General features: G+C 37.7%; 2 protein-coding genes across 2 annotated transcripts in view; one reads left to right on the top strand and one right to left on the bottom strand.

Annotated features, from left to right (window-relative positions):
* The window catches only part of vps54 (VPS54 subunit of GARP complex), a 39,815-nt gene extending 31,442 nt beyond the window's left edge, over positions 1-8,373 (top strand). The window contains exons 17-22 of the mRNA XM_079553523.1: positions 482-569; positions 731-852; positions 2,233-2,313; positions 5,163-5,270; positions 5,346-5,440; positions 7,752-8,373. Of these exons, the coding sequence (XP_079409649.1) occupies positions 482-569; positions 731-852; positions 2,233-2,313; positions 5,163-5,270; positions 5,346-5,440; positions 7,752-7,857 (600 nt within the window). The 3' untranslated portion in view covers positions 7,858-8,373. The remainder of the gene's footprint in view (positions 1-481; positions 570-730; positions 853-2,232; positions 2,314-5,162; positions 5,271-5,345; positions 5,441-7,751) is intronic.
* A 4,464-nt stretch (positions 8,374-12,837) lies between these two features.
* LOC306960841 (UTP--glucose-1-phosphate uridylyltransferase-like) lies at positions 12,838-44,382 on the bottom strand. Its single transcript, XM_079553423.1, has 11 exons — positions 44,282-44,382; positions 41,432-41,550; positions 33,854-33,961; positions 29,154-29,339; positions 28,715-28,848; positions 26,111-26,196; positions 25,804-26,012; positions 19,942-20,139; positions 17,403-17,645; positions 17,217-17,321; positions 12,838-13,209 (listed from the first exon to the last, which is right to left on the bottom strand). Exons 1-11 carry the CDS (start codon positions 44,301-44,303, stop codon positions 13,102-13,104), a joined length of 1,518 nt encoding a protein of 505 aa, XP_079409549.1. The 5' UTR covers positions 44,304-44,382; the 3' UTR covers positions 12,838-13,101.
* Between the last annotated feature and the right edge of the window lie 27,707 nt (positions 44,383-72,089).

Raw genomic sequence — 72,089 nt, 5'->3', positions numbered from 1 at the left:
AAAAAAAATGTGGAAAAAAAAATTAAAATCGATTTTTTGCGATTATGCTAATTTTGTAATCGTTTACTGTTGTAATCGAAATCGTAATCGAATTTCGATTAATTGCACAGCCCTAGTTTATTATGAAATTATGCATTCAGTTCATCCAACAAGTTCTTATAATCGGATAAAACATTTCAAATACTGTGATCATTCTGTTATATTGAAGAAGAAACATCGATTTTATGAATGAAAAGAGGATCCGAGCACCTGAAGAAAGTTGCCACTGTGACCGAAACGCGTTGGAGAGTCCGAACAAATAAAGGCCTTTTTTTTTTAAACAGAGTGACTGATTCATTTGTTGATTTTAAACAAAAAAGAAACAAAAAGTACAAACCCCAGACCTAGTGCGATAACTAAGCCCCTTATTGTGAAAGTTTGGCAATGTATTTGTTCCCATGAAGTCCTGAACTTTCCCCCGTCTCGGTCTGTTCGTCTGCAGCACTTCAACTCTCGGAGCTGCCAGCTGGTCCTGGGAGCCGGGGCTCTGCAGGTCGTGGGCCTCAAGACCATCACTACAAAAAACCTGGGTACGAACTCGTCTCATCCGTCTCATCTCAGACTAATGGATGTGGGGCTTTGATAAAGATAATGTTCTTTAACCTTTAGCCTTTGACCCGGCGCTGTCTTTGATCCATCGTGTCCTGCGTTTCTCGGGCTTGACTCTTTGTTGTCGTGGTTTCTCCTGCAGCGTTGGCGTCTCGGTGCCTGCAGCTCGTGGTCCTCTACATTCCCCTCATCAGAGCGCACTTCGAGACCAAGCTACAGCCCAAACAGTTCAGCGTCCTCAGGCACTTTGACCACATCACCAAGGTAACCACCACGCCCGCACGGCACTGGTGTTTCTGACACGTCATTTGACACATTTTACAGTCAGTTCCAGCCAGTGTTTTTGTCAATGAAGACGAGAACGATATCTTTTCGTTGACGCCCCTTTTTTTAATGACGATAACGTAATGATGACGAGCTAAAATGAGCTCTTTGGGGACGAGACGTTTACGAGTTTGTCAATGAGACGAGACAAAAATGGGAGAAAGTTTTTGGTCAGATCGTTTGTGCGCGGAGTGAGAGAACACACAGTAAACGTGACCCGGAGCGGCGCCGTGCTGCTCATGATGCGCCCGGGGCAGCGGCGCCTCTTTCTCTCTCTCCCCGTGGCGTGCGGTCACTGCTCGCGTACATCCTCCTCGGAGCGACTGACATCCAGGTCACAGGGACTTTATTGTTTCTCAGGACAGTTTTCAATACCGTGGCGTCTGAACGCAGAAAGCACGTTGAGGTAGCTACATATGTGCAGACAGCGCTGTTGGTAAAAAAATTAAAAAAATCTCTCGCGATGATCAGAGGACGAGGAGAGCGGGCGCTTTTGGGAAAAGTCCTGTTCACAGTCGGCTGAGCACTTCTGCCAGTGCCTATCGTGGTGTCATCTGTTTGTCGAAAGCTTTAGAAAGCCAATAGAAGCTATTATTTATCCCAATTTCCAAGACTTATCAAAATTAATTATAACTTCTTATAATGAAACAGATGAAAACTTGACAAAACCCTTTTTTAATTTTCGTTTTAATTTTGACTAAAACGATCATATTTTGAAATGACTAAAATGTGACTTAACCCAAAAGCATTTTCGTCCAAAAGACTAAAACTAAAACTAAAAGGGCCAAAAACAACACTGGTTCCAGCAAAGCAAGCTATTCTTCCTCATATTGATCAATCTTTATTATTATTATTATTTTTTTCTATGAGAACTTATGAGACATACTGTATCTTTTGTGCAAACCTGAGCTCAAACAGAAACAATGCTTTCCTCCAGTTTCCTTTAACACACAAAAATCTTCCAACTCCAAAACTAGGAGCTGTTTCTGCCAAAGAACTGGTTCTAAACCTGACGATTGTGAAGTCCCAGGACGATTATTGATATTGACCAAGGTAGAGATTGTGATTTTGATTATATGTAGAGTAATTTCCCAGCTCTGCGATTACGCCACAATAGGCAGAACTGTCCTGACTGTGAACAGGGCTTTTCCCACAGCGGCCGCTCTCCTCATCCAGTCAACGTTTGGGGTTTATACCGTTACTGTGTTAAAAATCAACAAAATGCTTCCGTCATGGTCTTAGGGCTGCGTGACATGAACAACAGGAGCGTCACAGTTTTCAGCTAAGCCTTTGTGATCAGTTCCTCGTGTTTTTCCGCAGGATTACAACGACCACATCGCTGAGATTTCTGCCAAACTGGTGGCCATCATGGACAGCCTGTTTGAGAAGGTTTTATTGAAGGTAAAGCAAACAACCCAAACTAACCCTAAACAACCCAAACTAACCCTAAACAAACCCAAACTAACCCCAAACAAACCCAAACTAACCCTAAACAAACCCAAACTAACCCTAAACTAACCAAACTAACCCTAAACAAACCCAAACTAACCCTAAACAAACCCAAACTAACCCTAAACAAACCCAAACTAACCCTAAACTAACCAAACTAACCCTAAACAAACCCAAACTAACCCTAAACAACCCAAACTAACCCTAAACAAACCCAAACTAACCCTAAACAACCCAAACTAATCCTAAACAACCCAAACTAACCCTAAACAAACCCAAACTAACCCTAAACAAACCCAAACTAACCCTAAACAACCCAAACTAACCCTAAACAACCCAAACTAACCCTAAACAAACCCAAACTAACCCTAAACAAACCCAAACTAACCCTAAACAAACCCAAACTAACCCTAAACAACCCAAACTAACCCTAAACAACCCAAACTAACCCTAAACAACCCAAACTAACCCTAAACAACCCAAACTAACCCTAAACAAACCCAAACTAACCCTAAACAACCCAAACTAACCCTAAACAAACCCAAACTAACCCTAAACAAACCCAAACTAACCCTAAACAAACCCAAACTAACCCTAAACAAACCCAAACTAACCCTAAACAACCCAAACTAACCCTAAACAACCCAAACTAACCCTAAACAAACCCAAACTAACCCTAAACAACCCAAACTAACCCTAAACAAACCCTAAACTAACCCTAAACTAACCCTAAACAAACCCAAACTAACCCTAAACAAACCCAAACTAACCCTAAACAAACCCAAACTAACCCTAAACAACCCAAACTAACCCTAAACAACCCAAACTAACCCTAAACAACCCAAACTAACCCTAAACAAACCCAAACTAACCCTAAACAAACCCAAACTAACCCTAAACAACCCAAACTAACCCTAAACAAACCCAAACTAACCCTAAACAACCCAAACTAACCCTAAACAACCCAAACTAACCTTAAACTAACCAAACTAACCCTAAACAACCCAAACTAACCCTAAACAAACCCAAACTAACCCTAAACTAACCCAAACTAACCCTAAACAAACCCAAACTAACCCTAAACAACCCAAACTAACCCTAAACAACCCAAACTAACCTTAAACTAACCAAACTAACCCTAAACAAACCCAAACTAATCCTAAACAAACCCAAACTAACCCTAAACAAACCCAAACTAACCCTAAACAAACCCAAACTAACCCTAAACAACCCAAACTAACCCTAAACAACCCAAACTAACCTTAAACTAACCAAACTAACCCTAAACAACCCAAACTAACCCTAAACAAACCCAAACTAACCCTAAACAAACCCAAACTAACCCTAAACAAACCCAAACTAACCCTAAACAACCCAAACTAACCCTAAACAACCCAAACTAATCCTAAACAAACCCAAACTAACCCTAAACAAACCCAAACTAACCCTAAACAAACCCAAACTAACCCTAAACAAACCCAAACTGACCCTAAACTAACCAAACAAACCCAAACTAATCCTAAACTAACCTAAACTAACCCTAAACTAACCAAAACTAACCCTAAACAACCCAAACTAACCCTAAACTAACCCAAACTAACCCTAAACTAACCCAAACTAACCCTAAACTAACCCAAACTAACCCTAAACTAACCCAAACTAACCCTAAACTAACCCAAACTAACCCTAAACAACCCAAACTAACCCTAAACAAACCCAAACTAACCCTAAACAAACCCAAACTAACCCTAAACAAACCCAAACTAACCCTAAACAACCAAAACTAACCCTAAACAACCAAAACTAACCCTAAACTAACCCAAACTAACCCTAAACTAACCCAAACTAACCCTAAACAAACCCAAACTAACCCTAAACAAACCCAAACTAACCCTAAACAAACCCAAACTAACCCTAAACAACCAAAACTAACCCTAAACAACCAAAACTAACCCTAAACTAACCCAAACTAACCCTAAACTAACCAAACTAACCCTAAACAAACCCAAACTAATCCTAAACAAACCCAAACTAACCCTAAACAAACCCAAACTAACCCTAAACAAACCCAAACTAACCCTAAACAAACCCAAACTGACCCTAAACTAACCAAACAAACCCAAACTAATCCTAAACTAACCTAAACTAACCCTAAACTAACCAAAACTAACCCTAAACAACCCAAACTAACCCTAAACTAACCCAAACTAACCCTAAACTAACCCAAACTAACCCTAAACTAACCCAAACTAACCCTAAACTAACCCAAACTAACCCTAAACTAACCCAAACTAACCCTAAACAACCCAAACTAACCCTAAACAAACCCAAACTAACCCTAAACAAACCCAAACTAACCCTAAACAAACCCAAACTAACCCTAAACAACCAAAACTAACCCTAAACAACCAAAACTAACCCTAAACTAACCCAAACTAACCCTAAACTAACCCAAACTAACCCTAAACTAACCCAAACTAACCCTAAACTAACCCAAACTAACCCTAAACAACCCAAACTAACCCTAAACAAACCCAAACTAACCCTAAACAAACCCAAACTAACCCTAAACAAACCCAAACTAACCCTAAACAACCCAAACTAACCCTAAACAAACCCAAACTAACCCTAAACAACCCAAACTAACCCTAAACAACCCAAACTAACCCTAAACAAACCCAAACTAACCCTAAACAAACCCAAACTAACCCAAACTAACCCTAAACTAACCCAAACTAACCAGGATGACACAGTAGTGAGTTTGTTACTGCATTATAACACATGTACTCGTGTATCTGCAGTACGAGGTGAAGGCGCCCATGCCGTCCGCCTGCTTCAGAAACGTGTGCAAACAAATGGCCAAGATGCACGAGGCCATTTCTGAGCTGCTGCCGGAGGAGCAGACTCAGGTGGGACTCGCTCTGCTCTCTTCAGGTTCTGTTTATTCAGGATTAGATTCAGTTCATTGTGTCTCGTTTGTGCAGATGCTGTTCCTGAGGATAAATGCCAGTTTTAAGTTACACTTAAAGCGACAGTTGTCTCGACTCGGAGTCGTCAACGACGGAGGACCTCAAAACGGGTAAAACATGATCATAAATATTTAACAAACATGTGATGATGTGAGCTGTGCAGTATTGTTCTATACTAAACAAAACTACCACAGTGGTTCAGACGCTCAGGGGGGCGTTTGTTCAGCTCTTTTTCCTTTATTTCTTTCTTACAACAGAAATAATGAAAAAGCTGTTTTAGAAATTAAAGGAATAGGCTGCCGTTTTTCCATACTGAGATATGTTCTTACCTGAGCTTTGACGAGTTCTTTAGGACCTGTCTGATCTTCAGTCACGTAAACACAGCACAGACGGCGTTAGCATTTAGCCTCTCCCTCTCTCCTCTATAGCTCCAAAACAGGTCAAGATAGAAGCTACCAAGCTCTTCCACGTTTTCCCTATTTAAATATGGTTACGTGAAGTGTTCCACTACAAAGTATAATTACACAAAATTAAACAATGCGGATAAAAGCGTAATAATACCAGGAGTAATTTGACAAAGTGAAGATTACTGCGCGGATTTCGAACTACTCCTGGTATTATTACGCCTTACAATATAGTTCCCCCTTTTATCCGCTTAGAAAATCCACATTGTTTAATTTTGTGTAATTATACTTTGTAGTGGAACACTTCACGTAACCATATTTAAATAGGGAAAACGTGGAAGAGCTTGGTAGCTTCTATCTTGACCTGTTTTGGAGCTATAGAGGAGAGAGGGAGAGGCTAAATGCTAACGCCGTCTGTGCTGTGTTTACGTGACTGAAGGCACGGGGGAAGATCAGACAGGTCCTAAAGAACTCGTCAAAGCTCAGGTAAGAACATATCTCAGTATGGAAAAACGCTGGCCTGTTCCTTTAAGAAAAGGCATTACATTACAGGCGTCGGGCTCTTCCTGTTTGACACTATGACGTAAAAACCGTCAGAGTGTTTTTGATAAGGAAATAGTATAACAGCGATTTTGCATGATATAGATCTTTTTAATAAAAACTATAAAAATATGGTAATTTTCCTTTCACTCTTGCAACAAATCTCCTGCAGACTCCACACAACAGTCTTGGGCAGGATTTTGGGATTTTTTTTTTCAGAGAAATTATTCAATATCTCATTCCCGCCTGATTTATTGAGCTTTGAACTATATAAAGCAAGGTGAAATTTGAATTTTCGCCGTCTTTTTTCCACTTGTTGAATAAGCTATATATTTACATACATATACAGTACAACTAAGCGTGTTCCAAAATGCCCTCTGAGCAAATCTTTGTAAGGAATACATCAAAAATAAAATAAAACATCTATTTAAACCTGGGAAGATTCAGTATTTAGATCTTGTAGCAAAAAATCTTTGCAATTTTGGCCGTTTTCGTGCATAAAGGAACTTATTTTTTTTCAAATATGTAAACATTAAATAACACTTACCGTAAATTCTCTAATACTGTATTCCATTAGCGGCCTGGTCTCCGACAGAGGCCGGGTCTCCGACAGGGGCCGGGTCTCCGACAGAGGCCGGGTTCGCGGCTGGCGGAGGCAAATTAAAGCCGGTCTCTAAAACAGGCCGGGGCTTTTATTAGAAACTATAGCAGTAGAAATATTCCCCATGTTAGGAATTTGTCTCATACTGGTGTAAATGAAAACTCAGGTGCAGGAAGTAACAAACTGAACCCGGGCCGAGGGGGACGCTGCGGAGGAGCTGATCCGAGCGTAACTTTGACACAGATTTAGACACTTTTCAAACCTCCTGTGACGATATTTGGAAACAGGGCAACAAATGTTGTGTGACCCTCCAGGGTTTTAATAAAGTCTCCATCGCGTCTTCAAAGCACGTCCAGCTGCTCCGTGTGCAGGTCAGTCCCACGCCTCAAAATAACTCCTCCCATCAGCGCGAGCGTCTCGTCTTCTCTCGGGTCAGTCTCATGATCGATCACAAACACAAACGCTCCGTCTAAACTCGCCTTTTACACAAGATAACAACAAATAATCCGGTCCGCGGTAAAAACGAAACAGAAACCTGCAGTGACACTGATGTCAAAGCTCCGCTAACAGCAACGAAACACTTCCTGTTGTCCCGACAAAATAAAAGGCGTCAATGTTCCAGCCGCTGGGAGAGGGTTTGAAATGTTGGACACACATGATGGACACAAATCTCGTTTTTCTTTGTTTTCCTGGTCGTCCGTTTTGCTCAAATAGAAATAAAGGCCTGTCTCTAATTGTGGCCTGGTTCCAATAAAGGCCTGGACCTGATGCCCTTGAGTAAATAAAGGCCCCGGCCTATATTAGAGCATTTACGCTAACTTGCCATACCTTTTTTCCTCATATTGACATGTCCCTCTGCCCCCCTGCTCTGTCCAGGCTGGTGGTGGTGGACGTGGCGTTTTACACTGAAAACCTGCAGGTGCTGAAGAGCCTGGAGCGCCTGGACCTCAACATGGCCGAGATCTGGGAGCAGAAAAGGTGATCGCGGGAAACACTAAAAAGAGGGACTGACGGGAAAAACCTCCTGAAACTAACGGGACTGAAGCGGGATCGAGCCGCGGGGTCGAGCCGCGGGGTCGAGCCGCGGGGTCGAGCCGCGGGGTCGAGCCGCGGGGTCGAGCCGCTCAACCTCTGCTGCGAAAGGGACCAAAACTCAAACTGTGGAAGAGGAAAACTTGCGGCTCCTCCTTAAAAAAAAACAAAAAAAAAACTCTATTCCCACAAACAGCCTTCTCTCCTCACTGTGTGCAATCAGCAGGAAGTTATTTAAGGCGGCGCTGTGAAGATTATGTGCAGAAAACGGTTTGTAATTTATTTTTTTTCTCAATCGATGCAGGAATCAACTCCACGGACAATGACTAAAGCTAGTTCGGTTTTTAACTCGGCGATTTTTTTACTGTTTTCAAAAACGTGTGAACGGTCATCGCGACGGGGCTGGACATCGCGCTGGAAACGGAAAGATTTACTGGTTGGAATAAAACGAGAATGGAGACGTTCTGTTGTTACCAAAGTCAAAATGGCGTCTGTTTGGTCATTCGGGAAACCGTGCGTCGACCGAAGTTATGACGGAATGTTTCAGTTGGTGAGATTAACACGACTGAGGCCTTTGTATGTTCAAAATATCACAAGCAAGAAGTATGATTTGTTTTGTCTTCACTGCCTGGTAATGGGGAACGCAGATGAGAGATTAAGTTACATTAGGCTCTTATTGGGATGTGCTGGAGACGGCTTTGCGCAGTGGTCACACTCGCCCGTCATCAATGCAAGATCTTCATCAATATTTTACACAGGGCCTCATTTCCTAGTTATCAAAAAAATGACCAAAATGTAACAAAAAAATTACAAAAATGTGACAAAAATGTGACAAAAATGTGACAAAAATGTGACAAAAAAATTACAAAAATGTAACAAAAATTTTATGAAAAATTGACGAAAAAATTGACAAAAATGTGACAAAAAAATTACAAAAATGTGACAAAAAAAGACCAAAAAAATTACAAAAATGTAACAAAAAAATGACAAAAAAAATGACAAAAATGTGACAAAAAAATTACTAAAAAATTACAAAAATGTGACAAAAAAATTACAAAAATGTAACAAAAAAGACAAAAAATGGATGAAAAATTGATGAATAAATTACAAAAATGTGACAAGAAATGTTGGACTATCCTGATTAAATAAAGGTCAATAAAATAATTAAAAATGCATTTCTCTTTGAGGCTGTGTCCAAAGTGCATTAAGTTTCATAGATAAATCTGACTTAGCAACAAAAAAAAATCCTCAACCAATCCTTGTGTATATAATATATTGTAAATGAATGACTCAAACAAAAGTCACAAAGAAATGTCAAAAGAAATTGACATAAAAAGACCCCAAAAATGACAAAAATGTGACAAAAAAATGACAAAAATGTGACAAAAAAAATTACAAAAAAATGACAAAAATGTGACAAAAAAAGGACAAACATTTGACAAAAAAATTACAAAAAAATGACTAAAATGTGACAAAAAAAGGACAAACATTTGACAAAAAAATGACAAAAATATGACAAAAATGTGACCAAAAAATTACAAAAATGTAACAAAAAAGACAAAAATTTGATGAAAAATTGACGAAAAAATTACAAAAATGTGACAAGAAATGTTGGACTATCCTGGTTAAATAAAGGTCAATAAAATAAAAATAAAAATGCATTTCTCTTTGAGGCTGTGTCCAAAGTGCATTAAGTTTCATAGATAAATCTACCTTAGCAACAAAAAAAAAATCCTCAACCAATCCTTGTGTATATAATATATTGTAAATGAATGACAGACAAAAGTCACAAAGAAATGTCACAAAAAAAAGACCCAAAAAAGGCAAAAATGTAACAAAAAAGACAAAAATTTGATGAAAAATGGACGAAAAAATTACAAAAATGTGACAAGAAATGTGGGACTATCCTGGTTAAATAAAGGTCAATAAAATAAAATAAAAATGCATTTCTCTTTGAGGCTGTGTCCAAAGTGCATTAAGTTTCATAGATAAATCTGCCTTAGCAACAAAAAAAAATCCTCAACCAATCCTTGTGTATATAATATATTGTAAATGAATGACTCAAACAAAAGTCACAAAGAAATGTCACAAGAAATTGACAAAAAAAGACCAAAAAAATGACAAAAATGTGACCAAAAAATTACAAACATGTAACAAAAAAGACAAAAATTTGATGAAAAATTGACGAAAAGATTACAAAAAATGTGACAAGAAATGTTGGACTATCCTGGTTAAATAAAGGTCAATAAAATAAAATAAAAATGCATTTTTCTTTGAGGCTGTGTCCAAAGTGCATTAGGCAACAACAAAAAATCCTCAGCCAATCCTTGTGTATATAATATATTGTAAATGAATGACTCAAACAAAAGTCACAAAGAAATGTCACAAGAAATTGACCAAAAATGACCAAAATGTAACAAAAAAGAAAAAAAATTGATGAAAAATTTACAAAAATGTGACAAGAAATGTGGGACTATCCTGGTTAAATAAAGGTCAATAAAATAAAATAAAAATGCATTTCTCTTTGAGGCTGTGTCCAAAGTGCATTAAGTTTCATAGATAAATCCGCCTTAGCAACAAAAACAAATCCTCAACCAATCCTTGTGTATATAATATATTGTAAATGAATGACTCAAACAAAAGTCACAAAGAAATGTCACAAGGAATTGACCAAAAAAATTACAAAAAAATGACAAAAATGTGACAAACAAATTACAAAAATGTAACAAAAAAGACAAATATTTGATGAAAATTTGATGAAAAATTGACAAAAATGTGACAAGAAATGTTGGACTATCCTGGTTAAATAAAGGTCAATAAAATAAAATAAAAATGCATTTCTCTTTGAGGCTGTGTCCAAAGTGCATTAAGTTTCATAGATAAATCTGCCTTAGCAACAAAAATGCCGAAATGAGTTTCCTTCGCAGGGTGGCTGGGCGCACCCTCCGAGATCGGGTGAGGAGCTCAGTTACCCGGGAGGAGCTCAGAGTAGAGTCGCTGCTCCTTCACGTCGAAAGGAGCCAGCTGAGGTGGCTCGGGCATCTGTTCCGGATGCCTCCTGGTCGCCTCCCGCGGGAGGTGTTCCAGGCATGTCCTAGTGGGACAAGGCCTCGTGGAAGACCCAGGACACGCTGGTGGGACTATGTCTCCGAGCTGGCCTGGTGTCGCCTCGGGGTCAGAACAGCTGGAGGAGGTGTGTGTGGATCGGGAAGTTTGAGCATCTCTGCTGAGACTGCTGCCCCCGCGACCCGGCCCCGGATAAAGCGGAAGAAAATGGATGGATGGATGGATGGTGACCAAAAAATCACAAAAATGTAACAAAAAAGACAAATATTTGATGAAAAATTGACGAAAAAAATTACAAAAATGTGACAAGAAATGTGGGACTATCCTGGTTAAATAAAGGTCAATAAAATAAAATAAAATAAAAATGCATTTCTCTTTGAGGCTGTGTCCAAAGTGCATTAAGTTTCATAGATAAATCTGCCTTAGCAACAACAAAAAAATCCTCAACCAATCCTTGTGTATATAATATATTGTAAATGAATGACTCAAACAAAAGTCACAAAGAAATGTCACAAGAAATTGACAAAAAAAGACCAAAAAAATGACAAAAATGTGACAAAAAAATGACAAAAATGTGACAAAAAAATTACAAAAATATGACAAAAATGTGACCAAAAAATTACAAAAATGTAACAAAAAAGACAAATATTTGATGAAAAATTGACGAAAAAATTACAAAAATGTGACAAGAAATGTTGGACTATCCTGGTTAAATAACGGTCAATAAAATAAAATAAAAATGCATTTCTCTTTGAGGCTGTGTCCAAAGTGCATTAAATTTCATAGATAAATCCGCCTTAGCAACAAAAAAAATCCTCAACCAATCCTTGTGTATATAATATATTGTAAATGAATGACTCAAACAAAAGTCACAAAGAAATGTCACAAGAAATTGACAAAAAATGACCAAAAAAAATGACAAAAATGTGACAAAAAAATTACAAAAATATGAAAAAAATGTGACCAAAAAATTACAAAAATGTAACAAAAATTTGATGAAAAATTGACGAAAAGATTACAAAAATGTGACAAGAAATGTTGGACTATCCTGGTTAAATAAAGGTCAATAAAATAAAATAAAAATGCATTTCTCTTTGAGGCTGTGTCCAAAGTGCATTAAGCAAGAAAAAAATCCTCAACCAATCCTTGTGTATATAATATATTGTAAATGAATGACTCAAACAAAAGTCACAAAGAAATGTCACAAGAAATTGACCAAAAATATGACAAAAATGTGACAAAAAAATGACAAAAATGTGACAAAAAAATTACAAAAATATGACAAAAATGTGACAAAAAAGTGACAAAAATAAAAAGACCAAAATGTAACAAAAAAGAAAAAAAAATGATGAAAAATTGACAAAAATGTGACAAGAAATGTGGGACTATCCTGGTTAAATAAAGGTCAATAAAAGAAAAGAAAAATGCATTTCTCTTTAAGGCTGTGTCCAAAGTGCATTAAGTTTCATAGATAAATCTGCCTTAGCAACAACAACAAAAATCCTCAACCAATCCTTGTGTATATAATATATTGTAAATGAATGACAAACAAAAATGTGACAAAAAAATGACAAAAATGTGACAAAAAAATTACAAAAATGTAACAAAAAAGACAAATATTTGATGAAAAATTGACGAAAAAATTGACAAAAATGTGACAAGAAATGTGGGACTATCCTGGTTAAATAAAGGTCAATAAAATAAAATAAAAATGCATTTCTCTTTGAGGCTGTGTCCAAAGTGCATTAAGCTAACATTAAGTCAATCCTTGTGTATATAATATATTGTAAATGAATGACAAACAAAAGTCACATTTCCCACATTGTTTTTATTGAACAGGGTGGACAGATCGCAGTAACAGCAGCTCCTCCAGACTCACCTGGTACATTCACATTCCTGTAAAAATGAAGATATTTGCGACTTATTGTTTCTTAGATCTGACACTTAAGTCAGCTCTAACAATGTACAAACTTTCAGCAGACGCAAAAATATATTCTGTTCTATTCCCTTTTCATAATCGTATTGTACAATTACGACGTAAGAGACGGTCACAGCAGTTGCATAACAATGGAAAAGGCGTTGGTGTCGGTGCATAGTTGGTCGTCTTCTCTTTCCTTCCCAGAATGCCTCAGTGGTCCAGGATCCGGAGGTTTCCAGACACGATCTTGTTTTCCAGCATGGCTCCGGCGGGAATGTCGATCCGGTCGCCGTGATTCGCGATGATGATCACCGTCCCCTGGAAACGCAGAGAAAACACATCAGGAGTCGCACGTTTTTAGAGATTTATGTTCATTTGTGAGTCTTTTTTTTCACAATATTGTTATTTTCAAACTCCAAACAGTTTCTGTCAGACACTGAAAAGCCAAAAACTGTTGGAGGCTGGTCAGCGGGATGCAGCCCTTAACCCCTTAACCCCCACCTGAACCGAGCACATTTTCTCCAGTTTGGCTTTACCCCAATCCAAAAGCTTCTGGAAAAAAGCTGTGAAAATAGCAACAAAACTGAGACGAAATGTGACAAAAAAGTGAGAAAATGTTGACAAAAAAGTGACGAAAAATTGATGAAAAAGAGGCAAAAATGTCACAAGAAATTGACAAAAAATGACCAAAAAAATGACAAAAATGTTACAAAATGTGACAAAAAAAATGACAAAAATATGACAAAAATGTGCTAAAAATTTGACCAAAAAAGTACAAAAATGTGACAAAAAATGACCAAAATATAATAAAAAAATGACCAAAATGTAATAAAAAAATGACCAAAATTTGATGAAAATGACAAAAAAAATGACTAATGTTACAAAATGTGATACAAAAGTGTGACAAAAAAAATGACACAAATTTTATAAAAAATGTGACGAAAAAATGACAAAAATGTGACAAATGACAAAAAAAAACATTTTTGTAACTTTTTCTTGTCATTTTTTCGTCAATTTTTCATCAAATAAATGACAAAAAAAATGACAAAAAATCTATAAAAAATGTGACGAAAAAATGACAAAAATTTGACCAAAAAATGAAAAAAAAAAAACTTTTTTGTTGGGTATTCAACTCATTTTTGTGACTTTTTTTGGTTATTTTTTGGTCAATTTTTCATCACAATTTTGTCATTTTTTGTCACATTTTTGTTATTTTTTCGTGAATTTTTCATCAAATAAATGACAAAATATGTGACAAAAATGTGATTAAAAATTGACAAAAAAATGACAGTTACAAAAATGAGTTGAACACCCAACAACAAAATAATGGCTAAAAAAATCTGATGACGTGAGGAAAAAGATCCTCTCGGTTCAGGCGGGAGTTAAGAGGTTTACACTTAAAAATATCGAGATCACAGAACCACAAGCAGCAACTTTACAGAAAAAATTTAATTTAAGAGTGGAGCAACCAGGAATCCCTTACCTCCCAGTGCTGCCATTTTCAGCAGCTGTAACTGACCTGAAGTGTCCAGAAGTACAAGGTATTCAGAGAGACTTCACTAATGTGAGGAAAGTGGAAACACAACGACTATTGATCAAGACACATGAGCTGAAACATCTACGCTGAGTCAGGAATGATGTAAAGACGGATCTTTCAAAGGTTTTCTGGACTGATGACTCTACAGAAGAACTCCTCCATGAAACCTCTGAAATCTGTGATCCCTCCTGACCCGGTCTAGATGTTTCAGCTCATGTGTCTTCATCAATAGTCTTTCCTCACATGGGTGAAGTCTCTGAGCACTGAACCCCTTGTACTTCTGGACACTTCAATAAAGTCAGTATATTTTATTGTCCAATGATGATGTAACGCTAAATGGAAATGCGGTGGATCATTTGGATGATTCTTTTTTTCCCCTTAAATGTCTTTATTTGGATGCTATGTTGTTGCATACACAGTCCAGCAGGTGGCGGCATGTGCTTTTGTTTGGATCAGGAGCTAGGTTTAGGACAGGGGTGGGCAGTTCATTTTCATAAGGGGCCACATGAGGAGCCTGAATTGAGTCGGAGGGCCGCACCAACAATAACTCAAACTTATATCGGGATATAAGTATAATATATCGGGAGTGTATCGCCGGGGTCCATAAACAAAAGCTCCAAAATAAAAATAAAATGTTTTGATTGGGAAAATACATTGAGGACTTTTTTTCAATAAATCTATAATGATGAGTCTGGCAGGACTGTAGCCTCATTAAAACGGCTTACACTTTACAAGCCTGTGTCACAAGTCTCTGCTACATTGTAGTCAATATTCATTCACTCCGCACTACGTGGTAGTAAGCTACTATTGTAGCCACAGCTGCCCAGGGGCAGACTGTCCATTTCCCACTTGTCTACAATGTGTTGTTTATATCCTTATATCTTATTATGCCAGTGCCCTTTGCTGGACACCTGTGGAATTCTTTACTTTTAATCTTATTTACTCTGCCCCCTAGTGGCTGGAGTGAGCATTCTGGTAATAAAAAAAAAAATCATAACTCCGCACAGGAATGAGCTAGAGACTTACTTTTTTTTTTGACATGCTTATGATTTTATGTCCTACAAGTTATGGGCCGGACTGAATCATCTCGCGGGCCGGATGTGGCCCGCGGGCCGTACTTTGCCCAGGTCTGGTTTAGGACATAGAGGCTGTAATTAGTTTCAGTAGTAGTAGTTTATTTTCTTGGGTCATTATAAACATTTAGATCACAAGTCACATGTTTTCCAAAGATCTTAATCATTATACAATAAGAAAACGTGGACTTTCAGTATTTAAGTGCTACGCCTGACTTGGACATTGTGTCAGTTTCTCTAATACCAACAATGGTAAAAACAAACAAGCACAAAACTTGAGCATCAACAATCAGAATGACGTTAAGCGTCCGCGATAAACTTCTTTTCTAATGGTTTTTTATTCAAGTGTTGTATATTTCACTATCATGTTTAACTCATACCTTTTCTTAAATGCTCTAATAGTTTTAGAGCCCTTCACTTTAACGGTAAACCGCTCCATAGATCAACTCCTTTCACTGATAAACACCTCCTCTCAGGTTTTTGTAGCAGATCAGTTCCTCTGAGGTTGTATTGATTCTCTTATTTGAAACATCTTTTGTAAGCAGTGAGGAAGCATGAGATTATGAGCCTTGTACATCAACAAGATCATGCAATGTTAAGATATGTAAGGATTAAACAACGAGGAGCCGCATTAGACAGTTATAATGCACGACGCGCAGCGGAGTGGAGTTACTCCGTGAAGTGCATTATAACGTCTAACGCGGCTCCTCGTTGTTTAATCCGCTTATACCAGGGTCCCACAAACGTAACATTTATAATAAATGTGTTTCTCATTGACTAAAGTCACTAAATCTGCCAGACTACGGGACTATTTTGTGTGGGTTATTAGCCGGTCACTGAAGGCTGGTCTCAGAGCGAGTCATTCTCCGCAGCTATTACGAGGATCTCAGTCAGGCTCAACGACACAACATCAGCACAGAATCACAACACAACAGGACTAACCCGGAAACACTTTTCCCTGGAAGGAAACACCGATATGCGGCACTCGTGGGCAGGAGTTATTTACCTTTTACGCCGTTTAACCTGAAGCTAAAGCTAGCTAGCTCAACCAGCTCAACTGTTTATGGAAACAGCTGCGGTGGAGTCGCTCACACCTGGGCCCCCCCAACGGAAACTTTTATGTTTGACTTTACTAATCCAGACAAATATGCTTCAATGCAGGATCATTTTATGTACGTCTGAAAATGATGAATAGCCTGAACCGTTTCCAATAGAAATGTAAAGCTCATATGTTATTAACAGTAGCTAACCTAGCTGCTCACTCTCCTCTACAAACATTTATCAAACACTAAATCCATCTCATACGTTCCTGTCAGTCACTAATTACGCCTTATCTGACTCAGCTGTGTCATGCGTTGCTATGGCGACGCCACAGCGGAGTGACATCCCAGTGATTTAACTACCGGACTACGTGTGCGGTTATACCAAAATAACGCACCAGCCAATCAGAATCCAGTATTCACCCAGACCGTGGTATAATTAACCTTATTTTATTTTCTACATTTATTTTCAGACTTTTCAGAGTTTGTTGAATGTCATTTTCTTCCCATTTTGTGTGAGAGAAAGAAAGTCCATAATAATCTGCACCTGCTTCAGCCACACTGTGTCTCCTGACCGGGCCGTCCTGGACACTTCAGTCTCACAGCCTTTCAGTTTGACTCAGTTTGACTCAGGTTGGAGTTGGAAGAGAAATAAAAAACACGGTGCTGGTGTACCTTAAGTGAGACGTTCTTGCCGAAGGTCACGTCTCCGGACACGGTGAGGTGGTCCAGCTCCAGCATGTCCGGGATGTTCTCAAACCTCCTCAGATACTCCTGGACCTGGACACATTTGGAACGTTTCATTTATATCACAGTGACCGGCGTGGACCTGAACCCCCGCCGCCCCCGCCGCCCCCGCACCTTTGTGAAGGAGCTGCCCAGCTTGACGTGGGGCGTGGTGGGGAACTCGCGCTTCTCGCTCATGATCAGCGAGCCGGCGTCCAGGCTGTAGAGGTTGGACATGACCAGCAGCAGGTCGGAGGACGTCTTCACGGGGAGGAAGCGGCTGCGCGGGACGTTCACCCCCAGAGCGTTTTTAAAGCTCTTTATGGCGGCGCCCACGGCCGTCTCCAGCTGGATCACGTTCAGACCGCCGTCCAGAGTCTGCGGACGAGACGGAGGACGGACACAAGGCGGACAAGGCGGTCAGAGAGGAGAAGACAAGATCAGGACTTTTACCATTTATACCAGTCGAAAGCTTGAAACTGAAGCTTTCACATAGAAATAAGGCATTTGAACCCTCGTGTCCTGTTGGGGCAATTCGTGCCATTTTTTTGGCAATTTTTTGCTCTTAATTTGGCCAAAACTTTTTCCATATTTGACATATTTTAATATTTTGTTGCATTTGCATTGAGTTGCCTTGTGTACGAAATGCGCGGTATAAATAAAGTTGCCTTGCCTTGCCTTACAAAACGTATTTTGACAAACATTATCAACATATAATTCTACTTGAGCTATAACCTGGTACAATGCATCTCTCCCCTTGTGGTCAATGTTTATTGTACACTGTCCCTGGTTTTTCTAAATAAATAAACTAACTAAAAAAAATATATAAAATAGGTCACACCGCCTTTGCTCTGCCCAATCCCGTCAGCCCTCAGAGGCTCAGCAGGGAAGGGCCTGGTCGGTACTTGGATGGGAGACCGTTTGGTAACACCAGGAAGCCTGGAGAATGTAGTGAGTGAGTGGTGGTGGTGGTCGGAGGGGCCGATGGCGCAGACTGGTTGCCTTGCTTCCGTCAGTCTACCCCAGGGCAGCTGTGGCTACAATAGCAGCTTACCACCACCGGGTATGGAGTGAACGAATAGTGCAATGTAAAGCGTCTTTGAGTGTCCAGAAAAGCGCCATATAAAACCAATGCATTATTATTATTCTAAAATGTTACATTGGTCATTGATGCAGCCTCTACAAACTTACTGCCCTCGTCTCATGTTAGTGGCTTTTCATGACACTTTTGACGCCTACATTTTTTAAAAACTTTTTTCACATAATTATGTTAATCCACTTCAGTTCTGCTTAAAGTTTGAAAAAAATATCAAAATATTTTACTATTTTAAAGCCAATTTAAAAAATGACCAAACAAATGAACAATAACAAAATGGCTCATTCTCCATACAAAAAATACAGAAAATCAAAGTTGTTGCTGATCTTTGACCCAAGGGTGTTTTCAAATGTAAATCCAATTTTTATATGGAAAATGAGCCATTTTTGTGTGTCGCTGTTTTATTAATTCTTTTTAATTGGCTATAAAATATTGTCAAATATTGTGATATTTTTTCAAACTTAAGTAGTTTTGCGCAGAACAGAAGTGGATTAACAAAATTATGTGGAAAAAGTTTGAAAAAATGTTGGCAAAAGTGGCACAAAAAGCCACTAACATGAGATTAGACACAAACAACTATCAGCCATCAATGTGTTTTTCCTATAGCCGTTAGCATTAATAGTAATAATAATAATGAATTGGTTTTATATAGCGCTTTTCTGGACACTCAAAGACTCTTTACATTGCATTATTCATTCACTCCATACTCGGTGGTGGTAAGCTACTATTGTAGCCACAGCTGCCCTGGGGTAGACTGACGGAAGCGAGGCAACCAGTCTCCGCCATCGGCCCCTCCGACCACCACCAACCACTCACTCACGCATTACATTCGCTAGGCTTCCTGTGTTACCAAACGGTCTCCCATCCAAGTACCGACCAGGCCCTTCCCTGCTGAGCTTCCAAGGTCTGACGGGATTGGGCAGAGCAAAGGCGGGATGACCACATTAGCCATCCAACATTGCAAATTATGAACGATCCAGATGTTTTCAGCTGTTGTCAACCATCATTAATGAACGTACAGACCTTTCAGATTTTACTTTAGATACAAACTAGCGTCTAAAAGTGTTCACTGAGCTAAATGCTAACTCAAACTCCGTTAAGTTTTTATTTTTTATGGGTCAGAAACACATCCGATGGCCGCCAACATCATCTTATAAGATGTTTTTGATAAATAAACCACATTACTTATATAAACGGCATGAAAAGAACAAAACATACCTCCCCATACGTTAGCATCAGCATTACATTTGTTTGGGGATAGAAGGTTAAATTTAAAACTGGTCTGTGATTCGACGGCGAGCAAAATGTGTGCATTTGTAGGAACAGGCTCAGAGCTAAAGACTTTTCTGTGATTCTTAGTGATGAGTAGATGAGCTGTGTCACACTGTATTACTCTGTTTTGGAAGGCTTACAGGCGCCATCTGGTGGTGAAAAAGCATTACAGCAGTGAGCCTGATAAAACAACTCAACACCGACTGAGCTAATTTATTCTCGTTCAGAAAATATGAACCAAATCATCAGGAGGATTGAGCTGTGACTGATCATTTAGAAGAAGCCATTGTGCATGTTTTTTTGTACCTTGGGGTTGACGATGATCTCCAGGTCGAGCGCGTTGGCCTCGTGCACGCGTTTGATGGCGGGCAGCGAGATCCACAGGTTGTTGGTGTTGAAGATCTTGAACTTGGTGACGGATTTGAACTCGTCCACGTGAGCTTTCGGGACCTGCGCGATCTCCAGCAGCCGCAGCCGGTCCTCGTACTCGATCAGCGTCCCGCCCTGAGACGCCACAACGAGGAGGGGGGTTACACGGGCAAGTTCATATCAGGAGGGTTACACGGGCAAGTTCATATCAGTGCCTTCATAACGATATTTATCTGCCACAAATGCAAAAAATCTGTCCACATTCTTTAGATCCAAACTATCCAACAAACAGAGGAATGAGGGGAAATATCAATATGTAAAAGCCAACTGGACTCAAGAGGCCGAAAAATGTCATTGAAAAGCATTTAATTTGTTTCCAGGAGGCATTAGGTCGAAATCACCTTGAAAAAAAAAAGAATTGATGAAAAAATGACAAAAATGTAACAAAATGTCACAAAAAAATTACAAAAATATGACAAAAAAGACAGAAATTTGATGAAAAATTGACAAAAAAATTACAAAAATGTGATATAAAAATGTCATTTTCTTGTTGGGTATTCAACTCATTTTATGTAACTTTATTTGCCATTTTTTCGTCAATTTTTTATCACATTTTTTGTCATTTTTTCGTCCATTTTTTTCATCAAATAAATGACAAAAAATGTGACAAAAATATGATAAAAATGTCATTGAAAAGCATTTAATTTGTTTCCAGGAGGCATTAGGTCTAAACCACCTTGAAAAAAACATAACTGCCTGATCTTTTACGCCATTAAATTATACAAAATACAAACATTTCAGTCCAGAACACATTCAAATATTCTATACTTTTCCGATACATAAAAAGGAATGTTTTCTGGGACCCACCTCGTTTATAGGTACTGTATATATTTATATACCTATAAATGTTTATGGAACATATATGGAAATATGGAAAATGTGACAAAAAAGTGACGAAGAAAATTGATGAAAAAGAGGCAAAAATGACCCAAAAAATGACAAAAATGTGACAAAAAAAATTACAAAAATATGACAAAAAGACAGAAATTTGATGAAAAATTGACGAAAAAATTACAAAAATGTGATACAAATTTTACAAAAATTACAAAAAATTGACTAAAAATGACATTTTCTTGTTGGGTATTCAACTCATTTTATGTAACTTTATTTGCCATTTTTTCGTCAATTTATTATCACATTTTTTGTCGTTTTTTTTGTCGTTTTTTGTCACATTTTTTCGTCCATTTTTCATCAAATAAATGACAAAAAAAATTGACAAAAATGTGATAAAAATGTCATTGAAAATCATTTGATTTGTTTCCAGGAGGCATTAGGTCTAAATCCTGATCTTTTACACTATTAAATTATACAAAATACAAACATTTCAGTCCAAAACACATTCAAATATTCTATACTTTTCGGATACATAAAAAGGAATGTTTTCTGGGACCCACCTCGTTTATAGGTACTGTATATATTTATATACCTATAAATGTTTATGGAACATATATGGAAATATGGAAAATGTGACGAAAAATTGATGAAAAAGAGGCAAAAATGTCACAAGAAATTGACAAAAAATGACCAAAAAAATGACTAAAATGTGATAAAATGTGACAAAAAAATTACAAAAATATGACAAAAAAGACAGAAATTTGATGAAAAATGGACGAAAAAATGACAAAAATGTGATAAAAAATTTACAAAAATTACAAAAAATTGACTAAAAATGGCATTTTCTTGTTGGGTATTCAACTCATTTTATGTAACTTTATTTGCCATTTTTTCGTCAATTTTTTATCACATTTTTGTCATTTTTTCGTCCATTTTTCATCAAATAAATGTGACAAAAATATGATAAAAATGTCACTGAAAAGCATTTAATTTGTTTCCAGGAGGCATTAGGTCTAAACCACCTTGAAAAAAAACATAACTGCCTGATCTTTTACGCCATTAAATTATACAAAATACAAACATTTCAGTCCAGAACACATTCAAATATTCTATACTTTTCCGATACATAAAAAGGAATGTTTTCTGGGACCCACCTCTTTTATAGGTACTGTATATATTTATATACCTATAAATGTTTATGGAACATATATGGAAATATGGAAAATGTGACAAAAAAGGGAGAAAACATTGACCAAAAATTGATGAAAAAGAGGCAAAAATGTCACAAAAATGTCACAAGAAATTGACGGGCAAGTTCACATCAGGAGGGTTACACGGGCAAGTTCACATCAGGAGGGTTACACGGGCAAGTTCACAACGACGAGGGTTACACGGGCAAGTTCACATCAGGAGGGTTACACGGGCAAGTCCACAGCAGGAGGGTTACACGGGCAAGTTCACAACGAGGAGGGTTACACGGGCAAGTTCACATCAGGAGGGTTACACGGGCAAGTTCACATCAGGAGGGTTACACGGGCAAGTTCACATCAGGAGGGTTACACGGGCAAGTTCACAACGAGGAGGGTTACACGGGCAAGTTCACATCAGGAGGGTTACACGGGCAAGTTCACATCAGGAGGGTTACACGGGCAAGTTCACATCAGGAGGGTTACACGGGCAAGTTCACATCAGGAGGGTTACACGGGCAAGTTCACAACGAGGAGGGTTACACGGGCAAGTTCACATCAGGAGGGTTACACGGGCAAGTTCACATCAGGAGGGTTACACGGGCAAGTTCACATCGAGGAGGGTTACACGGGCAAGTTCACATCAGGAGGGTTACACGGGCAAGTTCACATCAGGGGGGTTACACGGGCAAGTTCACAACGAGGAGGGTTACACGGGCAAGTTCACATCAGGAGGGTTACACGGGCAAGTTCACATCAGGGGGGTTACACGGGCAAGTTCACAACGACGAGGGTTACACGGGCAAGTTCACAACGACGAGGGTTACACGGGCAAGTTCACATCAGGAGGGTTACACGGGCAAGTTCACATCAGGGGGGTTACACGGGCAAGTTCACAACGACGAGGGTTACACGGGCAAGTTCACAACGACGAGGGTTACACGGGCAAGTTCACATCAGGAGGGTTACACGGGCAAGTTCACAACGACGAGGGTTACACGGGCAAGTCCACATCAGGAGGGTTACACGGGCAAGTTCACAACGAGGAGGGTTACACGGGCAAGTTCACATCAGGAGGGTTACACGGGCAAGTTCACAACGAGGAGGGTTACACGGGCAAGTTCACATCAGGAGGGTTACACGGGCAAGTTCACATCAGGAGGGTTACACGGGCAAGTTCACATCAGGAGGGTTACACGGGCAAGTTCATATCAATGCTTATATATCGATATTTATCTGCCACAAATGCGAAAAGTCTGTCCTCCAAACTATCCGACAAACAGAGGAATGAGGGGAAATATCAATATATAAAAGCCAACTGGACTCAAGAGGCCGAAAAATGTCATTGAAAAGCACTTCATTTGTTTCCAGGAGGCATTAGGTCGAAATCACCTTGAAAAAAACATAACTGCCTGATCTCTTCTAAATCTCTTCTATTACTGTATAACTCCCTCATACTTCCTTACCTAAATTATGGCCTGGAAATATGGGGAAACAATTATAAATCCAATACTCATCCTATTTTCCTACTCCAAAAAAAGGCAATAAGAATCATCACTAAAGCAGATTTCTATGCACCAACGAACCCTGTCTTTGTAGAGCTGAGCCGACTGAAAATCCATGATCTTGTGGATCTAAGCACATTAGTAATAGTGCACAAAGCATTTAACAATCTTCTCCCTTCTCCAGGAGCTTTTTGAACACAGGAGAAGTCAGTAAAACCTCCGAGGAAGTGCTATTTTCAAAAAAGCAAAAGCGAAAAAGAATAAAAAGAGTGGATGTATTTCTGTAAGAGGAGTTAATCTGTGGAACGACCTGGAAGATCAGTTTAAACTGTCCCAAACAGTCAAAGCTTTCAGAAAGTTGTTTAAAGCTTCTAAAATTCAAGAATATATAAGCTTAGGATGAATAAAGTAAGAAAAATAAATAAAAAATAATAATGATGACATGATTTAGTTTCAACTAAATTAACTTAAAACAAACGTATGTAACATATTTGTTGGAATATTGAAATTTATGTGACTAACTTCAGATACAGGATTATTTCTCTTCTGTTTAACACTTGATATTGTTCATTATTAATGTTTGTGTTTTGTTTTTGTTTTTCTCTGGGTTAGGGCGTTATAAGTTTTTACTTCAGCCTAAACCCTTTCGGTCGTGTTGTTCACAAAGAATTGGACATTTTTTTTACGTTTAAAGGAATGAATGAACTGACCGAATAAACTACTACTACTACATCTTTTACGCCATTAAATTATACAAAATACAAACATTTCAGTCCAGAACACATTCAAATATTCGATACTTTTTCGATACATAAATATTAAAAGGAATGTTTTCTGGGACCCACCTCGTTTATAGGTACTGTATATATTTATATACCTATAAATGTTTATGGAACATATATGGAAATATGGAAAATGTGACAAAAAAGTGACGAAAAATTGATGAAAAAGAGGCAAAAATGTCACAAGATATTGACAAAAACTGACCAAAAAAAATGACAAAAATGTAACAAAATGTGACAAAAATATGACAAAAAAGACAGAAATTTGATGAAAAATTGACGAAAAAATTACTAAAATGTGATAAAAAATTTACAAAAATTACAAAAAATGGACTAAAAATGTCATTTTCTTGTTGGGTATTCAACTCATTTTATGTAACTTTATTTGCCATTTTTTCGCCAATTTTTTTTATCACATTTATTGTCATTTTTTTGTCGTTTGTCACATTTTTGTCATTTTTTCGTCCATTTTTCATCAAATAAATGTGACAAACATATGATAAAAATGTTATTAAAAAGCATTTAATTTGTTTCCAGGAGGCATTAGGTCTAAATCACCTTGAAAAAAACATAACTGCCTGATCTTTTACGCCATTAAATTATACAAAATACAAACATTTCAGTCCAAAACACATTCAAATATTCTATACTTTTTCGATACATAAAAAGGAATGTTTTCTGGGACCCACCTCGTTTATAGGTACTGTATATATTTATATACCTATAAATGTTTATGGAACATATATGGAAATATGGAAAATGTGACAAAAAAGTGAGAAAACATTGACAAATAAGTGACGAAAAATTGATGAAAAAGTGGCCTTCGTCAGGCAAAATGTCATTTTTGACGAAAAAAATGTCAATGTCATTTGACGAAGGCCACTGGCCGAAACGTTGCATTAATAAAAGAACACTGGTGTTGCAAGTATACAGTGTGCGAGAGATTTTTTCCTTTTCTATATTATTATAAATTATTATTTTATTCTTTAGGAATTTTTTGTTCCCAAATTCCTAATCTTCCTGTAATTTTGGAGCATTTTTCTCTGGTCCTCTCATGACGCTTTTCTTTCATTTTATTAGACACGACACAGTTTAATATAAAAGACTCACAACATGTGTCATGTATCGTCATGTTCTGAAGTACTTGTTATCGGGTAGTTATCGGGTGTATATCCACATGAAACAAAAACTGTCACAAAGTTCAACAGGGGTCCTAAAGCGGAGACAGGTTTGTGAATCCAGTCACTTCCAAACAATGATCAGGGAAAACTTTGGGATATTTCTTTCCCAAACTGTGTCTCTCCCTTTGAGTCGTGTCGGGAATCTGGAATGTCGTGAATGCAAACTATTATTATTATTTTATGTCTGTTTAGGCCCTGTATTGCCCCACAGAATCCCTGACTGACATTTGAGCGATCGCAGACTGCGCACCTTGACGTCGGCGCGCGTCTTGTCGGTGACCTCCATGATGAACTCGCAGCGTTTGTCCTGGGGTTGGCTCATCAGGTGCTGCAGGATGAACAGGTCCACGGTGGCTCCTAAGTTATCGATGTTGGACACAAAGATGTACTCCTTCCCCTGGGCCAGCAGCTTGTCCAGGAGGCCGGAGTTGGAGAAGCTGGCGTAGATGTCGCCGTGACCTGGAGGGATTAAAACACTGAGAGACCGAAGCCGAACAAGAGAGAAAACGAGAAACGAGTCACAGTCTTCATTGGAGACGCTGGAGGTGAACTTATACCTGGGGGATACCACGCCTCGCCTTCTCCGTCCGCTCCCATGCTCTTGGCGATGGGCAGGAGCGACTCCTTATTGATGCGAGGGTATCTGCAGAGGAGGAGACAGGTCTGTGTTATTTTTTTCAAGCTGTTATTCTGTCACTCCCTCATTAAAAACATGGCTGAAGTGTTGCCTTGGCACATTCACGTATTTCTGAGTAATCTGTAAAGACTCTGATGGCGGCCATTTTAGGGATAGGTTTGCCTGAGTCCTCCTAGGAACGCCCCCACCTCCTGGAGACGCCTCCGAGCTTTGGTCACCAGCCGAGTAACCAACCACTGCTCCTCAGCAGAACCCCCTCCCCACTGATGCCACAGACAGCGTGTGGAGGGGGCGTGTCTAAAGGCTCAGAGGTTCTTAACCCCTTAACTCCCGCCTGAACCGAGAGGATCTTTTTCCTCGCGTCATCAGATTTTTTTTTTCATTTTTTTGTTGGGTATTCAACTCATTTTTGTAACTTTTTAGTCATTTTTTTGTAAGATATTTTTAATTTTTTTGTCAAATTTTTGTCATTTTTTTGTCACATTTTTGCATTTTTTTCTGTCGCATTTTTATCACAGTTTTGTAATATTTTTGTCAATTTTTTTTTCATTTTTCGTCAATTTTTTTAAATCAAATTTTGGTCATTTTTTGTCATATTTTTGTCATTGTTTTCGTCTCAGTGTTGTTGCTATTTTCACAGCTTTTTTCCCAGAAGCTTTTGGATTGGGGTAAAGCCGAACTGGAGAAAATGTGCTCGGTTCAGGTGGGAGTTAAGGGGTTTAAGAGACAGAGGCCTATTTCAAGACATTCACTACAGCCATTTTGAGAGAGACGTTTTATACAAGGCAGTTATTCTAATTTACTGCATTTACAGACCAACAGAAGGTTTGTCATCATTGTAGTGAGATATAGACTGGTGCTGTGGGACTGACAAAAGCATAATACCCCCTCTTTAATGCTTCTGAGCTGAGACCGTGTAGGAAACGGTAACATAACAGCAACAAACATAATAAAGTAAGTTATTGCAGGCGCACGTGCAGAGTGTGTTGATCATGGTTTTGAAGCGGCGAGGCCAGCGCTTTGATTCACTCAGGACAGTGTTTAACTGTAACTTTAACTTTAACTTTAACTTTAATCGAGCACGTGCTCGATTATTGAAAAAATAATAATCGCGATTATTTTTGTCATAATTGAAATCACGATTATTCAAACGATTATTTGTTGCCTTTAAAAAAAATCCATCAAAAAAGTGACAAAAATCGATCAAAAAAGTGACAAAAATCCAGCAAAAAAGTGACAAAAATCCATCAAAAAAAGTGACAAAAATCCATCAAAAAAAGTGACAAAAATCCATCAAAAAAAGTGACAAAAATCCATCAAAAAAGTGACAAAAATCCAGCAAAAAAAGTGACAAAAATCCATCAAAAAAATGACAAAAATCCATCAAAAAATGACAAAAATCCATCAAAAAAAATGACAAAAATCCATCAAAAAATGACAAAAATCCAGCAAAAAAGTGACAAAAATTGATCAAAAAAGTGACAAAAATCCATCAAAAAAGTGACAGAAATCCAGCAGAAAAAGTGACAAAAATCCATCAAAAAATGACAAAAATCCAGCAAAAAAGTGACAAAAATTGATCAAAAAAGTGACAAAAATCCAGCAAAAAGTGACAAAAATCCAGCAAAAAAGTGACAAAAATCCAAAAATTAAAAATTAGAAAAAAAAGATAAAAAATTGAAAAAAATAAATTTGAACTAAAAAAAAAAAAAGATTTTTTGCGATTATGCTAATTTTGTAATCGTTTACTGTTGTAATCGAAATCGTAATTGAATTTCGATTAATTGCACAGCCCTACCATAAATGGTTGAACAGTACAATGATGTACCTCATATACCACACAGGGCTGCTCTAAGCCATACAGACTTGAAAAACTTTAAACACTGGAAATTGGATTATCACACATGATTCTGATTTCCCCCCAAGTCAATCAATCGGGCTGTGAAAAACAGTGTATTCCTGTTGTCACCGCAATGGGCACCAGCAAATCAAGGGGAATCCTCACCACGACGCTGGAGACTAGAGCAAGCTGTTACAGAAATGAACCCCATTAAGGGGCTCAAACGGGAATCAGTTTGGGTGTGGGTTAAGGGGTTAAATGGCATAAACGGTTCTGTCACCAAAAACAGACCTGGAGCACATCTTTGAGTGATCTCAGGATCTTCCCCAGATATCAATGTTGCATTTTCTAATCCACAAAGTGAAGAGAGCGGCTGCTTCACACATCTGTTTCATAACAGGTGCGTTGGTAAGGTTGTGTGTGTGTGTTGCTCTTAACATGTGAAAAATTGAATCTCTCATCCATCCATCCACCCAACCCCACCCATCCATCCATCCATCCATCCGACTTTCAAATGAGGCGTTACTCTGGCTGTAAGCGCTCCAGTCATGAAGCTTTTAGATTTGGGTAAAGCTAAACTGTAGAGGTTGTTTCAGGGTTTCCGGAGTACAGTTCAAGTTAATTGGTCGGGCCAGTTTTTGTTTTGTTTTTTCCCGTGTGGCTCTCACATGTTTAGTCCCTCACCTGCTCTGGTTGAAGGTGTGGATCTGGACTCTGTGGTGTGTGTATTTCTGCAGGATCTTCTTGGTGTCCTCGTCCGTGTTGAAGGAGTTCATCAGGACCAGCGGCACGTCCGTGTTGTACGTCTTATTCAAGTGCTGGAAAGAAACCACGACATTTTAGAACCAGGAATAAAGCAGGACTTAAGACGAGAATCACACCAGCTCTAATATCACTGTACTTAAAGGGGGAGTCAGGCGGGATCTTCATGTTTTTGAAGCTGCAAATGTATTAGTCTCACTTCTTTCATCTAATTTGTACCTTCTACTTTCACATTCAGCAAATACTTCAGTCCTTTGACAGAACAAACGATCACTTATTGGAGAGACATTCCCACTTTTACTCCAGCACTGACTCCGGTTAGTCAGTGGGTGGGGCGGCCTGAGCGTGGTCCCTGTGGTACCTCGATCTGCTTGACGGTGAGGTCCAGGAAGGTGTTCTCGTTGCGGACGCTGATGAGGCTCTTGGGGCCTTTGCAGCCCATGCTGGTGCCCAGGCCTCCGTTCAGCTTCACCACCACCAGCCGGTTCAGCGCCGCCGCGATGTCCTCGGGGAGGCCCTTGGCTCGGATACGCTCGTACGGCTGGATCTGCAGAGGGAGGGGGTGGAAGACTCTTTACACTATGACACTTTTAAACTACGTAATGAGATGTGCAAAGCAGTTACATTTACAGACTGACAGAAAAGAACATCTCAGTGTTTTTGGAGACTTTCTCCATAACGATGATGAAGCGATTTTTACTTTTTATTTATTTATTATTTATTTATTTATTTTCACTTTGATGCTCAAAAACATTTTTGTTGAATTTTTGTTGAATTTTTGTCATATTTTTGTCACATTTTTGTTGAATTTTTCTCATTTTTTTGTAGAATTTTTGTCACATTTTTGTTGAATTTTTGTCACATTTTTTGTTGAATTTTTCTCACTTTTTTGTTGAATTTTTGTCACATTTTTGTTAAATTTTTGTTGAATTTTTGTCACATTTTTGTAGAATTTTTGTCGAATTTTTGTCACATTTTTGTCGAATTTTTGTTGATTTTTTGTCACATTTTTGTCAAATTTTTTTCACATTTTTGTTGAATTTTTCTCACTTTTTTGTTGAATTTTTGTTGATTTTTTCTCATTTTTTTTGTTGAATTTTTGTCACATTTTTGTCACATTTTTGTCGAATTTTTGTCACATTTTTGTCGAATTTTTGTTGATTTTTTCTCATTTTTTTGTTGAATTTTTGTCACATTTTTGTCACATTTTTGTCACATTTTTGTCACATTTTTGTCACATTTTTGTCACTTTTTTGTCACATTTTTGTCACATTTTTGTTGAATTTTTCTCACTTTTTTGTTGAATTTTTGTTGATTTTTTGTCACATTTTTGTCGAATTTTTGTTGATTTTTTCTAATTTTTTTGTTGAATTTTTGTCACATTTTTGTTGAATTTTTGTCACATTTTTGTCGAATTTTTTTCACATTTTTGTTGAATTTTTCTCACTTTTTTGTTGAATTTCTGTTGAATTTTTGTCACATTTTTGTCACATTTTTGTTGAGTTTTTGTCACATTTTCGTCTGCGTACATTGGTGTATAAATGAGCATGAATGGATGAGTGGATCCTTGCTGCGAGTGCCTAATGTAGGTGGAAAAGCGCTGTATAAGTTGAGACCATTTACCATAATTTCTTTACTTTTCCATTTCCCCCCAATTTTGCCCAAAAAACACTTTTTGTTCACATTTTTTTTTTTTCAATTTTTCCCATTTCAACAAAGTTTCCCCCAAATTCTTGTAAATGTGCAAATCTCCCAAACAGCATTATCCTGTAGGTGATATATCGCCCACATCTATTTACAAAAGGCTCATTATCTCGTAGCTTTTGTAAATGTCACCATAGACAAAAACAGTTTATACCGAGATCATAATGTCTCTTTAGGTTTTTCTTGTGTCTCAGTCCAGCCGACGACTCCGTTCTGTCTCAGATGAAGAAGATCTGGACGTTTCATCTGCGTCACGTTGAACGACCTCCTCACACGCCGGCCGTAATGAAACGTGATGCCGCAGCGCTCGGACGGCTTTAAACACAGTCTCGTGATGGAAAGTCGATCCGGAGTCGAACAGAAAACACTGCGTGACATTTCTGTGACACAAACCGCTCCAGAAATAACCTGCTCTGAAGGTCAGGCTAAAATTAACCTTGGACGCTTAAGTTCAACACTGGACACAGACACAGACGGACCCGGAGAACGAGCTGCTCCTGAAGACGAGGCAGAGGCTCCAATCAACGGCTTTAATTTAAATCTGTGCGCGATATCAACAAGAAATACATATCTGAAGTTTGGTGTTCTATTACATTGTTGCTCATAAAACGTCCCAATTATTTATACTGTATTTGGATTGAGCAAATAAAACCGTTCTTCTTGGCAGAGGTGGGAGTAAGTCACTAAATGCAAGTCTCGAGTCAAGTCCAAGTCGTGAAGGTCCAAGTCCCAAGTGAGTCCAAGTCAATCGGTCACGGGCTCAAGTCAAGTCAAGTCGGCGAGTCACCTCAAGTCACAAACGCCAGCGTGTCGACTTTTCGAAATGTGTTTAATCTTGAAAATAATAAGTGCTTTCTCAAGATACAGCGATTTTGAATTTAGGCTAAAATCCAACTTTTTAAAATCTCATGGATTTGGATTGGTTTTTGGTTGGTTTTTCAAACATGAGCTGCAGTCTGAAATATAAATATAAAATAATATTTGTTATTTTTGTTAGTTTCTGGCAGTTTTTCTGTCAGTGGTTCCCCTGTAATGCCCCGGCCCCTGTATACTCGGATTCGCCCCTGCTCAAAATAGAGTAAGTCCCGCTGTCACTGGGCTGTGTGCGGATGCGGAAAATAGTCACTAAATGCTGTAAACGTTGTGTTAAAGGAATAAAAGGGGGGACTATATTGTAAGGCGTAATAATACCAGGAGTAGTTCGAAATCCGCGCAGTAATCTTCACTTTACTGCGCGGATGCCAAACTACTCCTGGTATTATTACGCCTTACAATATAGTTCCCCCTTTTATCCGCTTAGAAAATCCACATTGTTTAATTGTGTGTAATCATACTTTGTAGTGGAACACTTCACGTAACCATATTTAAATAGGGAAAACGTGGAAGAGCTTGGTAGCTTCTATCTTGACCTGTTTTGGAGCTATAGAGGAGAGAGGGAGAGGCTAAATGCTAACGCCGTCTGCGATGTGTTTACGTGACTGAAGATCAGACATAGGGCTGCTCGATTATTGAAAAAATAATAATCACGATTATTTTTGTCATAATTGAAATCACGATTATTCAAACGATTATTTGTTGCCTTTAAAAAAATCCATCAAAAAAAGACAAAAATCCATCAAAAAAAAAAAAAATCCATCAAAAAAAAAAAAATCCATCAAAAAAAGACAAAAATCCATCAAAAAAAGACAAAAATCCAGCAAAAAAAGACAAAAATCCATCAAAAAAAGACAAAAATCCATCAAAAAAAGACAAAAATCCATCAAAAAAAAGACAAAAATCCATCAAAAAAAGACAAAAATCCATCAAAAAAAGACAAAAATCCATCAAAAAAAGACAAAAATCCATCAAAAAAAGTGACAAAAATCCATCAAAAAAAAGACAAAAATCCATCAAAAAAAGACAAAAATCCATCAAAAAAAGACAAAAATCCAGCAAAAAAGTGACAAAAATCCATCAAAAAAAGACAAAAATCCATCAAAAAAAGTGACAAAAATCCATCAAAAAAGTGACAAAAATCCATCAAAAAAGTGACAAAAATCCATCAAAAAAAGACAAAAATCCATCAAAAAAGTGACAAAAATCCATCAAAAAAAGTGACAAAAATCCATCAAAAAAAAGACAAAAATCCATCAAAAAAAGACAAAAATCCATAAAAAAAAAGACAAAAATCCAGCAAAAAAGTGACAAAAATCCAGCAAAAAAGTGACAAAAATCCAGCAAAAAAAAGACAAAAATCCATCAAAAAAAGACAAAAATCCAGCAAAAAAGTGACAAAAATTAAAAATTAAAAATTCGAAAAATAAAATAACATTGAAAAAAAAAAATTTGAAAAAAAAAAATTGAAATAAAAAAATAAAATCGATTTTTTGCGATTATGCTAATTTTGTAATCGTTTACTGTTGTAATCGAAATCGTAATCGAATTTCGATTAATTGCACAGCCCTAATCAGACAGGTCCTAAAGAACTCGTCACAGCTCAGGTAAGAACATATCTCAGTATGTAAAAACGGTGGCCTGTTCCTTTAATGCTTTAAAACATCGAAAAGCCTCCTTTTCTCGCTGTATTGATCAGACACTCCGTCGGGAAACCGAACACGCGTGTGGCTAATTACCTTACGTAAAGATAGATGCGCTGGTTTTACGAAATGAATCCTGAACTAGGGCTGTGCAATTAATCGAAATTCGATTACGATTTCGATTACAACAGTAAACGATTACAAAATTAGCATAATCGCAAAAAATCGATTTAAAATTTTTTCTTTTTTCTTTTTTTTTTCTTTTTTCAAATTTTTTTTTTTTCAATTTTTTTTGTTTTTTTTTCAAATTTTTAATTTTGGGATTTTTGTCACTTTTTTTAATGGATTTATGTCACTTTTTTTTTATGGATTTTTGTCACTTTTTGATGGATTTTTGTCACTCTTTTTGATGGATTTTTTTAAAGGCAACAAATAATCGTTTGAATAATCGTGATTTCAATTATGACAAAAATAATCGTGATTATTATTTTTTCAATAATCGAGCAGCCCTATCCTGAACTTTCGACAGTTTCACTCAAATAAATAATAACTATAAAGTCACAGCGAGTCATTGAGAGTCACTGGCCTCAAGTCCAAGTTAAGTCTCGAGTCACAAACAGCAAGTCCCAAGTCAAGTCTTTTTGCAGCTTTGGTCAAGTCGGTCTCAAGTCCCGAAAATTGCGACTCGAGTCTCCCACCTCTGCTTCTTAGCACATTTATATTGTATTTAGCTCTTGTGGGCACTACCAAACATTTTCCATAGACTAACAGCTGAATCCAGGCGGACATGTTTTTGTTTTGCATCACGTGGCAGAACCAGAGGGTGTTCAGAGCGTCTCACCGAGTCCTCTGGAGGGCGGCTGATCTTGGCCCAGTCGATGGACGGGCCCTTCACCTGCAGAAACCTGTGGAAGAGCTTCTTAAACCCATCGAAGTCCTTCTTGGAGATCTGCGAAAACGACAAAACAAGTCTTAAACCGTGTCCACATGTGGCCTTTTATTCTGTCGAGCACACGTGTTACTGCGGGAGAGTCAGGGAGAAACAAAGCTTTTTTATGCTTTTAAAGGCAATAAATGCAAAAAATCTGTGTGTATTTTATTTTGTGAATTGGCAAACATTATATCAAACAGAGGAATGAGGAGAAATGTTGATATTCAAAAGCAAAAGGAGCAAAGATTCTGTACGAGTCCAGTCATAACTGCAGGTGTTACAGACCAGTGGTTCTGTTTTCAGTGGGTTTCAGAACTATCCCAATCTATTCTTTCAAATCTCCTATTATTACTATGTTATTATACAAACATTAGTGTCAACAATGAAAACATTTTATTCCTCATTCCAGTTTAAATGTCCTGAATATCGACCACATGAGGCCACGGTTTCAAACCCTGCACTTTGTCCAACAGTCGCCTTTAAGGGTCAGAAATGTTTTTCTCACAGTTTTTCCAACTCTGTGAACAAGGACTGGTGTCACTTTTGAAGCATCTCGACATATGAACGTCTGTTCAGTTCCTTCAGTTTCTGTCTGTTTCTGAACGCAGCCCTGGTGTAAAAATAGACTTTATGCTAATATTGTAACAAGCTCCACAGCGACGACAAAAACACTTTAAAGTGACTATACAGAGTTTAAAAATGTTAACATTAAGTATTTTCCTCCCCCTACATGTTCCTCCATGTCCTAATGTGTAGAATGAGCCCAGACCTGTTCAACTGCCTCTAAAATCCTGCACTGTCGCTCAGAAAGGTGTTAATTCGGGTCTGAAGTGCCTCATGCACGAGCTTAATATAGAAGCTGCAGTTACACGTATGACCTGAGGTGGCAGTAGTGAGTGTAAAATCACAAACTTGTATCTAGCCCCTTTAAATCATACTTCCAGCGGTTAAAACGCTCCAAATCAGAGCTTTGTTGCTTTACACTAACTATCCATATTGTTTGGTAGCTGTAATAAATTGCATTACCCATAATGCAACAGGCGACCTGAGATGGGCTTATTGGATCACATGGTGAGTCCTGACACGATCCCAGTCAAGGACAATGTCATATCGGTAACACTTACAAAGAAAGTCAGTTTTAATTATGTTTTTCAGGAAAATGTTTGACTTTGAGCGTATTTAATAATGTATGTTTTGTTGCTGACTTTGTTAAAGTTTTTCAGATGGTACTCGGATTATAGATCAAAGCCTCATGGGGGACGTGGGACAAAAAAAGGTTGTAAACCTCTGTTATAGACAATCATTCTAATAACTGAGACACTTTCAGTAAAAACGGACGAGCGGCGTCGTTATGTTTCAGGACATTCTGATTTTCTGCCAGTTTGAATCCACTGTAATGACTGACTTCTCTTTAATGCCCCGTGGGAATCCTAAAAATGCTGATCGAGGAGGACGCGAGATCATTTTGAGACAATATTCTTAACATTTCTAACATTGAATTTGATGGATTTATATTTAAAACATACAGAATCCAAACAGTAAACCAGATTTTAAATGTTTTGCCCCTTAAACTATAAAAGTTTGAGCTTGATCTGGAGCATCATTTTGTCCCATTTCACCCCAGAAGCCTCTGCAGAGACACAGATCTCACTTCTGTCCGTCACATTTGTAATGATTAAAAAGGGAAATGTTTCAAAATGGTGGTTTGGAAACTCAGATAAGCAGCGGCTCCGTTTACTGACCCGGAGTTCAGTCACTTGTTACAAAACTCTCCTCAAACACGACTAAAGGGCAGAGCAAACACGGACTTTTCAAACACAAATGAAGACTCTCCTGAGAGGACAGGAGTCAGACATTTACAAACTAGGCCCAGAGGGAACTTTAAATCACAGACCCGATGATCTCCAGGTCTCCCTTTGTCCCACAGAGCAGAGGGACGACACTGAGCAGGCATTAAAGGGGCATTATGGAACTTTATGTGAAACAAAGCTTCACTGGTGCGTTTCTGACCCGGCGGCTGCACGAGTGGTTAGCACAGTCCTTCTCCAATAGTGGGGGTGCGATGCCAGGGGGGGGCGTGGGACCTGGTGTGTTTACTGTGTCTAACAACACTGGCAGTGGACAGGAAGAAGCCAAATAAATATATTTTTGTAAAGTCCCTCCTTCCCGGATCTCAGCAGCTAATCAGAGTCTAGTATCCTCCCGCGTTGACCAATGAGGTGAGGTTTTCCTGTGAACCAGCCTGTCAGGTCCAATCAGGAGAGAGGGGGAGGAGCTTGATCATTTACTTTTGAAAATTCAGTTCCTGCTCTCCTCAGTTTGCAAACTAATGAGGCCAAGGCGTTAATTCAACCTGGTAGATTAACTTCAGCATCACCTCGACCTCCAGCCAATGATCGCTTCCGAGAGGCCACACCTCCACCTCAGCCATCAGCGCAAAGAGCCGCACCTCTGTATCAGCCAATCATCGCCCTCGGTCCTGCTTTTAAGCCCCAGCAATCATGGTTCGTTCGCTTCCCGGCTGTGCTGCGACCCACCTCCGCCTAGGGCTGTGCAATTAATCGAAATTCGATTACGATTTCGATTACAACAGTAAACGATTACAAAATTAGCATAATCGCAAAAAATCTATTTTTTTTTTTTATTTCAATTTTTTTTTTTCAATTTTATTTTATTTTTCTAATTTTTAATTTTTGGATTTTTGTCACTTTTTGCTGGATTTTTGTCACTTTTTTGCTGGATTTTTGTCTTTTTTTGATGGATTTTTGTCACTTTTTTGCTGGATTTTTGTCACTTTTTTGCTGGATTTTTGTCTTTTTTTGATGGATTTTTGTCACTTTTTTGATGGATTTTTGTCACTTTTTTGATGGATTTTTGTCACTTTTTTGATGGATTTTTGTCTTTTTTTGATGGATTTTTGTCACTTTTTGCTGGATTTTTGTCACTTTTTTGATGGATTTTTGTCTTTTTTTAATGGATTTTTGTCACTTTTTTGCTGGATTTTAGTCTTTTTTTGATGGATTTTTGTCACTTTTTGCTGGATTTTTGTCACTTTTTTGATGGATTTTTGTCACTTTTTTGATGGATTTTTGTCACTTTTTTGATGGATTTTTGTCACTTTTTTGATGGATTTTTGTCTTTTTTTGATGGATTTTTGTCACTTTTTGCTGGATTTTTGTCACTTTTTTGATGGATTTTTGTCACTTTTTTGATGGATTTTTGTCACTTTTTTGATGGATTTTAGTCACTTTTTTGCTGGATTTTTGTCACTTTTTTGATGGATTTTTGTCACTTTTTTGATGGATTTTTGTCACTTTTTTGATGGATTTTTGTCACTTTTTTGCTGGATTTTTGTCACTTTTTTGATGGATTTTTGTCACTTTTTTGATGGATTTTTGTCACTTTTTTGCTGGATTTTTGTCTTTTTTGATGGATTTTTTTAAAGGCAACAAATAATCGTTTGAATAATCGTGATTTCAATTATGACAAAAATAATCGTGATTATTATTTTTTCAATAATCGAGCAGCCCCACCTCCGCCCCATCTCCGCCTCTTCTGCCCACGGCTTCACTCTGCTGCATCTTCACAGGTCTCCTATACCCCCACCAGTGTCCAGGCTCGGGGAGGACATCCCTAACTCCAAGCGGTTCATCCTCACTGACTTTCATACATCGACGTTACCGCCGGGGTCTGATCAACAAAACTAATAAACAAGTCATTAAATCTTCCTAATCGCTGCTTTTGTCTGTTTGAGTCGAACAGCTTTGTTTGTTTCTACCTCGTGTCTTTCAAAAAGAAAACAAAAAACTACAGTTTATTACCCAAGAAGACATAATGAATGTAATAAAAGAAATAGGGCTTTCTGGTTAAAGACGGGAGGGATTTGATTGTTTACTTTTAAATTTCACTCTTATCTCTCCTTAGCAAACTTACAGACTCATCACTTTAAGTGGCACACAATGAAATAACTTTATACATTGGGAGTCACAAGTCGTTAATAAACGTGTCAATTTTTGGGGTCCCAGCCAAAAACGTTTGGGAACCCCTGCACTAAATTGTGCTCTGAATACTGCGTTTTATTTCAGTTAATCAACCCCTTAACTCCTACCTGAGCCGAGCACATTTTCTCCAGTTTGGCTTTACCCCAATCCAAAAGCTTCTGGAAAAAAGCTGTGAAAATAGCAACAAAACTGAGACGAAAACAATGATGAAAATGTGACAAAAATGTCACAAGAAATTGACAAAAATGTGACCAAAAAAATGGCAAAAATGTGACGAAAAAATGGCAAAATGTGACAAAAAAATGACAAAAAATTTACAAAATGTGACAAAAAAAATGACAGAATGTGACAAAAAAAATGACAAAAAATGACCAAAAAATGACCAAAAAGTTACATAAATGAGTTGAATACCCAACAAAAAAATGATGGAAAAAGAAATCTGATGACGTGAGGAAAAAGATCTCTCGGTTCAGGCGGGAGTTAAGAGGTTAATATAGTTTCAAATATGTTCCAGTGAAATCCCCCTCGTGTTTGTCAGTATAACCTAACAGAGGGGAACTGCGGCGCGGGGGGTGGGGGGGTTAGTTAGTTAGTTAGTTAGTTAGTTAGTTAGTTAGTTAGTTAGTTAGTGCACTCACTAATGGTTAACCGAGTATTAACCGGTAAGGGCCTCGGTTAACGGTTAATGGAAAGCTTGAACGTGCAGCAGTGGTTTAGTATGATGTGTTTCCTCCCAGTGTGAACTTTAAATGGATGAATCGTTTGTGCTGCCGTCAAACATAAGCTCAGTTCTAGCTGAAGATCTAAGTTTGAGGCTTATTTGCCCCTCGACAAAACAGATTTTTTCAGTTTTAGTAGATAAGGGGAAAAGATGCAGCTCTGTCGCTTCCGTTTTCCTCGAGCGCCAACAGAACGGCCTGAACTTCACATTTCTCACCTCGATATGACCTTCGATGCCTTCAGGGTGCGCAGTACATCACGGAGAAAATGATTCCAGCTGTTTGATATCTACAGGCCGCCTCCTCACCAAACAGGAAATTATTTTTGATCTAAAAAGTTTTAGTTTTAATACGTTCTACTGCAATGCGTTTTTATTAAGGCTGAAGCACACTCCAGGACAGCAGGTGGCGCTGTGCAGATGTACTGTCAAACACCACCATGTGTTGCCGAACAGACGGGGAATTCTAGCACGATATTTGTGTTTTAGAAGCTGCAAAGTTATATTTTATGATTTGCATTTTTTCTAATTTTTCTAATGTAATTCATACATTTTAAGATCAAGTTCTTTAGAGTTTGTTTCTGTGGTTTTAAAAGGTCTTAAAGGGGGGGTATTATGCAAAATGGACTTTTTCAAGCTTTCCATCATGTTATTCTGTCACTCCCTCATTAAAAACATGGCTGAAGTGTTGCCTTGGCACATTCACGTATTTCTGAGTAATCTGTAAAAACTCTGATGGCGGCCATTTTAGGGATAGGTTTGCCTGAGTCCTCCTAGGAACGCCCCCACCTCCTGGAGACGCCTCCGAGCTTTCGTCACCAGCCGAGTAACCAACCACTGCTCCTCAGCAGAACCCCCTCCCCACTGATGCCACAGACAGCGTGTGGAGGGGGCGTGTCTAAAGGCTCAGAGGTTCTTAAAGAGACAGAGGCCTATTTCAAGACATTCACTACAGCCATTTTGAGAGAGACATTTTATACAAGGCAGTTATTCTAATTTACTGCATTCACAGACCAACAGAAGGTTTGTCATCATTGTAGTGTGATATAGACTGGTGCTATGGGACTGACAAAAGCAGAACACCCCCTCTTTAAATAATATTGTTCATCACAATATTTTCCTGCGTTTTCCCCCAACACTTATTTACTCATTTCAACAGCAAATACTTCAATGCTTTCACTTAAAGGAGCACTGTGCAACTTAGAAACTAAGAAGAAATAAAAGGTTTATAGTAACACCTATTTGATCTTTCAGTGACCTTTTCCTGGCCTGCAGGATCAGTCGTTTTATAGGTTTTCGCTGCTGATTGAACCGTATCCATGGTTACTTATGGAGTACGCAAGCAGAAATCCTAAAAAAACTGAAATAAAATGGATCCTGAAGCTTCATAGGAGCCACTGGGATGGAAAGTAAAGGCATGAGTGTCCAAACTCTTTTTCACTGAGGACAACAACTGGGCCGCACTCATGTTCAAATCAATAAAATCTTACCATTGAGTTGCCTTGTGTACGAAATGCGCGGTATAAATAAAGTTGCCTTGCCTTGCCTTATCTGTGCCTTTTAATTGAATATGCTTAAAGTAAAAAATAAAAAAAAACGCCTTCGTCACTGCTTTCTATTAATGGATCTTCATTTATTTGATGTATATTCAATTAAAGCAAAGAAATTCAAATCAAAATCACAAAAAGATAAATAAAATTCAATTACATTTTTAGAATTTGCAGCAGGCCAATTAAAAGTGGGCCGCGGGCCGCAGTTTGGACACCCCTGCTCTAAGGTCCATGCAGCCACTGGGTCACTGAAAGGTCAGTAGTGCACCTTTAAGGGGGCAAAACCTACACACATATAAACTTCTACCTGGAAACAAAACAAAAGAACATATAGCACTGAATTAAAGCAGTACAAAGTAACTCTCGGTGCTCAAAGTGCGATTTCTTTTACTCATTAATTGTCCGTGAGAGTAAATACTACGCTGACAGAAAAGACAAAGGGACAGAGGGATATTGTTCATCCAGTTACACCATGGAGATCATTTTATTCACTCAAACTTGGCTGTAAATACTGTTTAAGTGACGTTAGCCCGCAGTTAGCTTTGCCCGTTAGCCTGTTAGCTTCTTCTTCGTGATTCTATTAGTGTGTATTGGTGGCTCCAGTCCGGTGGCAGCAAAGTTGCAATTGTGGTTTTCTGTCCAGAGACACCAGGGGGCGATGAAAGACCCTCCAATCATCCCTTTAACACTTGTATCGCCCCCACAGGGACTACGGGGAGGATTTATTAAGGTAAACACGTTACTTAGTTCTGCTTTAATGTTTTGCCGTAGATTTATTTGGGAAACTAATTTCAAAATGCATTTTTATCTCCTTGTTAGTAGCTCCAACAGATTTCAAACTTTCCAGCCTTGAACTAGTGTAAAAATAAGGAGAAGAGTTTTTTTTTCCACAGATTTTTCCACTAATAAAAAGCTTATTTTAAAGCTAAACAAAAATCCCTTCTGAAAAAAGTCTTTGCAACTAATTTGTAACAAAATAAAACCATATATTTAAACCTGGCCCTGTACATTTTTCAGATGGGAAATATATAAGAAAAAGACAAAACTTTTACTGTCACTGGACAAATATTTGACCGGTCGTATCTGAATCCCAGAACTTTGACCACTCGTCGTTGCCTCCTGCCGTTTGCGTAATAACTGTGGCCTCTCGCTGACCCCCGTGTGACCCCCGTGTGACCCCCGTGTGACCCCCGTGTGACCCCCCCGTGGGACCTCTGACCTCCTGCTCCTTGGGGTCGGGGGCGGTGGTCAGCAGCTTCTCCAGCTCGCGGTGCATGGACTCTTCGTGCTGCTGCCGGAGCTTCTCCTGGAACTCCGTCATGGCGCCGCTCGTCAGGTCTGAAACACAGTCCGAGATCATATTTATACTTTAACCACGGACCGGAGGCGGAAAACTGGTGCAAAATGTGGGATGTGAGATGAAAAATGAACAACAAACGAGATTACAGTGAGTCCGTGCGTTTTCTCCCTAAAAGATAAACGTGGCTTTTAATACACACATTTTTTAAATCCAATAACAAATCTACGTCTAAGTGTTATGAGCTTTCGAATGAGGAGGAGAAGAAGAAATGAGACCCCAGTTTACCCCAGTCCAAAAGCTTCTGGGAAAAAGGTGTGAAAATAGCAACAAAACTGAAATGAAAACAATGATGGAAATGTGACAAAAAAATGTCACAAGAAATTGACAAAAATCGACAAAAAAATTGACAAAAAAGGCAAAAATGTGACAAAAAAATGACAAAAATGTGACAAAAAAATGACAAAAAAATACAAAAATTTGACAAAAAAATTACAAAAAATTGACAAAAAATGTGACAAAAAATGACAAAAATGTGATAAAATTTGACAAAAAAATTACAAAAATGTGACAAAAAAATTACAAAAATGTGACAAAAAAATTACAAAAATTTGACAAAAAAATGACAAAAAATTTGACAAAAAAATGACAAAAAATTGACAAAAATGTGACAAAAAAGTAAAAAAAAAAAAATGAGTTGAATACCCAACAAAAAAATGCAACAAAACTGAAATAAAAACAATGATGGAAATGTGACAAAAAAATGTCACAAGAAATTGACAAAAATCGACAAAAAAATTGACAAAAAAGACAAAAATGTGACTAAAAAATGACAAAAAAATACAAAATTTGACAAAAAAAATTACAAAAAATTGACAAAAAATGTGACAAAATTTGACAAAAAAATGAATAAAAAATGAAAAAAATATGACCAAAAAAATGACAAAAAAGACAAAAATGTGACAAAAAAATGACATAAATGTGATTTAAAAATTGACAAAAAAATACAAAAATGTGACAAAAAAATTACAAAAATGTGACAAAAAAATTACAAAAATGTGACAAAAAAATGACAAAAAATGTGACAAAAAATTGACAAAAAATTGACAAAAATGTGACAAAAAATTGACAAAAAAATTACCAAAAATTGACAAAAAAGTAAAAAAAAAAAAAATGAGTTGAATACCCAACAAAAAAATGATGGAAAAAAAATCTGATGACGTGAGGAAAAAGATCCTCTCGGTTCAGGCGGGAGTTAAAGAGGTTAATTTGACAAATCTGGCAACTTTTGAGCAAGATTTGAGTGAAATGGGCGAATAATTTACAGACATGTTCAGCTAAACATGCAGCTCCATGTTTTTGTTTTCAAGCAACTTCATATTTAAAGGGATATTTCAGGATTTTTGACATAGGGCCTTATATTTGAAGAGTTTCGTGGCGCTAGGCTAGTCTTACGCTAGTGTATTTCTATGGTATCAGCTAGCCTGCATTAAAAACAGTGTGACCCGCTCCACAGTGCACCCGAGTTCTATTTGGTCGGGACGGTGCATGTAAACACCTCGTCGGATTGTGGCCTTGGGCTCATTTAAGATAAGATAAGACTTTATTGATCTCACAGTGGAGAAGTTCAGCTCTCAGGAACTCTAGACAGGAAATGTGCAAACAATTCAAGAGTAAATAGATCTTATAGGGCTGGACGATCCGCTTTTGTCTCGATCTGATACGTGTCACGATACGTATTGTGATCCAGTAAGTCATTATGATGAGTGTTTACCTTAAAATGTGTAAAAAGTCCATAGTTTATAAATCAAATGCCCTTTAACCCCTTAACTCCCACCTGAACCGAGCACATTTTCTCCAGTTTGGCTTTACCCCAATCCAAAAGCTTCTGGAAAAAAGCTGTGAGAATGGCGACAAAACTGATACGAAAACAATGATGGAAATGTGACAAAAAAGTGAGAAAACATTGACAAAAAAAGTGATGAAAAATTGATGAAAAAGTGGCAAAAATGTCACAAGAAACTGACAAAAATTCAACCAAAAAGTGACTAAAATTCATCAAAAATTCATCAAACATTTGACAAAAAATTGACAAAAAATTGACAAAAAAACAACTAAATTTTGTCAAAAATGTAACAAAAATTAATCAAAAATGTGACTAAAATTCAACAAAAATGTGACGAAAATGAATCAAAAATGTGACGAAAATGAATCAAAAATGTGACGAAAATGAATCAAAAATGTGACGAAAATGAATCAAAAATGTGACTAAAATTCATCAAAAATTCAACAAACATTTGACAAAAAATTGACAAAATTTTGACAAAAATGTGACAAAAATTCAACAAAAATGTGACAAAAATTCAACAAAAATGTGACTAAAATTCATCAAAAATGTGACTAAAATTCAACCAAAATTCAACCAAAATTTGACAAAAAAATCAACAAAAAATTAACAAAAAATCAAAAAAAATGTGACCAAAAGTGAAAAAAAAAACATTAAATAAGGTGAGACAACACAGGAACAACTTTACACCTAAATATCTCAGAACTTCTCAGAATCCAGACCTTATCATTCTAAAGGGTCGACTTGGTGATCCCAAAAATCACGTGCCAAACAGTGTTTTTATTCCCCCAAAACTATGGGTTGGTGTCGTTTCAGTTCCCTTTCATACAGAACAAAGATTGATAATTGTTTCCTGCCATAAACTGATAAACCAAGAACCAGATACAGCAAAGGAGACACAACCAAACCCACAAAGACGTTCTTACCTGCCACAGTGAAAAGAGGCATTTCGACACTCGGGTCTGAGTCGGGTCCGGGTCTGAGTCGGGTCTGAGTCCGGTCTGAGTCCGGTCTGAGTCGGGTCTGAGTCGGGTCTGAGTCCGGTCTGAGTCGGGGCCGTCCTCGAGCTGTGAGCCGCAGCAGCAGAAGGAGGACACGGTCACTCTCCCAAAAGTGTCAAAGACAAAAGCTCGGCCCCGCTGAACAAACCAATGGGACAGAGCCAGGGAGGGGCCAGTACAATGAGGCTACAGGACTATACATATCACAGAGAGGGGGGGGGGGGATATACTCTACTGAAGGGACCAGTAAGAGCCGCGCTTTGTTTAAAATATACTGATAACCCGCTGTACAGTCGGGAGAGGAACGGAACAGTCACTGCTTTAGGTTATGGACACATTTTCTGATTATGCTGAGCTGAAAACAGACTAATGATTAAAAATGGGCAGAAAAGGGCTGTGCTTATTCTCCCAGTGTGTGGTCAGGCTGGGTATTACCAACAACTTCACGATGCGTATCACGAGTCAAGTGTATCACAGTCTATAATACAAAATATATTCTGAATTTAAAGAAAAAAGGATCTTATAGGTTCACTATAATATAAGACTATGGTTAGATTTAGGGCTGCTCGATTATTGAAAAAATAATAATCACGATTATTTTTGTCATAATTGAAATCACGATTATTCAAACGATTATTTGTTGCCTTTAAAAAAAATCCATCAAAAAAGTGACAAAAATCCATCAAAAAAGTGACAAAAATCCATCAAAAAAGTGACAAAAATCCATCAAAAAAGTGACAAAAATCCATCAAAAAAGTGACAAAAATCCATCAAAAAAGTGACAAAAATCCATCAAAAAAGTGACAAAAATCCAGCAAAAAAGTGACAAAAATCCATCAAAAAAGTGACAAAAATCCAGCAAAAAAAGTGACAAAAATCCAGCAAAAAAGTGACAAAAATCCAGCAAAAAAGTGACAAAAATCCAGCAAAAAAGTGACAAAAATCCATCAAAAAAGTGACAAAAATCCATCAAAAAAGTGACAAAAATCCATCAAAAAAGTGACAAAAATCCATCAAAAAAGTGACAAAAATCCATCAAAAAAGTGACAAAAATCCATCAAAAAAGTGTCAAAAATCCATCAAAAAAGTGACAAAAATCCATCAAAAAAAGTGACAAAAATCCATCAAAAAAGTGACAAAAATCCATCAAAAAAAAGACAAAAATCCATCAAAAAAAGTGACAAAAATCCATCAAAAAAAAGACAAAAATCCATCAAAAAAAGTGACAAAAATCCAGCAAAAATAGTGACAAAAATCCATCAAAAAAGTGACAAAAATCCATCAAAAAAAAGACAAAAATCCATCAAAAAAAGTGACAAAAATCCATCAAAAAAAAGACAAAAATCCATCAAAAAAAGTGACAAAAATCCAGCAAAAATAGTGACAAAAATTAAAAATTCGAAGAAAAAAAATTGAAAAAAAAAATTTGAAAAAATGTTTTTTTTGAAAAAATTGAAAAAAAAAAAATTTAAATCAATTTTTTGCGATTATGCTAATTTTGTAATCGTTTACTGTTGTAATCAAAATCGTAATTGAATTTCGATTAATTGCACAGCCCTAGTTAGATTAACATATTTCCATATCGTGATACAGATGCCTCAATACGATTTGCGTATTGTCAGTAACGAGAGAGAAACTTTTACCCAAACTACAGTCACTCTATTAATCCTTCTTCACAAGTGAAGAACCTGGGTGTGATTTTTGACTTTTATTCCACACATTAAGAATATCACAAAGACAGGTTTTTACCATCTAAAGAACATAGCCAGAGTCTCTCTCGGGCCAACACGGAGACGCTCATGCTTTTATCACCAGTATTTCTGGTCGTCCCAAAAAGAGGATCTCAGGTTTACAACTCTTACAAACTTCAGCAGCTCGTGTCCTGACGAAGACCAGGAGGAATCGCTGCATTGGCCCTGTGTGTTTCAGGATCGATTTTGAAGTTCTTTTATTGGTTTTTAAATGTCTTAATGGTCTTGGTCCTTCTTATCTTTCAGAACTGCTTTTACCTTATGAACCTTCACGGCCCCTTCGCTAATAAAGTCAACAAAAAGACTCAATATTACGACCCTCGCCTCTGGAACCACCTGAGGGGGAGCTCAGGGCTGCAGAGAACGTTCATGTTTTTAAGAGCAGCTTTGAAACTGACTAATCTATTCATTTAGTCCTAATATATAAAATATATATACGGGAGGTTGTGCCAGCCGTATTGATTTAAATGTTGGAATCTGTAAAGCACTTTGTGATATCGACCCAAAACGTACAACGTACAATCCTCCAGGTGATTCTGACCCTGAGCCGAGCTCTTCACCTGAGCTGAGGCCCGGGCGCTGCAGTCGCCCACTGTTCCCTCAGCATCCAAGGATGGGTCAAACACAGGAAAAATGGACTTTTCCAAGCTTTCCATCATGTTATTCTGTCATTCCCTCATTAAACACATGCCTGAAGTGTTGCCTTGGCACATTCACGTATTTCTGAGTAATCTGTAAAAACTCTGATGGCGGCCATTTTAGGGATAGGTTTGCCTGAGTCCTCCTAGGAACGCCCCCACCTCCTGGAGACGCCTCCGAGCTTTGGTCACCAGCCGAGTAACCAACCACTGCTCCTCAGCAGAACCCCCTCCCCACTGATGCCACAGACAGCGTGTGGAGGGGGCGTGTCTAAAGGCTCAGAGGTTCTTAAAGAGACAGAGGCCTATTTCAAGACATTCACTACAGCCATTTTGAGAGAGACATTTTATACAAGGCAGTTATTCTAATTTACTGCATTTACAGACCAACAGAAGGTTTGTCATCATTGTAGTGTGAGATAGACTGGTGCTATGGGACTGAAACAAGCAGAACACCCCCTCTTTAAAGGAACAGGCCCCTTTTTCTCCACACTGAGATCTGTTCTCACCTGAGTTGATCCGTACCGGTCTGGTCTTTGTGCCCGTGGACGAGCTCGGTCGCTTCCACCTTCACCCCCCCGTTTGGAGCCATAGGAATACACTGGGAGAGGCCAAATGCTAACAACATCTTTGGTCGTTTTGCGTGACTGAGCGCACGCATAAAGACCAGACAGGTACGCATCAACTCGTCTAAGCTCAGGTAAGAACATATCTCAGTGTGGGAAACAGGGGCCAGTTCCTGTAATCTGCACAACAGAAGGAAAGTTGTGATATTCGACAATGACCGTCTTAGATACCGCGGTAACAATATTATTTCAACACAGTTTGTAAAAAATAAACCGGAACAAGAATCATATTCACTGCACGTTGGTAGACGGACAGTAAAATATGTGTAAACAGACGCGATGGAGACAGGATACTTGTCAAGAACTTGAGAACTTTCTACCGCAATAGAGCGACTCACAAAGTATGGAAATAAAGACATCTAAAAATAAACTTGTTGGCACAGACAAGACCAAACATCAACTGCCAAACCTTCACAGGGAATGTCGGAACTATAAAGAAGTCCTTTGACAACGTTATGGAAAATATCGTCTCAGTTAACATTGCTTATGCTGCAAACTGGACTGACTGGACAGACTGGACTGAGATACTCACAATTGCTGTATTCATTGTAGCAGATATTGCAGTAATATTTTGGGCAACAAGTAGTTCAAGTAATTTGTGTTAAAAGCCCATAGCAAGCTCACACACTACTACACAGCCCACACTACACTTACCGAGGATGTTTGCAAACTGCCATTTAACCACTTTGGAAACCATTTAACCTCTGAACTCCCACCTGAACGGATCCCATTTCGCCAGTTTGGCTTTACCCTAATCAAAAAGCTTCTTGGGAAAAAGCACCAAAACAGCTACAAAACATGAGAAGAAAACAAGGATGTAAACACAACAAAAAAGTGAGAAAAATTCAACACAAAATGACAAAAATTCAACCAAAAAATGATAAAAATTCAACAAAAATGTGACAAAAATTCAACCAAAAAATTACAAAAAATGTGACAAAAAATGACAATTCAACAAAAAAATGATAAAAAATAAACAAAAATGTGACAAAAATGTGACAAAAAATTACAAAAATTCAACAAAAAAAATGACAAAAATTCAACAAAAATGTGACAAAAATTCAACCAAAAAATTACAAAAAATGTGACAAAAAATGACAATTCAACAAAAAAATGATAAAAAATAAACAAAAAAATGACAAAAATTTAACAAAAATGTGACAAAAATTCAACAAAAAAAATACAAAAATTCAACAAAAAAATTACAAAAATTCACCCAAAATGACAAAAATTCAACCAAAAAATGACAAAAATTCAACCAAAAAATTACAAAAAATGTGACAAAAATGTGACAAAAAATGACAAAAATTCAACAAAAAAATGACAAAAATTCAACCAAAAAATTACAAAAATTCAACCAAAAAATTACAAAAATTCAACAAAAATGTGACAAAAATTCAACAAAAAAATTACAAAAATTCAACAAAAAAATTACAAAAATTCAACAAAATTTTACAAAAATTCACCCAAAAAATTACAAAAAATGTGACAAAAAATGACAAAAATTCAACAAAAAAATGACAAAAATTCAACAAAAACGTGACAAAAAAAACATAAAAAAGATGACACAGTTTTGTGGGTCTTAGCTTCAAATGAGGTGTTACACAGACCGATATAATGGCCAAAGAGGACAGAATGCATTTGGTTTAGGCGGGTGTTAAGAGGTTAAAATCACTTTTCTTCACTGTTATTAGGATATTTTGCCTCAGGAGAAGGAAAACAACATTAACATCGATCATTACCAGAACACACCGCAGTGCTGTCCTAACCACTGTCATCATTTTTAACATATAGTTGATTTTTGTTGGTAAAAACGCAGACGCACCTGTTGTTTTGGTCTCAAATCGCCTGCACGCGCTGTACTTCTATAGAAAGCGACTGACCTGTCCAGAAACACGCTCACAGTCGGCTCTGGGGGCTCGGACAGCTCGCGCAGACTGTCCCGGGGAGGCTCCGAGGCTCGTCCCTGTCTGCAGACACGTCCACGGAGCACGCGGAGGCTTAAATACCCCGAGACAGCCGCTCCCGTCTCATCTTTCCGCGGCTAGCTCATGTGCTAGCTCCCGTTAGCCTAGCCTGCCAGACGCAAGGGGATGACGTAGGACGCAGCAAACTCTGACGGTCGCCATGGAAACGTGATTTGCCTTCAAGTTTGTTGTTTTTTTACGCTATAAAAAAGACGTAAAAAGATAGATACATAAATAGATAAATAATAATAATAATTTTCGAATATTTTTTTTACGCTTTTCTAAACTACCCAAAAAAAGACGTAAAAAGATAGATATATAAATTGATTTAAATGATTTTGATTAAAAAAATGACCAAAAAATGCCAAAAATGTGACAAAAAATGACAAAAAAAATGACAAAAAAAATGACAAAAATGTGACTAAAAAATGACAAAAAATTTATTAAAAAAATGACGAAAAAAAGAACAAAAGTTTGATACAAATTTGACCAAAAAAATACAAAAAATTGACAAAATATGACAAAAATGTGACAAAAAATGACAAAAAAATGACAAAAATGTGACAAAAAAATGACAAAAATTTGATTAAAAAAATAACGAAAAAATGACAAAAATATAACAAAAAATGATAAAAAAAATGACAAAAATTTGATTGAAAAAATGACGAAAAAAAGAACAAAAGTTTGATAAAAATCTGACCAAAAAAATGACAAAAATGTGACAAAAAATTACAAAAAATGACAAATAAATGACAAAAATGTGACAAAAAAATGACAAAAAATTGATTAAAAAAATTCCAAAAATGTGACCAAAAAAGGACAAAAATTTCATTAAAAAAGTTACGAAAAAAAGAACAAAAGTTTGATAAAAATTTGACAAAAAAAATACAAAAAATTGACAAAATATGACAAAAAAAAGACAAAAATGTGACAAAAAATGACAAAAAATGACAAAAAAATGACAAAAATTTGATTAAAAAAATAACGAAAAAATGACAAAAATATGACAAAAAATGATAAAAAATGACAAAAATTTGATTAAAAAAATTACGAAAAAAAGAACAAAAGTTTGATAAAAATTTGACAAAAAAAATACAAAAAATTGACAAAATATGACAAAAAAAAGACAAAAATGTGACAAAAAATGACAAAAAATGACAAAAAAATGACAAAAATTTGATTAAAAAAATAACGAAAAAATGACAAAAATATGACAAAAAATGATAAAAAATGACAAAAATTTGATTAAAAAAATTACGAAAAAAAGAACAAAAGTTTGATAAAAATTTGACAAAAAAAATACAAAAAATTGACAAAATATGACCAAAAAAATGACTAAAATGTTACCAAAAAATGACAAAAAAGCTACAAAAATGAGTTGAATACCCAACAAAAAAATGATGGAAAAAAAATCTGATGACGGGACGAAAAAGATCCTCTCGGCTCGGGCGGGAGTTAAGAGGTTAAACGGTGAACCAGGCGAGATTTCGGCGGGGAGAGCGTTACTGCGAAAGTAAACGTCATATTGATTCACTTTGAGATGGATCAAACGCGGGGGCAAGACGGGGCATAGCTCCTCCAGACGTATGTCAGTGGGTATTTCTAGTTGCAGACGCTCCAAACTGGTCAAAGTTCTCAAGTCCTGCAGCTTAATGTCAGTACTCTGATGATCCATGTCATGTAAGTCAACAATGACCGTGGTTAAGTCCTGGAGCTTTGTGGAGAAGTGTGTCCAGGTGTGTGGAGAGGACAGCCTCACTGGTAACAAGCTGCCAAAAGGTGAGGCTGCTGTTCCAGACACAGCTCACGCTCAACACCCAGACTGAAGACAGAACTTAAAGCAGCACTAAGTAACATGTTTACCTTAATAAACCCTCCCCGTAGTCCCTGTGGGGGTGATACAAGTGTTTATGGGATGATTGGAGGGTCTTTCATCGCCCCCTGGTGTCTCTGGCCAGAAAACCATGTTTGCAACTTGACTGACATCGGACCGGAGTCACCAATACACACTAATGGAATCACGAAGAAGAAGCTAACAGGCTAACGGGCAAAGCTAACTGCGGGCTAGCACCACTTTAAACAGTTTTTACAGCCAAGTTTGAGTGAAAAAAATTATTTCCATTGTGTAAGTGGATGCACAGTAACCCTCTCTCCCTTCGCCTTTCCTGTCAGCGTAGTATTTACTCTCCAAGACAATTAATACGTTAAAAAATCGTAACTTGCTACGACACCTGCAGTTGCGCTTATGGCCTCTAGGGGGAAGAGTTACTTAGTACTGCTTTAAAGAGCCCTGACTGTTCCACGGGCTCACAGCGCCCTCTGGCAGCGTAGCAGGTACACTACAGCAAAAAAAAAAAAAAAGCAATGGAGAGCACAAGAAATACACAGCTACTGCAATACAATGGGGTTTTTCCTATACGCAAATTATGCAAGGTGCGTGGGGGCCCCGCAGCCACGAGGGCCATCCATCCATCCATTTTCTTCCGCTTTATCTGGGGCTGGATCGCGGGGCCATTTGCCATTTTAAAAAGTCGGAAAATAGACTATAGTCGTCCTAAATCCCAGTCTGACAGTGGCTTAGTGGTTAGTGGTTCTCACACAGAGGGGCGGGGCCTGCTGCAGTGAAGTGTTTTTGACCCTTAATGGATTTGCTCTTACAACGGATTTGGTCAAATATAATCTTGTCATTTTTCATTATTACACAGGTTGTGAATCACTGCATGTTATGAAGATATTTGAAGAGTTTGAATCAATTCTTAAATGTGACAGTTTTCCTTTTGACCAGCAGGGGGCGGTGCAGGACTGTCATTCTCTGCATGGAACAGTATACTGTACGTGCTGCTGCTTCTACTCTGCTGTTTTCTGTTCTGTTTTTCTTGGACATATCTTGAGGAAACATGAAAACCAGATGATTCTTCTCTTGGGGCTGATCCTCCAATAAAATGTTCATACATAAATACATAAATAAATAAATAAACTGGCATCATTAACGAGGCTTCTGCTGGACCTATATAATACAGTATATTTACTAAAGACTGACTTAGTGTTTGATTCACTGATTCAACAAGTCTGAAGAGATATTTTTGGTTAACCTCTTACCACCCGCCTAAACCAAATGCATTCTGTCCTCTTTGGCTATTACATAGGCCTGTGTAGCACCTCATTTGAAAGCTAAGACCTACAAAACTGATGTTTTTCCTCGCGTTGTTGCTGTGTTGTGTCACCTTTTTTTTTTATGTTTTTTTTATTTTTGTCTCATTTTTGTCATTTTTGTCATTTTTTTTGTTGAATTTTTGTCACATTTTTGTCAATTTTTTGTCACATTTTTGTCAAATTTTTGTTGAATTTTTGTCAAATTTTTGTTGAATTTTTGTTGAATTTTTATCATTTTTTTGTTGAGTTTTTGTCACATTTTTGTAGAATTTTTGTCACATTTTTGTTGAATTTTTGTCACATTTTTGTAGAATTTTTGTCACATTTTTGTTAAATTTTTGTCACATTTTTGTAGAATTTTTGTCATTTTTTGTTGAATTTTTATCATTTTTTTGTTGAGTTTTTGTCACATTTTTGTAGAATTTTTGTCACATTTTTGTTGAATTTTTGTCACATTTTTGTTGAATTTTTGTCACATTTTTGTTGAATTTTTGTCACATTTTTGTTGAATTTTTTTCACATTGTTGTTAAATTTTTGTCACATTTTTGTAGAATTTTTGTCATTTTTTGTTGAATTTTTATCATTTTTTTGTTGAGTTTTTGTCACATTTTTGTAGAATTTTTGTCACATTTTTGTTGAATTTTTGTCACATTTTTGTTGAATTTTTGTCACATTTTTGTTTAATTTTTGTCACATTTTTGTTGAATTTTTTTCACATTTTTGTTAAATTTTTGTCACATTTTTGTAGAATTTTTGTCATTTTTTGTTGAATTTTTATCATTTTTTTGTTGAGTTTTTGTCACATTTTTGTAGAATTTTTGTCACATTTTTGTTGAATTTTTGTCACATTTTTGTTGAATTTTTGTCACATTTTTGTTGAATTTTTGTCACATTTTTGTTGAATTTTTTTCACATTGTTGTTTAATTTTTTTCACATTTTTGTTGAATTTTTTTCACATTTTTGTTGAATTTTTTTCACATTTTTGTTGAATTTTTGTCACTTTTTTGTTGCGTTTACATCCTTGTTTTCTTATTTTTGTGGCTGTTTTGGCGCTTTTTTCCCCAAGAAGCTTTTTGATTAGGGTAAAGCCAAACTGGATGAAATGGGATCCGTTCATTAATTAAAACTTCATCTGAATGGATCTTTTTCCTCACGTCATCAGATTTTTTTTTCCATCATTTTTCGGGGGGTTTTCAACTCATTTTTGTAACTTTTTTGTAAATTTTTGGTCAAATTGTTTTTGTCACATTTTTGTCAATTTCTTGTCAATTTTTTATCCATTTTTTGCCACTTTTAAATCATTTTTTGTCAATTTTTTCATCATTTTGTCGTCTATTTTTTGTCCATTTTTCTCCACTTTTTTGTGACTTTCTGTCATTTTTTTGTTAATTTTTTGCGACATTTTTGTGACATTTTTGCCATTTTTTCATAATTTTTTGTCAATTTCTTGTCAATTTTTTATCTATTTTTTGCCACTTTTAAATCATTTTTTTTTTCTTTTTTGTCATTTTTCGTTACTTTTTTGTGTCACTTTTTGTCAATTTTATGCCACTTTTTCATCATTTTTTCGTCAATTTTTTGTCCATTTTTCTTCACTTTTCTGTCATTTTTTTGGTCATTTTTTGTCATTTTTTCGTAATTTTTTGTCAAATTTTTGTCTAAGTTTTCTCATTTTTTTGTCAATGTTTTCTCACTTTTTTGTCACATTTCCATCATTGTTTTCGTCTCAGTTCTGTCGCTATTTTCTCACCTTTTTTCCCAGAAGCTTTTGGATTGGGGTAAAGCCAAACTGGAGAAAATGTGCTCGGTTCAGGTGGGAGTTAAGGGGTTGATCCATCCTTTATGCAGCTGTCGGTTTGATTATAAACATGAAAATGAAACCTTCCAAAGCATTTCTCCATGTTCGTGTCAGTGACCTGTAAGAAAAGTCAGACAGTTAAGTCTCCAAAGTAAACGATCTCCCTGTTCGTGTCTTCATTAGTTGTACCTACACTGTCCTGGTTTTTTGCGCGAATATGGGACGAATCGAACCTTGATGTATTGAACTTATTAAGGGAACAGGTCCGTGTGAGTTATGGATACAGGCGGTTTGTGGGAAGTAGGTTAGAAAAACGCTGATTGGGAGAAAAAGAAGAAATCATGTCATGGTTTGGTGCTGACTCGTCGCTTCACTGTCCATGAAACACAAACGGGATTTCTGTAACATTTTGATTTGTATAGTTAGTTATTAACATGGATCTATTATTAAGCCGACCCTTAATGGACAGGTCTAGCGCCTCCAGTGGCAGCAGCAGCTCATTGTTTATGTGGCCGATGTTCGCAGATAGAGAAGCCACGGACTCGGGACAGAAGTCGTGATGGTTTTTACTGGGATGTGAATCACAAAACAGTCTGAATCGGGTTCATATGGATTGTTTATAGAGCTCCACAGTCCCGCCCACTCCCGGTCACGTGTCGGGGTCAATGTCACATTTTTGTTGAATTTTTGTCATTTTTTGTTGAATCTTTGTTGAATTTTTGTCATTTTTTGTTGAATTTTTGTCACATTTTTGTTGAATTTTTGTCATTTTTTGTTGAATTTTTGTCACTTTTTTGTTGAATTTTTGTCACATTTTTGTTGAATTTTTGTCACATTTTTGTTGAATTTTTGTCACATTTTTGTTGAATTTTTGTCACATTTTTGTTGAATTTTTGTCATTTTTTGTTGAATTTTTGTCACATTTTTGTTGAATTTTTGTCATTTTTTGTTGAATTTTTGTCATTTTTTTGTTGAATTTTTGTCACATTTTTGTTGAATTTTTGTCATTTTTTTGTTGAATTTTTGTCACATTTTTGTCACATTTTTGTTGAATTTTTGTCACATTTTTGTTGAATTTTTGTCACATTTTTGTCACATTTTTGTCACATTTTTGTCACATTTTTGTCACATTTTTGTCACATTTTTGTCACATTTTTGTTGAATTTTTGTCACATTTTTGTTGAATTTTTGTCACATTTTTGTTGAATTTTTGTCACATTTTTTGTTGAATTTTTGTTGAATTTTTGTCATTTTTTGTTGAATTTTTGTCACATTTTTGTTGAATTTTTGTCACATTTTTGTTGAATTTTTGTCACATTTTTGTATTTTTGTTGAATTTTTGTCACTTTTTGGTTGAATTTTTGTCACATTTTTGTTGAATTTTTGTCACATTTTTGTTGAATTTTTGTCACATTTTTGTTGAATTTTTGTCACATTTTTTGTTGAATTTTTGTCACATTTTTGTTGAATTTTTGTCACATTTTTGTTGAATTTTTGTCACATTTTTGTTGAATTTTTGTCATTTTTTTGTTGAATTTTTGTCATTTTTTTGTTGAATTTTTGTCACAATTTTGTTGAATTTTTGTCATTTTTTTGTTGAGTTTTTGTCACATTTTTGTTGAATTTTTGTCATTTTTTGTTGAATTTTTGTCATTTTTTTGTTGAATTTTTGTCACATTTTTGTTGAATTTTTGTCACATTTTTGTCACATTTTTGTCACATTTTTGTCACATTTTTGTCACATTTTTGTCACATTTTTGTCACATTTTTGTCACATTTTTGGTAGAATTTTTGTCACATTTTTGTTGAATTTTTGTAACATTTTTGTTGAATTTTTGTCACATTTTTTGTTGAATTTTTGTTGAATTTTTGTCATTTTTTGTTGAATTTTTGTCACATTTTTGTTGAATTTTTGTCACATTTTTGTTGAATTTTTGTCACATTTTTGTTGAATTTTTGTCACATTTTTGTTGAATTTTTGTCACATTTTTGTTGAATTTTTGTAACATTTTTGTTGAATTTTTGTCACATTTTTTGTTGAATTTTTGTTGAATTTTTGTCATTTTTTGTTGAATTTTTGTCACATTTTTGTCACATTTTTGTTGAATTTTTGTCACATTTTTGTCACATTTTTGGTAGAATTTTTGTCACATTTTTTGTTGAATTTTTGTTGAATTTTTGTAACATTTTTTGTTGAATTTTTGTTGAATTTTTGTCATTTTTTGTTGAATTTTTGTTGAATTTTTGTCATTTTTTGTTGAATTTTTGTCACATTTTTGTTGAATTTTTGTCACATTTTTGTTGAATTTTTGTCACATTTTTGTTGAATTTTTGTCACATTTTTGTTGAATTTTTGTCACATTTTTGTTGAATTTTTGTAACATTTTTGTTGAATTTTTGTCACATTTTTTGTTGAATTTTTGTTGAATTTTTGTCATTTTTTGTTGAATTTTTGTCACATTTTTGTTGAATTTTTGTAACATTTTTGTTGAATTTTTGTCACATTTTTTGTTGAATTTTTGTTGAATTTTTGTCATTTTTTTGTTGAATTTTTGTCACTTTTTGTTTAATTTTTGTAATGGCCGCTGGCTGCTCTGCTTTTTGACAACAACACTGGGGGCCGCCATTGCTGTAGTACCTCCATATCCCCGCTAGTTCCCCATTGAAAAGCATTGGACTTTAGACACGTTAAAAACAACTTTAACGCCTGGTCCCAAAGAAGAATTTCAGAAATCTCGCACTTAATGAGGCTCGGACTGTTAGCATTGGAGCAGCGCGAGCTACACGTCACGCAAGGGCGGAGTCTACGGTGAAGATCCCGCCCTTATGCCCTTTTTAGGAACATGCCTCGTCAGAGCTGGGGAGGAGGAGTCTGTAAGACCGTGGTCATTATGGTAAACGGGGAGGAGTGAGCATTATATATACAGTCTGTGGTCGGGGTTCGACACATAAAATCCCATGTATTTTTAGCATTGGCTTTTGGGGGGAATAAAAAGTCAACTATTAAGAGTTTAACATCACTAGCCATTAGCCGGCGTCGTTCCATTAAACTCTTAAAGGGGGGGTGTTATGCAAAGTCGACTTTTTCAAGCTTTACATCATGTTATTCTGTCACTCCCTCATTAAAAACATGGCTGAAGTGTTGCCTTGGCACATTCACGTATTTTTGAGTAATCTGTAAAAACTCTGATGGCGGCCATTTTAGGGATAGGTTTGCCTGAGTCCTCCTAGGAACGCCCCCACCTCCTGGAGACGCCTCCGAGCTTTGGTCACCAGCCGAGTAACCAACCACTGCTCCTCAGCAGAACCCCCTCCCCACTGATGCCCCAGACAGCGTGTGGAGGGGGCGTGTCTAAAGGCTCAGAGGTTCTTAAAGAGACAGAGGCCTATTTCAAGACATTCACTACAGCCATTTTGAGAGAGACATTTTATACAAGGCAGTTATTCTAATTTACTGCATTTACAGACCAACAGAAGGTTTGTCATCATTGTAGTGTGATATAGACTGGTGCTGTGTGAAAAGACCTCATATTTGAGCAGCTTCGTGGTTGTATAAGCTACGCGGCGGCGGAGTGATCTGCTAGAAAATAGTCCCTCAAAATGCGATCATTCATGTGATGCAGGTCAGTTATATTCCAGACATGACTCTATGGACACAGACATTTATATGGTGAGTCTGGTGTTATCAGTGATTTGCGTCAGGATGGAGAAGCAGAAATGTGTTCACAAATACTTTTATTCCCAAACTCTTTCTACAAACGCGAGACGCTGCGTGATCTGAGGCTCCTCTCGAGATGTGTCTGCCTTGATTAGAGGCGCCTTTCTGGCCCTCGGACGCCACCGCCTGGTCTCGTCTGGAATCGACTTCATCTTAAACACACCTATTGTCTTTTCATGTACTGTAACCCTTTTGTAAAGCACTTTGGTTGTTTTTTTAATGTGCAATATAAATACATTTGATTTGAATTCTTCACGGGTCGCTGTCCTCACTCTCCCTCTCCCGGCCAACGTCCTCGCCCTCCTGGCCCTCCGTCCACACACTGCTGTCTGTCCACATCACAGAGCCTCCTCCTTTGTTAGTCCAGTTCTAGTTTCACCTGACTGTTAATTAGGGCTGCTCGATTATTGAAAAAATAATAATCACGATTATTTTTGTCATAATTGAAATCACGATTATTCAAACGATGATTTGTGGCCTTTAAAATAATCCATAAAAAAAAAAGACAAAAATCCATCAAAAAAGTGACAAAAATCCATCAAAAAAGTGACAAAAATCCATCAAAAAAAGACAAAAATCCATCAAAATAGTGACAAAAGTCCATCAAAAAAGTGACAAAAATCCATCAAAAAAAGTGACAAAATCCATCAAAAAAGTGACAAAAATCCATCAAAAAAGTGACAAAAATCCATCAAAATAGTGACAAAAGTCCATCAAAAAAGTGACAAAAATCCATCAAAAAAGTGACAAAAATCCATCAAAAAAGTGACAAAAATCCATCAAAAAAAGACAAAAATCCATCAAAAAAGTGACAAAAATCCATCAAAAAAGTGACAAAAGTCCATCAAAAAAGTGACAAAAATCCATCAAAAAAGTGACAAAAATCCATCAAAAAAGTGACAAAAGTCCATCAAAAAAGTGACAAAAATCCATAAAAAAAATGACAAAAATCCATGAAAAAAAATGACAAAAATCCATCAAAAAAATGACAAAAGTCCATCAAAAAAGTGACAAAAATCCATCAAAAAAAATGACAAAAATCCATCAAAAAAATGACAAAAATTCATCAAAAAAAATGACAAAAATCCATCAAAAAAGTGACAAAAATCCATCAAAAAAGTGACAAAAATCCATCAAAAAAGTGACAAAAATCCATCAAAAAAAATGACAAAAATCCATCAAAAAAAAGTGACAAAAATCCATCAAAAAAAGTGACAAAAATCCATCAAAAAAGTGACAAAAATCCATCAAAAAAGTGACAAAAATCCATCAAAATAGTGACAAAAGTCCATCAAAAAAGTGACAAAAATCCATCAAAAAAGTGACAAAAATCCATCAAAAAAGTGACAAAAATCCATCAAAAAAGTGACAAAAATCCAAAAATGTGAAAAAAAAAAAGTGAAAAAAAAAATTGAACAAAAAAATTTTTGAAAAAAAAAATAAAATAAAAAAAAATTTAATCGATTTTTTGCGATTATGCTAATTTTGTAATCGTTTACTGTTGTAATCGAAATCGTAATCGAATTTCGATTAATTGCACAGCCCTACTGTTAATTGCTGTAATAAATGTATCAAATGTTCCAAGGGATTCATATGTGGTATTCATGGTATTGTGTTCATGACTAATCTGGACAGTTGAACAGACTCTTGTGCATGTGACGACTTATACAATGAAATGACGCCGAAACGAAAAAGCGAAAAACCATTAGACTGAGGGTCAACAAGGACTCGGTATCGGGCAATTCTCAAAATCAAACGACTCGGACTCGGATCGGGACATCCCTAGTTTTGAGAATGTCATTTTTGTTTCAAGAAATGAGCCAAACCAATGGAGAAAAACTGTAACTGTGCTCATCACACACTGCGATCATCTCCTCTTCCTCATTTCCTGAAGTCGTTTCTGGTTGATGTTTAGCTGCAGCACTTCTGGTTTAGCACCGTGAGCGGCTGCTGTTTAGAAAAGGCTGAGCTCGAGGTCAAACTCTGTCACTGGAGACAGATCTGGATTGAAACTAGTCCTTGAAACAATGTATTTATAAAGTGCCAGGTTGACGACGACACTAGAATTTAGACATTTCCAGACAAGGTCAAAACCTGCTGAAATCAATGGGGTGGCAAGACCTTTACTAGAGCTGCCACCCCTGTAGATCCGCCCCTGCTTGGCTGTGTGTGACTTTTTTTTCCTTCAAACTTTTGACCACATGAGGCTGAACTGACGCCGCTTGATTACATGCTGGAGTAAACAGATCACCTTTGCTCTGCCCGTCAGGTCTCAGAAGCTTAACAGAGTTATAGTGATGAGATTTACGGCTCTTTTACAGCCGAGTCTTTGGGATCCATTCATTCCAAAGAGCCGTCAACAGACTGGCTCTTTTTAATGTACAATTTGAATCACGGCAGCCAGAAAACTCACAATATCGAAGACGTGATCGATAAATGGCTCACCTTTTGATGTTTATGCTTTAGAAAACGAGTTTGTGAGTAAAATCTTGTGCCACAACTGTTAAAAATAAGCTGCAACTCTTTCACTTGTCGCCTGTTCCGTTGTTGGGCTGATTCTTGAGTTTGTTCTGGGGAGTTCTGGGCAAATTTGACAGAAAAAACGATATTTTTGGGAACATTTCGTCGAACAAAACGTAGTTTGTTGGAATGAGCGCCGATAGAGTCCAGGGTTTTGTCCGATCATTGCCAGTAAATACGGCTCATTGTCAAAGTATTTTTCACTTAAACCACAATAAGAGCAAGTGTCTACAACACAGAGGTATCTTTACAGCCCTTACCTCTCAATCAACGTCTGCTCAAACACATTAGACGCTGAATGAACTGTGGATTAAGCAAAGCCACTCCTGAAGCGGTGGAAGCTCCTGAAGAACTTCTGAGTGCTCGAAATACTTCAACGAAAGAGGAAACTCACCCTCAGAGATTCCACCAAAGACACAAGTGCTTCTCGGATAGGCCTCAGTTTTTAGATACCGGTGCTTTAACGATACTTTTTCCGATATACTTTCAATACTTGTGTACTGACTTTTTGTGTTAATGCGCTTTTCAATCTCAACACTTCAGTAAATGTCAATCGGCTTGTTGCACAATGTGGCTACGCTAGTTCCTCTGAGCTGAAGCTGTGGGCGCTAGTACTTCCTGTTCGTGTTCATTTCCATTAGGATGAGCTCAGACCAATGAGTTTCTGGTAGAAATATTTCCATAGAGGAGACGTTTATGTTTGTGAGGATCAGAGAGTTTGTCTTGAAGCTAGAGGCTAATTTAACCTCTTAACTCCCGCCTGAACCGAGAGGATCTTTATTCCTCACGTCATCACAATTTTTTTCCCATCATTTTTGTCACTTTTTTGTCATTTTTTGGTCACTTTTTTTCTTTATTTTTTTGTTTTTTTGTCAATTTTTTATCACATTTTTGTAATTTTTTTTGTCACATTTTTGCCATTTTTTGTCAAATTTTTATCAAATTTTTGTAATTTTTTTTGTCACATTTTTGTCATTTTTTGTCAATTTCTTGTGACATTTTTGTGACATTTTTGCCACTTTTTCATAAATTTTTCGTCAATTTTTTTATCACATTTTTGTAATTTTTTGGTCATTATTTTGTCAATTTCTTTGTGACATTTTTGCCACTTTTCCATCATTGTTTTCGTCGAGAAAACGTGCTCGGTTCAGGTGAGAGTTAAGCGGTTAATGCATTACACAACTTGAAATAGTGCCTTTATATATATTTTCATAGCATGTTAGCCTTTAGCTTCAAGACAAACTATCAATCCTTCATGATCACCAGTGTCTCTGATCTGAACTTCATGATTTGAACACAGTAAATGATCATCGACCGGGAACTCACCGCCCACAACATAATCTTTAGAAAATATGATTATTATTCCAGGAAAAGAAAACAGACAGGAAGTCCTGGCGCTCACACCTTCAGGTCAGAGGAACTAGCATAGCCACACCGTGCAACAAGCCAATTGCCATTTGGTTTATAAACTTTGGACACGTGACTTTTTACTCGGGCTGCAACTTATTGATCAAATTCAATGTTTAGGTGTTAAGTTGTGCATTGTGTTAAATGGAAAGCAAAAATGTCAGTCTAGTCTATGTCTGGATAGTCACTGCGCTTTTTTTATCGAGTTGTTTGCACATTTTTTTATTTGCCGTGTGTATGTTGAAGTTGTAGAGTTTTCCTGTGCAATGGACGGACCGCAAAGGTGCACTGACTTGGGGAGGGACAATTGACCGCACCCCTGATAGAGAACTATTGGCAGGACCCAAGGGACGGGGCGGGACTTTCAGGGTAACTGGTGGGCAGCGAGGAGGGAGGAGAGCTCGGGGAAGCAGGAAGCTCGGGGAAGCAGGAAGCTCGGGGAAGCAGGAAGCTCGGGGAAGCAGGAAGCTCGGGGAAGCAGGTGCGAGAGTGGATGCGTGAGAGGCCGAGCAGCAGCCCTGAGAGAGGGATCGACTGGGAGACGAGATTGAATACACTAGGGCTGTGCAATTAATCGAAATTCGATTACGATTTCGATTACAACAGTAAACGATTACAAAATTAGCATAATCGCAAAAAATCGATTATAATTTTTTTTTTTTTCATTTTTTTTTTTTTCATTTTTTTTTTATGTTTTGTTCAAATTTTTTTTTTCAGATTTTTTTTTCACATTTTTGGATTTTTGTCACTTTTCTGCTGGATTTTTGTCATTTTTGTTGTAATTTTTTTGATGGATTTTTGTCATTTTTTTGATGGATTTTTGTCATTTTTTTGATGGATTTTTGTCTTTTTTTGATGGATTTTTGTCACTTTTTTGATGGATTTTTGTCTTTTTTTTGATGGATTTTTGTCTTTTTTTGATGGATTTTTGTCTTTTTTTTGATGGATTTTTGTCACTTTTTTGATGGATTTTTGTCACTTTTTTGATGGATTTTTGTCTTTTTTTTGATGGATTTTTGTCTTTTTTTTGATGGATTTTTGTCACTTTTTTGATGGATTTTTTTTAAAGGCAACAAATAATCGTTTGAATAATCGTGATTTCAATTATGACAAAAATAATCGTGATTATTATTTTTTCAATAATCGAGCAGCCCTAGAATACACCGCTCACTATAAGCTAAGTAGAGGAAAGTTACATACCTGGCCTTTTGTGACCGTGAGATTGGCTGTGTGCCCGATCAGCTGCGTAAAAGCCTCCTTTCGCCTACAGCGGCGTCGCACTCTAGCTCCAGGAGGGACTCCGGGGAGACGTGGCCCAGCTTCACTGCCCTCCACCTGGGTAACGACTGCGAGCTCACCACGGCGCGGGCGTGAGAGGACGTGGATCGATGGACGAAGAGACGAGGAGCCGGTTGATATACAACGCTCTCCACAAGCTGAGTAAAGGGAAGTTCCTGTTTATTCCCGGAGCAACGTGTGGTTTTCTTTGCTCGACCTGTTGCCCCGTGTAAGAGGCGCTCTTGTCCACAGTAGCGACGCGCACGTCAGCGGAGAGGTGACGGCCAGGACGGGGAGCCAAGCCGGGACCTGCTCGGGCGACGACGCACAGCCCAAGGTGGCGGAGCAGCTTGGACTCAACGTAAGACCTAAACCCTCGATCCCAGAGATTGGGCATCGGACAGAGAATCTTTGTGGAGGAGGCGGGAGATAGTTTTAGTCTAGCCAGTTCCTTTTGATTACATATTGGGAATATTTTAAACTTCGTTTTACCACCATCCTTCCTAGGCTGTGCCTATTTAGTTTTAATACATTTTGCAATCAATTTCTAAATCGTCGTTGTCCTTGTTTAATAGTGGTTATTCTTAAAGCTGGGATCAAGGCCCTTTGTGACAAAAACATACAAACCTTTAGATTATCATTTAACAGAAGTTTTATTTAAACATTATTTTGAAAGTGTTTCTATCCATCCAACCATCCACCATCCACCATTCATCCCTCCACCATCCATCCATCCATCCATCCATCCATCCATCCATCCATCCATCAGATAGATAGATAGATCTATTCATCTATCCATCCATCCATCCATCCACATCCATCCACATCCATCCATCCATCCAACGATCCACCATTCATTCATCAGATAGATAGATAGATCTATTCATCTATCTATCTATCTATCCATCCATCCCACCATTCATCCATCCATCCTTCCATCCATCCACCATTAATCCATCCATCTATCCATCCATCCATCAGATAGATAGATAGATCTATTCATCTATCTATCCATCCATCCACCATCCACCATCCATCCATCAATCCATCCATCCACATCCATCCATCCATCCATCCAACCATCCATCCATCCATCCACCATCCACCATCCACCATCCATCCATCCATCCAACCATCCATCCAACCATCCATCCATCCATCAGATAGACAGTTAGACAGATAGACAGATAGACAGATAGATAGTTCGTACTCTCAGCGCTGGTTTTAGAAGAACCTACAGATGTTGCTCCACGCTGAGCGCAGATATGAGCACACAGTGCGTTTCCTCCGGGGGAACTCCAGGTGGAAGCAGATGGAGTTCAGGATGGTGTCGCTGTAGTCTCGTGTCAAGCACGCGTGTGTCAAGTAAGTGCTCTTAAAGTCTTTACACAGGTCTTTGTAAATCGCGTCTGCTAAGTCCTGGTAGCTGTGCTGGCTGGGCTCGACCCGGACGTTCCAGTCATGGACCTCCTGTTGGAGCTTCTGCAATAGGTCCTTGGAAAGAGCGGCCATGCCAGGTTTGTCATGGCGCCATTTGGTCTTGAAGATTCTGGAGACCAGTTCAAAGACGAGAGCGTTGCAGTCAGCGTCACTCCACACAACAGAGCGGCATTGGCGTGCAGAGAGCTGTGGGGGAGTCGGCCCTGAGGAAGCTGTGATCTCTCTCACCACAGGCTCATGTCGCTGAGTGGAGGTGGACACTCGTGGGATGATCGTTGGAGCCCGGATCTGTGCTTCTAGGAACACAGGCTCGTTGGGCTGAGGCTGTAGCTGCAGCTGCTCATTGGTGGAGGGCCCCATGAACATCTGTGAGCCCTCACTGGGTGGGGACCTTCTGGAGTATAATCGGCAGATTCTACCCAGGACTCTCTGCACTGGGTCTCTGAGGACGGGCAGCTGACATTGATTATGGATCCAGTGGGACATTGTGTCCAGGAAGAGCCTAACCTGGATTTTAACATCCCTTCTGAACGCTGGCCTGTATTGTAAGAGTGACATGTAGTTGGAGATTACATCAGTCATCTCCTCGCTCAGCTCTTCGTGCTGCTGCTCGATGGTCTTGGGCAGTGCTTCATACACGTCACTGTCTTCTTGAATTAGCTGCTCTAGAAGAGGAGACGCCTGCTCCAGCACCTCCTCCGTGGAGACATTTGGTTTGGCTTTAGCGCTGCAGCACAGTGGGGTCAGCAAACGCCTCAGCGTGTCTTTGGCAAACAACATGGCGAAGAAGGCCTTGACCTTGTGTGCGGCTGCTTTCAGGTTGCTGGTGCTGTGGGTGCTCTGCTCCTCAATGGGGAGAGAGTCTCTGGATAATGCCTGTTGGTATATCTCCTCCATGATGTCGTTGACGATGGCTGAAGCGGTGTCCTGGCTGTGCTTGCTCAGACTGGCCAAGTCTTCTGTGCTCAGATTCAGAGCTTCCTGAAGCAGCATCTCTGCCACTTGTGTCGTTGCATCTCTCACACTGACAGTGGGCTTAAAGCAGGCAAAGCTCGATGGGCACATTTTGGACCCCAGGGTGCGCAGGTTATCGCAGCATCTGGGCGTCTTCTCATGCTGAGAGGGCGTTTCACAGGGCTCTGTGTGGTCCATGGGACCCTGATCCTGAATACTGGCCACTCTGTCCTGCTCAGGCCTCACTGCACGCTGTGTGTGAATATCTTCTTTAAACTCCTGTTCTTCTGTGACCTGTTCCTCCTCAGGAGAGGCCTGGCCTCGATGGCACTGTGTCACTTTCTTTTGGATGGAGCGGAGCATTTCTCTGACATTTCGCATCATTGCTTTAATTTTATCTTTAGGGGGGCTGTAGTTCCTGTCTTTTGACAGAACGATACGCTGTCCCTTGACTCTGCTACAGCAGAGCACAAAGTTAATGTGGCTTGTTACCTGCTCGTTCAGCAGTTTAAGTAGATTCTTTGTGGCCTGGTTATAAGAACCGGCCGCGGACTTAAAACTGTCCCTGAGACCTCTGTGCACGGCTTTGTTCACTGCCTCTTCAGACACCTGCAGACGGCTCGCAGTTCCATCGAGCACGAGGTTTCTGAACGCGTCCAGGATCACATTCGAGAGGGAAGTGATCAGCTCCATGCACATTCCAGCTAGTTCATCCCTGGATTCACGTTTTCTTAAATCCAAAGTTCCCAGGCTGTCCAGGAATGACACGACCATCGGCTGAACTGTTTCTGTGGAGATTTTTGGCATGATTTCGTCGAGAGGAGACTGGTTTCCCGCGTCCTCCTCTGGTTGCTCCATCTTTTTCTCATCGACTGCCTGGACAGTTGTGACGCCTGGCGAGAGACGCTCAGAGTCCTCCTCATCTGAATATAGCTTTTCCATGGTTTTGATCAGGATTTGGGTCGTCGCAGACAGGCTTGTGTCCTGCGTTGAACTGCTGTCCATGACTAAATGGATATTTTCTGTTCACTTTCACAGGTTAAACACGATAAACACTTTTTCTGTGCGTGACAGCTCAGAGTACGCCCAGCTATTCACAGATAAATCTCTCAAATGTGAATTTTGGTGTGAATATGCTAATATGAGTGTGATGTCATAATCTGTCAGCCAATAGGATTTGTGTTCCGGAATGTGTATGACATCATTGTTTTGATCTGTTTCCACGTTACTGGGTCACGTTCTAGAAGGTGATGATGTCATAATCTCAGGTGCAGGGCAGGGCCAATAGATACAGACGGCATCTCTGGAATCGCCCATATATGGTCATGTTTGAAAACAGTTAAGGGGGAAAACAATTTAGAAAAAATCTAAAGTTTCTCTAATTATTTAAAAACGACTTGAACAAATGCTGAATTATGAATATAGTTTTCTACTAAATAATGATACAAAGACATGGAGAGGAGCAAAGTGGTTCAAAAGCCTATAGATACATAAAAAAACGGAGAATGCTAACATGACGCCCTCTATGTGTGGTCACATAGTTTAATGTTATAGTAATTTTATTAATTACAGTAAGGTTTAGATATTTGATAAGTATGGTAGTATCGACGCCTACCGCTAGAGGGCAGCGCTGGTTGGGAGACGGGTTTAGAGCGCTCACTCCTGCTTCGCGCCAGTCGGCAAGCAGAGAGCCTGGACGCTACATGGTGTATTGACTCCCGTCTCTTTATTTATTTATTTCAGGTTTGTACTGTCGCATAAACACATCTTTTGGCTCAGATGAAGCCTGTTAAAAATAGCTCATGCTGTATTTTAAGTAGTAGTCAAAGTTCGACTTGTTTCATTTTAGTAAATATGAGATTACTGTTGCGCTAGCCGTTAGCCTACTGGAGTTAGATTGGCTCACCGTCATTTTGTTTTCCTCATTGTCAGTTTTTTGGTTAAAGATTTGAGATTAATTATTTTGTTTAAGAAAAAGTAAGTAAAAAGTAAAGGTCCCTATGTTCCGACAATGTCAGATTGACATGAACGTATATTAGTAGATTAGTAGAAGCTATTGTATTGGAGAATTTCTGTTCAACTATTTCTGTACCTATGGTCAGATCAGTATGTGAAAATGAAAAAGATGAATATTGTGCATTACATTGTTAAAAATGACAATTAAAAGAGTCGGCAAGCAGAGAGCCTGGACGCTACATGGTGTATTGACTCCCGTCTATTTATTTATTTCAGTTTCCAAATCCTTCCCTTTGTACAAAAAAATAAACTGGTTGTGGTGATCGCACCGGCCAATACCTGCAACATTAGCATCGGGCTAATGCTAACGGTTAGCTAGCGCTAGCTACAACTGCCGTTTTTTCACTTCTACTGCACAATCTGCTGTGAGAAAATATCCACATGGGCCCGATTTACACTTGACTTTATTTGTATGTGATAAATAAGTTCATATTCCACCAGAAAATGGCTAAAAAGAGTGAAAAATGTGTTTCCCAAAAGATTCTATTTTCCCCCTCGGCGAAGCCACGCCCCCTTCTATGACGAAATGCCGTCTGTATCTATACTATTCTATGGGGAAATCTCCAAAACGAAAACTGGCAAATGTTGTACCTCATCAGTATTCGGTCGTGAGTGGATGCACAAACTTTCATGTGGATGCTAACGTTAGCAACAAGGGACGTTTTTTCGCTTCTACTGAACAGTTCGCAGTGAATAAACCATCCACATGAACCTGAGTTTGACTTGACTTGTGTGCGATTAATATGTTTATAGTCTTATAGTTTTATTTTACTGTATTGATAAATCTGACATTAATCAATCAACATCAGATCAATATAAAAAAAATTGTGACTTCACCGATTACCATGAACCTCATCATCAAACGTGCTGGTATGACAGGAAGAGGCAGTGACAGCGGCTCATATAAAAGGCTTCCGCGGGAGGTTTAGAAAATATTAAAAGAGTGGCAGCTAGCCTTTTAGCGTAGCAAAATCTTTTAAAACATACTCACGCCGTATTCTTGTCACAGCTGTGGTAGCTCGGCGTGGCGTCCGCCTAAAGCTCCGTCCACTGTTGACCGCTTAGGATTCCCTCGTTTTGTTAGCAGGTAACTCTTATCCAAGACCAATATGTAACTGTATTTGAATAGTGCCTAAGATGCGCCCTTATTTGTGCAGCTTCAGGCATGGAAACTGCTGTCTCGTCTGGTCCTCTCTCTTCGCTCTGGAACAAGGGCAACCGAATGACTACGAAATCGTGTATTGAAGTAACGAAAACCTGGCACTGGATAAAGGACTGAAATTATGGACAAGTGGTACAGAACTTGCATTAAAGGTAGGGCTGTGCAATTAATCGAAATTCGATTACGATTTCGATTACAACAGTAAACGATTACAAAATTAGCATAATCGCAAAAAATCGATTATAATTTTTTTTTTTTTTTTTTTTTTACATTTTGTTCAATTTTTTTTCTTCACATTTTGGGATTTTTGTCATTTTTTTGATGGATTTTTGTCACTTTTTTGATGGATTTTTGTCACTTTTTTGATGGATTTTTGTCACTTTTTTGATGGATTTTTGTCTTTTTTTGATGGATTTTTGTCACTTTTTTGATGGATTTTTGTCATTTTTCTGCTGGATTTTTGTCATTTATTTGATGGATTTTTGTCATTTTTTTGATGGATTTTTGTCATTTTTTTGATGGATTTTTGTCATTTTTTGATGGATTTTTGTCATTTTTTTTGATGGATTTTTGTCACTTTTTTGATAGATTTTTGTCATTTTTTTGATGGATTTTTGTCATTTTTTTGATGGATTTTTGTCATTTTTTTGATAGATTTTTGTCACTTTTTTGATGGATTTTTGTCACTTTTTTGATGGATTTTTGTCTTTTTTTGATGGATTTTTGTAACTTTTTTGATGGATTTTTGTCACTTTTTTGATGGATTTTTGTCACTTTTTTGATGGATTTTTGTCACTTTTTTTGATGGATTTTTGTCTTTTTTTGATGGATTTTTGTCTTTTTTTTGATGGATTTTTGTCACTTTTTTAATGGATTTTTGTCTTTTTTTGATGGATTTTTGTCACTTTTTTGATGGATTTTTGTCACTTTTTTGATGGATTTTTGTCACTTTTTTGATGGATTTTTTTTAAAGGCAACAAATAATCGTTTGAATAATCGTGATTTCAATTATGACAAAAATAATCGTGATTATTATTTTTTCAATAATCGAGCAGCCCTAATTAAAGGTAGCAAATTGTGCGCTTCGAAATGGAACTCAACAAACACAAATAGATGTTTTTACCTTATAGAAAAATAAAGCAAACTTTTGTAAGATTGACATTGCCTGCCTGTCATTTTATATCATAACGAACCTGTGTGCCTTGTACTTTGTCAATCTGTACTTAGTTAAATCTCTAGGTGCAACTCCTGGGGTGGCGTTGTGGCATTTTAATGGGATTGGGAGACAGAAAGACACTATGTCACTGTGTCAGGGTCAAAACTGGGAATGTCTAAAGGAATTATAAATAAACTGGTTCATTCATGGCCCGTCTGCAGGTCTAACTTGAGCTCACATTGGATTCATGATTCTGATGTAAAATGTAGCGTTTCCAACAGTGTCTAAAGATCTAACGCTCAGAAGGTCCCGGGTTTGATTCCCACCTGGACGGGGCCTTTTCTGTGTGGAGTTTGCATGTTCTCCCCGTGTTAATACTACGCTGACAGAAAAGACAAAGGGACAGAGGGATTTTGTGCATCCAATTATACAATGGAGATCTTTTTTTTTTCACTCAGACTTGGCTGTAAATACTGTTTCTACTCTGGGTTCATTATACTGAGAAGTGAAGAAGGAAGTCATGGAGCTTCTGCTGGATGTAACAATGAAAGATTGAAATTCAAGTTTTCCTTTGCAATAAGTGGGAAAATCCTGAATATTTTAACCCCTTAACTCCCGCCTGAACCGAGCACATTTTCCCCAGTTTGGCTTTACCCCAATCCAAAAGCTTCTGGAAAAAAGGTGTGAGAATAGCAACAAAACTGAGACGAAAACAATGATGGAAATGTGACAAAAAAGTGAGAAAACATTGACAAAAAAGTGACGAAAGTGTGTAGCGGCCGGGATGAGGATCAGCACCTCCAAATCCGAGGCCATGGTTTTCCCGCGGGAGGTGTTCCAGGCATGTCCTATTGGGACGAGGCCTCGTGGAAGACCCAGGACACGCTGGAGGGACTATGTCTCCGAGCTGGCCTGGTGTGGCCTCGGGGTCAGAACAGCTGGAGGAGGTGTGGCCTCGGGGTCAGAACAGCTGGAGGAGGTGTGGCCTCGGGGTCAGAACAGCTGGAGGAGGTGTGTGTGGATCGGGAAGTCTGGGCATCTCTGCTGAGACGCTGCCCCCCCGACCCGGCCCCGGAAGAATGAAGGGATGGATGATATTACATTGTGTACTGAGGGTTGGATATACAATGAAGAAGCAAGAAGAAAAGACAAACAAAACAAAGCAAAATAGCAAACAATAAATAAGTAAAAATAAGGGGAAATAAAAACATAACTCATAAAATAAAACAGAATTCACAGCTGAATATACATATGTGCATGTACAACTACACAGACACAATAAGGCACTTAAACCACACTGAATTTAGAGCAGATATTTACAGTTTTTATGGCTTTCTGGTTTTCTGATGGGCTGATTGTATCAAGGTATGTGTTGAGATCTTTATGAAAAACTAAGAATACTGTTTTTTGCCGACTACATTTGTTTTGCAAATATAGAATTTTGCGAGGATCAGAACCAGATTGATTACAGAAAACAACATGTCGAATTTAAACTGTACGTTTCATTCATCTGCAATGAGCTTTGAGATGTCTTTCCAGAGTTTTTGAGAATGATTGCGGTACCAAAACAGAAGTGTCTTGACTTGAATTTACTCGTAGAGCGTTTGATATTAGATTACTCTGATTTTGTCGGTTTTCATGTTGTCAAAAAAGGAATTTCCAGTAGCTGATGTCATAATGGTTTCACTTTTGAACAAAGACCGAATTAAACTGTTCTTTGCCGACCCAGACCAGACCATGCCACAGCAGGTAACACAAGGATCAACAAGTTGCATTGCCCGAGGGAGGGTTCTTTCGGCTCCCATTGGAATCAAATTAATTACAGTTGTAAATTCTTCTTCACTCGCCTATCCAAGCCAACCCGGCCGCCTCACTCTCACGAGCTTTGAGCTTTTGTGAATGATTCCTCGGTAAAAATGTCCCACGCAGGCGAGGTGCTGAGGGCGCAGGTGGCTGAGAGGCTCGTGGAAGCAGCCGAGGAAATATTTATGCTTTTCGAACAAGCTTTCGCAAAATACAAAGATGAGATTCTACATTCTTCTTCATTACTGCGACGACCTCACATGATGCTTCGCGAAGAAGGTAAGGACTGAACTGAATGGCGAAACTAACAAAAAAACGCTTTATGCTTTTGTAGTAGTAGCCGA

This window comes from Gobius niger (assembly GCF_951799975.1).
Source record: "Gobius niger genome assembly, chromosome: 3".
In the NCBI taxonomy this organism is placed as follows: domain Eukaryota; kingdom Metazoa; phylum Chordata; class Actinopteri; order Gobiiformes; family Gobiidae; genus Gobius; species Gobius niger.
The sequence above is the reverse complement of the archived record's forward strand: the minus strand, read 5'-3'. Positions and strand labels throughout refer to the sequence as shown.

Excerpts from the sequence above, each read along its gene's own strand:
- LOC306960841 (XM_079553423.1), bottom strand. The coding sequence starts at position 44,303 with ATGCCTCTTTTCACTGTGGCAG. Across the intron at positions 28,849-29,153 it reads TCACCGTCAAGCAGATCGAG|CACTTGAATAAGACGTACAA; the intron begins GTACCACAGGGA and ends GTTTCTTTCCAG. Across the intron at positions 13,210-17,216 it reads GCAAGAACGTCTCACTTAAG|GGGACGGTGATCATCATCGC; the intron begins GTACACCAGCAC and ends CTGCGTTTCCAG.